The 72,089-nt window shown below is 37.6% G+C and overlaps 2 protein-coding genes and 2 long non-coding RNA genes across 7 annotated transcripts in view; 2 read left to right on the forward strand and 2 right to left on the reverse strand.

The window, feature by feature from the left end:
- Positions 1-12,824: 12,824 nt before the first annotated feature.
- LOC136244016 (uncharacterized) lies at positions 12,825-20,857 on the forward strand. 2 transcript variants are annotated; one of them, XR_010695039.1, is made up of 5 exons: positions 12,825-12,921; positions 13,077-13,344; positions 13,396-13,600; positions 19,935-20,219; positions 20,606-20,857. It is a non-coding gene; the product is annotated as an uncharacterized lncRNA (long non-coding RNA). The 2 variants fall into 2 exon arrangements; XR_010695040.1 differs by lacking the exon at positions 19,935-20,219.
- Positions 20,858-24,133: 3,276 nt separating this feature from the next.
- On the reverse strand, positions 24,134-26,674 carry LOC136246977 (uncharacterized). 2 transcript variants are annotated; one of them, XR_010696963.1, is made up of 3 exons: positions 25,969-26,674; positions 24,738-25,053; positions 24,134-24,673 (listed from the first exon to the last, which is right to left on the reverse strand). It is a non-coding gene; the product is annotated as an uncharacterized lncRNA (long non-coding RNA). The 2 variants fall into 2 exon arrangements; XR_010696962.1 differs by having other exon boundaries at positions 25,925-26,674.
- On the forward strand, positions 25,924-34,899 carry LOC136246975 (C-type lectin domain-containing protein 180-like). Of its 2 annotated transcripts, none has more exons than XM_066038573.1 (13): positions 25,924-26,260; positions 26,312-26,479; positions 28,204-28,353; positions 28,399-28,476; positions 28,894-28,938; positions 28,997-29,038; positions 29,992-30,063; positions 30,869-30,997; positions 32,799-32,885; positions 33,770-33,893; positions 33,942-34,220; positions 34,278-34,363; positions 34,496-34,899. In XM_066038573.1, the coding sequence occupies exons 3-13, from the start codon at positions 28,288-28,290 to the stop codon at positions 34,787-34,789; spliced, it is 1,302 nt and encodes a 433-aa protein (XP_065894645.1). In that variant the 5' UTR covers positions 25,924-26,260; positions 26,312-26,479; positions 28,204-28,287; the 3' UTR covers positions 34,790-34,899. The 2 variants fall into 2 exon arrangements, with proteins under 2 accessions (XP_065894645.1, XP_065894644.1); XM_066038572.1 differs by having other exon boundaries at positions 28,253-28,353.
- A 31,225-nt stretch (positions 34,900-66,124) lies between these two features.
- Positions 66,125-72,089, reverse strand: part of LOC136247965 (peroxidasin homolog) — a 16,593-nt gene continuing 10,628 nt past the window's right edge. The window contains exon 5 of the mRNA XM_066039784.1: positions 66,125-66,246. Coding sequence (XP_065895856.1) covers positions 66,125-66,246 — 122 coding nt within the window. The remainder of the gene's footprint in view (positions 66,247-72,089) is intronic.

Here is a 72,089-nt window from a genome sequence, read left to right on the forward strand (position 1 = left end):
GTTTTTATACCCCTCCTGGCTGAAATCGATGGTGGGTATCTATAAACAACGTCTTGAAAACGTTTTCAGACTGTACTAAACTTAGAAAAAAACTGAAAAGTCTCGAGCAAAAAAAAGTGAACTATAGTAGGAATCGAACCTTCGACCACTTGATTTCAAGCCTCATGCACTACCGCTTCGCTACTGTGACTACTTGCATAATATTTACTAATTCTAGCTATAAAAATCTAACACTATTGAGCCCTAGTTCCCTAATCCTAACAGAATAGAAATGATTGCCTAACTCTTACCTTAACCCTACCTAGCAGATTATAAATGATTGCCTAACTCTTACCCTAACCCTAACCTAACAGATTATAAAGATTGCCTAACTCTTACCCTAACCCTAACCTAACAGATTATAAAGATTGCCTAACTCTTACCCTAACCCTAACCTAACTTTTACTACCCGATGTGACATTAAAGCTAGTCTGTTCTCTAACCTCGAGACGAAACAGGCTCAGGAAAGTGTTCCTTCACTACCATCCTAATCTATAGACTAAATAAAAGACTAACCAGTCGTATGAACATCCGTACTGTATTCTGCGAGGCATTTCATCATTACCTCGTGGCCAGGAAGACCAGACTAATCACGTGATATAGATTACGGGATAATTTACGGTATGCTAATGTGCTTTCCCTAATGGTTACTGGTAAGACATGCAATGGGGGTTTAGAAAACCCGGACCGGACCGGACCATACCGGACCAGGTCAACTTCTTCAAGTAAGCCAATTCGCACAATAGCTACAATTCACGCAATAGCTAGCTATAACATACTCTGTTCACCTTGTAGCCACTACATAATTAGCTAGCTACGATGGCTCAGACTGCAACAGCGATCGCACACAAAACTTCATCCACAATAAAACAACCTAACTAAGCTATTAAAATACTTTCTACTACATTTCACTACACAGTCGCTACAAAGCTACAAGCTCTTTCTGTTTTACTCAACTGTTACACACACTAGTATATAATCGCACGAATTCATTAGATTCGTGATATATAAAGTGAAAGGAATTAAGATAACAGCAAACCTCTGAATTCATTTTGGTAGTGATGAATGAGTAATGGAGTATTTGCTACATGTCAAGGTAAGCTTTAAATAGAACAAAACCTTACTACTTCAGAAATCTCTATAAAGCTACCCTGCTTGGGCACTAGCTTACCTTTCTTAGCTTAGCCAGTCATCCATGACCATTCCTTTACATAAGTTCGAAGGTTTGCTGTTATCTTAGTTCCTTTCACTTTGTATAACACGATTCTAATAAATTCGGGCGGTCACTAGTGTGTGTAACAGTTGAGTACAGCAGAAAGAGCTTGTAGCGATTGTGTAGTGAAATGTAGTAGAAAGTATTTTAATAGCTTAGTTAGTTTGTGTTATCGTGGATGAAGTTTCGTGCGCGATCGCTGTTGCAGTCTGAGCCATTGTAGCTATATAATTATTTTCTTGGCAGAGTGGCTACAAGGTGAAGAGTGTATGTTATAGCTACCTATTGTGTGAATTGTATGTTATAGTTATTGTGTGAATTGACTTACTTGAAGAAGTTGACCTGGTCCGGAATAGGTGGATCTAGGAGACACTGTCAGGGGGGGCCAAAGGGGGGCAAGAAGTTTTAGTGCACAACATTGTTTATTCCACTAAGAGGATAAAAATAAAATTCTAGTATGCAAATTATATTCATTTGCATAACTTTATTCAGCATGTAGATGGATGAATGATGGATGAATATAGTTTTTAGACGGTAGTTGGAGAAAAATTTTTAAAATTAGACCTCCTAGGGTTGAATTTGAGAGAATTTTTGATAGCACTTAGCTAACAAAAATTCTACGGTATTCTTAGATTTGGCCAAAGCCTTTGACACTGTGGATCACTCGATTTTGTGTACTAAGTTAATGTACTATGGCTTTCGAGGGTCATCATATGACTTGTTAATTAATTACTTAGCTCAACGGCAGCAAAGAACTTTATTTCAATCTAAGATGTCTAAATGGACTGCTGTTTCTATTGGTGTCCCTCAAGGATCCATCTTGGGTCCCTTGCTTTTTGCTTTATACATAAATGATTTGCCCTTGGTTGTAAGTCACTGCTTACTGGATCTCTATGCTGATGATGCTGAATTACATTTTTGTGGCTCAGATTTAAGGGTAGTGGAAAATGGTTTACAATCAGATCTGAATTCTGTGGCTACATGGTTAGGGAGCTCATGTTTGTGTTTAAATGTTGATAAGTCTAGTTGTATGCTCATTGGTAGCCATCAGAGGGTGGCAAGTCAGACCCTTTCTGTCTCAATTGGTGGTAGTGTGTTGTCTCAGGTGCATTCTGTTCGGTATCTTGGAGTATTAATTGACTCTGCGTTGTCTTGGAACTTGCATATTTGTAGTATGTTGTCTAGAGTTAGATCAAGGCTTGCTTCAATTATTCGGTTTGGGTCTCTGCCACCTGCAGTGTTGTGTGTATTACATTCAACATTATTTTGTGATGCCACTTTTTGATTACTGTGATGTTATCTGGACTCCATCTACGGCAAAACAGACTTGTATGATTGAAAGGATTCATTCCAAATTTATGCATAAGCTGCCGTCATCTTTCAGTTCCAAGTTTCAATTTACATTGATTGAACGTCGTCGTTTTCATACAGCTATTCAGATTTTTAAATCTTTACATTGAATTTCTCCTCCTTATTTACATGATATATTTCAGTTTTCGAAGGATGTTACTGGTCATCTTAGTCGTAATGTTAATCGTTTATTTGTTCCTAGAGTGTTTATCAACTATGGCAAGCGAAACTTTTTTCTACCGAGGAACTGTTTTATGAAACAACCTTAAGTCCACTGTTACTGGGGCTGCCACTTTGTTGTCATTTCGTAATTATTATCTTAATTCTTAATTCCTGTGTAATTTTGTCTATGTATCCTTAGTTGTGTATGTATGTTTGTTTGTTTTTTGTATATTATTAGTTATTGTATGTGTCTATTGTATGTTTGTTCAGGGCTCCACTGAAAATCAGTTTTACTGAGTGGACTCCCTGCTTAAAAATTACAATTACAATTACAATTACAACAAAGTGTATGCTTTGCAATGCATACAAAGATTGGTTAGCCTATCTGAGATAAACCTATTTGGTCGTAAAGTGTATACTAAATCAAAATAAGGAGTAGCTAGTTTTGTTATGATTTGTAAAATTGTAAATTGATGTATTACAATTGCGACTGTTCTATTAGAGTAGTGACTGCTCTATTAGAGTATCTCGATCTTTGCACTAAAATTCAAAAAATTTGCCTCACTTTCTTTACAGTGGACAGGTGTACAGTTTAGTCATAGCGTACATTTCAGTAAACGGTTGTCTTCAATTTGCCCATTGACTTTCTATATACTTCTGAATACAATGTAAATGCATGATTCTAGTTTCTGGTATCTATATAGTACTGTAGGTCCAAGGGGGCAAGAGAAGGGCCAGGGGGAGCACAGCACCCCTTGGTCCCCCCTCAGATTCGCCTATGTGGTCCGGTCTGGTCCGGGTTTTCTAAATCCCCACATGCAATGCTAGGAGTCTTCAGTGGATAAACAACCAAAAGGATTGATACAATAATCACCGCGGCGGAGCTGAGGCGATTTTTACATCATTCCTGAGGGGTGTTTATGCACTGAAGAATTCTAGCAAGCATGTCTTAGTAATTTAGACAATGGTCTGTGGTTACTGGAATTTTGTTATGAACCCACAAAGTATGCAATTTGTTTGTTGAAGTTTGTGGCTAGGTGTTTTAATAGGTTCCACCTGTTTACAGGTGTCTTACTAGAATAAAAATCCTGCATACTTTGCAAATATCAAAGCATTCTTGACATGCCATTCTCTAAATAAAATAATAGCTAGCTCCACTATATTCTGAATACATATTATACACTGTGATCACTGTGTCAATCAGTGTCACAATGCTGGTGTACTGACACATACTTCTGGCCTCTAGATAATAGTTAGACGTCAAGAACCAGGGTTCTAAGCGATTTAGAAAACTCGAAGGCCCTGGGCTGTAGCGTCCGAGCGCAGCGAGGGCGCTACTAAGGGCCTGAGGGTTTTCTAAATCCCATAGAACCCAGTGGTTCTTGACGTCTAACTTATTTAGACTACAACTCGTTATTGTACCTTGAGTTGACAGCTGCTTGTAAATGGGAAATGTATGGCTAATTACTAGAAACAAGCCCTCTACACCTCCCTACATGGCAGGACCTCAGCGTGGCTGTTGCTACCCGTTTAAACGCCCATGCGTTGCCAATGTTACAGGCGCGTGCTATGTATCGAAGTACTGGACTCAGCGACTGGACTACAACTCATTGTTGCTGTTGTTGTGCTCCGACAGCTGCTTGTAAGCAAGTAATGTAGTGTTGATTAGTACAAACAAGCCCATTACACCTCCCTCTAATTCAGTACGGCTGTTACTAGCCATTTAAACGCCCATGCGTTGCCAATGTTACAGGCGCGTAATTATCGTGTTTCGTATTGCCTCAGAGCGTAGTCTCTATTGGACATGACCGTGGCTCTACGAGATTTAGAGACCACGTTTTCAGCCAATCAAATTTCAGTATCAAACTTGTTGTAGTCTAAAGACTATTGTGCCATATTGTGATCATTTGCCATTTTACCTTCACCACCTTATAGTTGTGCATAGCCTCACCTCATACCTTAGTCATCTTCAGAGATATGCCACATCTACACTGCAAAGTAGTCAATTAAGAATCACACTGATTTTATTTCAGACTAAAAATTATTTGTGGCTGTTGTCTCTTTGTTGTACAAATGTTTCCAGGTGGCACAGTTAGTCAAAGTTGATGCATGACAGCACCTGGCTTGCAAATAGAATGATTTTCCACCATCAATGTTGCCAATATTGCATTGATGCATACACTACTGCTTTATTGTGTTAATAATAAATCTAAACCAAAACAGCCAAGCTGTAAAAAAAGAGTGCGGCCCCCAAAAAGGCCAGGATGAAAAAGATGTGAAATCCAAGGTGGCGGCCAAGAAATAGCTGTGATGGTAGGTTAATGGCAAAAAATTAATTATGGCAATTCAGGTAAATTTGCATTGTCTCCTCCACTAGAATTCGGCACCAAATTCACCTGAAATGTCATAATTAAAATTTCTGCCATTATCCTACCATCACAGCCATTTCTAGGCTGCCACCTTGGATTTCACATTTTTATTCATCCTGGCCTTTTGGGAGCCGCACTCTTTTTTTACAGCTTGGCTGTTTTGGTTTAGATATCACTTCTTTTTGTATTGCAAGCCACAAAGCTAGTTATTAACTGGCTTTGGTGCTTTCTTCTAACTTGTTTTTCTGCAGGAATATTGGAACAAAGGAAGAAATGTTTTTCTGCAGGAATATTGGAACAAAGGAAGAAATGTTGTGTACAGTTTTTGGTCTGTTTAAAAATATTAATATATTTAACAATGAAAGACGATTTTGTTTCCAACACATATTTCTACAGGTTGATTTGTTTGTAGCTGATGCCTGTAAGGTAACATATATCCAGCTGATATTTCTACAGGGTGATTTGTTTGTAGCTGAATTCTCTAAATGATGGTTTCTTTGTAGCTGAACTCTCTACAAGGTAACTTCTTCTAGCTGATCTTTCTACAGCATAACTTGTTTGAAGCTGAACTCTCTACATGATGGTTTTTTTGTAGCTGAACTCTCTACAAGGTAACTTCTTCTAGCTTATCTTTATATAGGGCAATTTATTTGTAGCTGAATTCTCTACAGGATGGTTTGTTTGCAGCTGAACTCTCTACATGGTGGTTTATTTGTAGCTGAACTCTCTGCAAGGTGACTTCTTATAGCTGACTATCTAAACAGTGATCTTTTCATAGCTGAACTCTCTACAGGGTGATTTGTTTGCAGCTGAACTCTCTACAAGATGATTTGTTTCTAGCTGAACTCTCTATAGGGTAACTTGTATGTAGCTGAACTATCTACATGATGGTTTCTTTGTAGCTAAACTATATCAGGGTGATGTGGTTGTAGCTGAACTGTGATTTGTTTGTAGCTGAACTCTCTGCTAGATGGTGTCTTTGTAGCTGAACTCTCTGAAAGGTGATTTCTTCTAGCTGATCTCTCTACAATGTAACTTCTTGTAGCTAATCTCTCCACTGGGTGACTTGTGTCTAGTTGTATACTTTACAAGGTGGTTTGTTTGTAGTAGAATACTCTACAGGATGATTTGTTGTAGCCAAACTCTCTGCAGGGTGATTTGTTTGTAGCTGAACTCTCTACAGGATGGTTTCGTTGTAGCTAATGTTGTTACAGGTGACCTTTTTTCTAGCTGATCTCTATACAGGATGGTTTCTTTTTAGCTTCAGGCAAGTTTTTTTCTAGCTGAACTCTCTCTGGGATGATCACTTCACAGCTGAGCCCTCTACAAGGTGGCTTCTTCTATCTGATCTCTCTACAGTGTGATTTGTTTGTTGTTGAACTCTCTACAAGGTGACATTTTCTAGCTGAGCTCTCTCTTATTTCTAGCTGATCTTTCTACAGAGTAACTTGTTAGTAAAGCTGTAGTCTTTACATGGTGGATTTTGGTTGTTAAATTCTTTGCATGAAAACTTGTTTGTAGCAGAACTTCTGAAGAGTGAATTGTTTGTAACTGAACTCTCTACAGGATGCATTACTTGTTTATAGCTGAACTCTATTCAGTGTCACTTGTAATGTCTGAATCACTACAGCAATGTATTTGTAGCTGAACTCTCTATAGAGTGACTTGCTTGTTGCTGAACTGTCTATAAGATTACTTACTTGCACCTGAACTCCCTACAGAATAACTTGTAATGTAATAAAATTCTATAATGGAGTAAATAAATTAACCGAATACTCTATTAGGGTGACTGTTCTATTAGAGTATCTCGATCTCGTATTTGCTACACGGAGTTGGCTTTCGAATCATAACTCAGTGGTTTGCAATCCAATTCTTCTATACTACTGGGTGGGGACTATTCTACGGAACGGAATGATGGACTAAACCACGGAACGGAACGCTTTCTCAAATTGAAGCTTGCAACTTACCATTGCTGAAACTTCCCTTATAACACTGTGAAAAAAGAGGGATATAAGATGGTATTTCCAGTGGCTTATTGAATACAAAAAAGCTTGATATAACCTGTATTATACTAACAATCTCATGTAAGGCTTTAGTTAATGTGTTAAACATACTGAAACCATATATGTGATGGTATAGTGTGGACATTATACTAGATATAAGCTATTTCAGGTAATGTAGTAAATAAACTGAAGCCATATATGCAATAGTATAGTATGTATTATACTAAAGTATAACATGAGTATAATACAGTGTTTATATTAAGGCTTATTTGTATTCAATAAGCCACTGGAAATACCATCTTATATCCAACATTTTTCACAGTGTAAGTTAGCAGTGGCATCTCCAGTGGGTGATTAAACATAAGATAAAAAGAATTAACGGATCAATTGTGGGTTTTTGTTGGTTGTCATTAGTAACGAAGTATTATTGTGGGATGAGCTGTATCAGTGATGTTCATCCATACGGAAGGGAACTTTATGTGAGCTGTTTTTCTTATTTAGACTTTAGAAAACAGTCTGGGCCGGTCTTTCAAGTCATAAGTCAGTGTATAAATAAAGCAAGCAGGAAGATACTGGTAACAGGAAAGAGCCAGCTGAATTAAAACTTGAAGAATTTTGTGCAGTGTGTGAGGAGCAAATATTTTGGCAGACCGCAAGGAGGGTATATTCTGCAAACATCACTGAAGTGTATGCATGGAGTTATTTATATATTAACAGCTGGTGCAGTGGACTAATGCCGTATTCAATAGTGAGCTAATTTTATCTGTTGGATGTGTCTGACTGCTAGCCTTGAATCAGGCTAAATGCCAAAACTCCAAGATCAGCCAAATCTCTATTATAAGCCGCATGTGAAACCATGCCCGTAGCCACCAGGCAAACGTGATTTGGACCAGGATGTGTGTGTAATTTCAATGTATCTAGTCAGGCCTGAAATGGAACACTCACATTAATTACATACCACCTAAGAATCCTAGGCGTAACATTTCACATGCTTCACTTCAAACAAAACAGGTTAAATTTGTTCGTCTATTTTCAAGTGATTTCCAGTCCAGCTGGTCCATGAAATTACAATGGGATCACATGTATTTGTTACAGTGTGGGTTGTCCTGTGTTGGATCTATTCTAGAGTTGAAATTTCAAGGTAGACTCACTGCCAATGTACTGACACTAGTACTGTTGTAGCATGTTTAAGTGGAGGACAAATGAAATCATTAGTAATGCTAGATTATTTATGTATACAAATTTTTCATAATGATTGATATCCCATTTTGATTTGTACTTCCACTTTGCAACATATTCAAGAACAAGAAGCTACCACACTTAATTTCCAACCACTGTCATTAATTAACCAAGATCTCACTAGTCTGTAATTCACCTTACTGTAGTGATTTTATTGATTCATCTGTATGTTTTCTTCATTTTCCTTTGAAGTTGTACCAAGAGTTCATAATAAGGTGGAGAGTGTCTAACTTGAATGCATTCACCAAACACTCTGCTTAAAGTAACACCTCGGCCTTATTTCAGAACAAAGGCTTTACCTTCTTCAGCAACACTAATCAACAGTTTTCTATCCCCCAGTAAAGGTGTTGATTTGATGATAGGTGAACTTTATGCAGGGTGTTTGTACAGGCCATACTGAGAGTTAGACACTCTCCCCCATACAAATCAGTATTACGAACTCTTGGTTGTACAGTATAGGTAAACAAAGATAAGTTTCTCTCCCATCTTAGTCTAGGATTTCTATTGACAAGGAAAATTCAATTATTTGAATACAGGCTCAAAATTGAGAAAATATAAAGAAAGTGAATTAATATTATACAGTCAGTTTGCTTTTGGATATTTAATGTCTCCAACCACAACAAAAATTCGATGAATCCATGCATCTCATCACTGGTCGTCTGAACATTCTGAAAGTGATACCTCACTCAATCAACCATATATTCTGTTTATTAGACTGAATAAAGTCATGATTACCTAAACAATCACTTAATTAATGTTTTATAATTATCCTATTCCATTTTCTTGGAGGTTCCACTGAAAAAATGCAATTTCAGCAATGATAGCAGTTAGCCAAGCTGCAAGTTGATTCGGAAAGCATTCCATTCTGTAAAATAGACCCCATCCAGAATTCAACTCAGTACTCAGGCTGAGATATCTGACAATAGTCCACTACTCTGTTAATGAATCATTGATGTTCACACAATATAGCCTCCTTGAGGTATCTAAATGTTTGCTCCTCACACACTGCACAAAATTCCTTTAGATTCTGCTTAGACTGAGTTGATTCAGCTTGTCGCCATACTTGTTTCCTTTGTAGTGAAGCTATACACATACTGATTTATGCCGATTAGAAAGGCTGGGCCTCAGACTGTACATTCTAAAGTCAAGTAAGTAAAAATAACTCACATACTAGTAAAAACAAGTCATGCATTAAGTTCCCTACTTGATATATCCGAACATGAACACACTGAGTCAGCTATTCCCACAATTAGTACTTCGTTACTAATGACAACCAATAAGAACCCACAATCGATCCTTAAATTCGTTTTATCTTTCTTGGGGTACGTTTGATTACCTGCTGGAAGTGCCACTGATAATTTGTACAGCAATGGTAAGCTGCAAGCTTCAATCTGAGAAAGCATTCCGTTCCGCAGTTTAGTCCATCATTCCGTTCCGTTCCGTAGAATAGACCCCACCATACTACTGTAAGGACTTTCTATGATGATTATTCCAGCTATACACCGATTTTCAGCTCATTGCTCTAAGCGGTTTACCTAGTAGGCGTAAAATCTAATATATTTTTATTTATAAAAATCGATCGCGTAATTGTGACACAGGTTGAGTTTTGTGTCATATCTCCATGGTCTTTATCTTGATTCCTTTCAAACCACCAAAAGGCATTCCTACAATGGTTACTCCATCTACATAGTAATATTCAACTTATTCCATGAAGCGGTTTACCCTGTAGGCGTGACAACAAATCAAATTTGTTTTACACGAATAATTGGTCATAACTCCCATACCATTCATCGGTTTTACACCAAAATTGATGCTGGTATTTGCCCCTTTCAGTGTGCCAAATGTCAAGGCGATTGGAGTACGCTTTGCGTTTTATAGCAATTTTTTCTAGTGTGTGAAAACACGAAGAAGAATAACAACAAGAAGAATAAAAAACGAATGAAAAACCTGAAACTTTGGCAGCACGTATCTCGGATATGGCTATAGCAATTTCCTTTGAATGTGGTATGTACATTCCCCTGGCTGGCGGAAAATTCTGTAGCAAATTTGGTTACAATAGGATTATGGATCACCGAGATACAAAAGTTTGAAAATGACGTTTTCTTTCTTCCTATCAATATACCCACGGTGTGGTGCGCCGGCTTCTTGGGCCGCACGACACACTATAGTGGGTCTTGATACTTTAGGTTTAAGGAAGAAAATTCATCCCTCTTAGAGGAAGACTGAGTGTGGCCCTGACTAGACATTGGGTGACCTGCAGTTCAAATCCTGGGGTTGGAGGGATTCTTTTTCCTTACTTTGGCCCCTTTTCTGTTACACCTTTCCAGCTATAAGTCATTAAGTTTAAGTCCTTAAAATTAGGTTAGGTAATCCTAAGGCTGCAGCACATATTGTTGTAGACCTTCAGTACTGGTCACTGTAAAGTAATAATAATAATAATTGTGTATCTCCAGTATGTAATCTGTAGTATGGCGGAGTGTATTGTGTGTGTGTGTGTGTGTGAATATAGTATACATACACCAATATTAAATGTTGCATACATGCACTTAGGTCTTCTCCATGCAAACCTATGTGATAACCTCACTATGTGAGGCCCTCATCCACCCAACCACTGCACCATGACTCAAACAATACGGCATTATAATTTGGGTTGTAAATGGGCCAAACAAGGAGGGAAATCTAGGCACTTTTTCGTGATGGATAGGACACATCAGCACACGTGCAAGATAGAACACATCAGCATGCCAGTGGCGTAGCCTGTCCTCCGTGGATGGATGGGCACACTCACCTACACATTTCACTCATGCAACTAACATAAAATGCGAATCCATCCTTAGCGGACTCTACATACATTTCGTTTAAAACTGTTTCAAAAGACCATAAATGTAACTAGCTAATAATACGCTATGCTACTGTTCCTGCAGCTTATTTCACTAGTCTAATATTACTGCGTTAATGATTTAGAAGCTAGAAATTGACATTAACTTATTACACCTCTTTGTCTTAGTCTCCTTTAACTCAACCGTACTTGTACACAACTCTTTGTACTCCAGCCTGACTCTTCAGAAAATTGTATGGCTTCAGGGGCGGATTTAGTAGGGGGGCTTTGGGGGCTCAAGTCCCCCTTCATATTTAGGATCAATATGCTGAGTAGTATAATGAAATTTTGTCTTAGCATAATTATATGATCACTAATAATACAAATATTCATAAAACTACCTTATAAACATCTTTCCAAGGTATTATCAGTGGAGTTTATGCAACAAGGACCTGGATCAGCATTGGAAGTGTACAAGATCGAGATACTCTAATAGAGCAGTCAGCTAACTACTCTAATAGAACATTCACTTGACACATGTAGTTGGTTCTGTTATGGACTTTTTCCAAATCTGCCTGCACCTATACATACAATGAAGTGCATTGGTCTGTTTAAAGGGCTTCATTCATCTACTTGTGTAGTTAATATGTATGGCAATACTTAATTCAGGTACACAATTTCCATTGAAAATGCTCTCAGATTCAATGTTGTATTGTTCAAATTTCAAAATTTTCCACTTTCAACATTCTTATTCTAACATGCACCTATACAGTGTTGTGCAATTGTGAGAGGGGTGCATCATGTACTTGGTTGTCTGTACCTACCCAAGCTTTTCCATTAGCAAAATGCTTCAGAGAGACATACCTATAATCTAAAGGCAGTATATAAAATATCTACAGGTATGAATTTTATGTGGAAATGTCTCCAAATTGCAGTATTTTTCAAAATTTTCCTGGGGGGGGGCATGCCCCCAGACCCCCTAGTTCCAGCATGCTTTGCATGCTGGGAAGTGTGCTACTCACACCTCTACCCAAGAGATTAGTACCTGAGTTAACCCCCCCCACCTTTATAAATCCTAGATCCGCCCCTGGGCTTAGTTCACCCGTGAGTTTCAATTTTCACTTCCAAATGACTTAATACCACTTTTCGTATATCACTTTAGGTCACTTAACCTCAAAAACTAAAGAATATCTGTGCTGCTGCTCAGAATTCAATTGAAAAATAGGCTGGATTCCCCCTTCCTCTCTTCCCCTGCTTAAAATTTGTATCACGTGATGCTGTACATTAAACAGAAAGCACCAAAATTATTTCGATTACGCGATGCTATCATTGAACTTATATCAATATCAACTGCTGATTTACAACAAATTATCGTTGGTAGCGCGATACTATCTTACTACAGTACCGCTCAATATTAAGTTCACAGCGGACGCGTTACGCGTGATTTCCACACGCGTGAACTGCTGTACATACACGCGGCTTGACTTCGTGTACACGCAACTACATGCGTGACTTGCTACACGCATTACGCGTGTAGCTAAAGTGCACTACGCGTGTAGCTGAAGCGCACTACGCGTGTAGCCTAAGCGCACTACGCGTTTAGCCAAAACGAGTGTAGCTAAAACGCGTGACACAAACTCTAATTAACGCGACACCGACACTGGGGTACTGAGTTCAACCATAAATAGTATATTCTACTGTAGAATATACTATCTGTGGTTCAGCCTGGTAAGCCGTATATTAGTGCATGAAGTTATGTCGCGTGAACCCACGTAGCTATAGCTTGTGTATTCCATACAATATATACTGCTTGTACTGTAAAATGTAAATATAGCTAGTTTATACGAGCCTGCAATTAATGCTATGTGTGTTTTCTTCTCTAGATCTGGGCTAGACACTAACCTTAAGAAGTTGAGCTGTAACTGCCCTAGTTGGTAAACACCATGGATAGGATCTTGTCCAGTCGATCTGAAGATATTCAGAGACGAGTCATCTATATAAAGATATACAAAGTTTTATCATAATTATTATGTTTACTGTATTAAAAATGATAACACATCACATGACTATTTTAGTGAATTGTCACGTGAGTACTGCATGACGGCCACGTGTACGATTAGTGTCAAGGATGAAGACGAAACGCTGTGGAAGGTGTGGTTCTTGTAATACCTTTTTGCTGGTATTATCAATCGTTTGTTACAGACCCTTCGTCCAGTGATGAATCCAGAGTTACTGCGACCCGAGCGCTGGTCAGTCTTCTTTGAATGTCATGGGACAGCCTACGCCGCTACGGCTACCATCTCCGGAATGACCCGCGACAAGTATGAGGATCATGGATAAAACGCGATCAAACATACAGTGTAGTATGTGATAAGAAAGCTAGAAACGTAAAGCACAGTCTTTGAAGGTAAAAATTGTATCTAAGATTATAGCGAGACTTCAGTATTGATGGCTCATGCATGCAGATAAACTGGCAATCTTTTAAACAAGGTGCGTGCCCACAGCTCTACAGCCATAATACCTCCTGTGGGCAGTGCCAGGTCCAAGAATAGAGGGTTTGCACGCGAAAAGTATTGTGGCGCGAATTATAAAAATGCTTAATTGTTGCTAGTCTGATATTTGTGAGGTTTACTTTTCAATGGAGCGAATGCACTTACTTGGTCACCACGCTTTAGCAAATAAGAGAATCTATCAAAACCTACAGTGTGTAGGATAAGGAACAAACATTAACTTCATACAATTTTAATGATAGTTTATAGAAGTGACTAACCTAGTGAACTTATTCCATTCTATACTAAACCATTGAGAATGGTTGTAGCCTTCACTCGCGTACTTCACAAATGTCTGACAAGCAATGGTTGTTAAGCATTTTACGAAAATGCATCTCTACACATGCATTCCCTCTATTGTTTTCTGAAAGTATTGTGTGAGTATGTCTGTGTTTGTTTCTTTGTTTGTCCACACCCACACTAGTACTTGTATAGCAAAACAGCTTTCTCAGCCTTTCTGGTACATGACAATGTTTATGAGCATTCCATAGGTCTTTTACTAAACTTACAGATATTTGTAGGTACACAATGGCATTCTAATTTGTAAAACTAGTTTCTGGGCAACTCTGTAATTGGAATGCAGCTTTTGTAGGAGGGAATACTTTGATTGACTGATTTCATTGTAATTCATTTATTGTTTTATAGTTCACAAATTGCTATGCACTGCGATGGAAGCACTATTCTAACAGAATGCTTTGCAACATATGGTGCCCAGGTAGAACTACATAAGTGTCTGGCTTTTATGAGTGCGTATCTCAACATCAACTCTGTAATTGCATACGATTAAGTCTGATGTAAAGTAAAGCTCTCATTATTTAAAACGAATGGTGACAAAGATGACTACAGAGTGTATCAACTGTAAACACTTTTTATTCACTAGTAAACGAATTTCTTAATGGTAAATTTACTATATAAAATATCCTTTTATAAATTAATATTTGTTACACCACTTGTTTGTTTTTTTTTGTTTGAGATCAGCTACTTGCTTGCCCACTCTTATTTCTGGCGCTTTGATATTATGTTGAATGCTTCCAATTAGAAGATAATGAGGCTGTACAATTATATGATGCAATTGCTAAGCTTGCATTGTGTGAAAATTACAAAGGTAGATACCAGGCATTATGCGTAAGTCTCTGTATTAACAGTATTGCTAAAACACAATGGAATACAATATAATTACAATGCTCAATTCTATTTGTAAGGGAAAGGTAATGTGTTGCAACCATACCTGTTGGCATGTAACTCCATTTTTTTCTCAGTTAAAATATGACCTAACAAAAAAAATTCTCCATAGGCATCTGTACTCGAAAATAAAGTCCCCATTGCTATTTTATGTTTGTGACTTCATTTCCAGTAGAGGTCATTAAAATAGGTCTCAAACTTTTAACACTGAGGTGCTGATTTTCTTATAGGGCTTTGCTTTATTCTGACCCTGCTGTAATGAAATACCTATATGTAAACTAAACAGCTAGGAACATGTTAATTAATCAGGACACTTGAAAATAAGGGCACCTTTGTAACCTGGACACTTGGTAACACTTCCAAAGTATCCCTTAGCATGTAAATTGACCTGGAAAATCAGGGCACTTCAATAAAGGACACTTTTGGTTGGTCCCAAGGTGTCCTTAATATACAAGTTCCACTGTACACTTAAGATGCTTTTCAATACATTGTTATACAGATAAACAGGTGCTATATAGTAATTATTATACAATACGGTAATGCTGTAAATTAGAAATTATGAAGATCAATTTTCCTACCAAAAATATCACCAGCCTTCATGAAAGATTGGGTTGGTTGGGCAAGCCCAAAAATGTCTTCTGACTCATACCCTTCCACTATGAAATTTTATAAGTCTTCTATTTGTGACCATCTCAGCAAAAATCCAACTTGTTAGCACAAGCATGCGTATTGAGAAAAACGAAATTTAAAAATAATTCGTAAAATTACACATGCTACAAAGAAAAATATGCAAGTTTTTATTGGGCCAGTATTCAAAGAAGGAAGACTCAAATCGATTAAAACTATATACCATCTTATTCGCCTGCTCATGGAGGGTTCAAAAATTTTGTTTTATTTCTGTATCTTCAATGGTATGCGTGTCACATGTATTTGTTTACGATGCAGTGAACGTAAACAAGATCGTCATTGTTTCTTCTACCAAACCACTTTCATATCCATGTGTGCAAGTGTCTACAGGGCTAACACTATACCTTGGCTGATGTACTGATACATGGTGAACATTTTAAGCCAAATTGCAACACTGTAGACTAATCCAAATGGAAGTTATGGCTGCGAATGTAAGCACCTGTAGTTTATTTTCAGTATAGTCACTGTACAAATCGATTGTGTTACTCTTCCTACTGGATAGTGCTATAATTTCAAAACTACACACCACAGAAGGCTGAAACTTGGTGATCCATTCCTTGGACACTTCTAATAATGCTGAGTGAATAAATAAAAAAAAATTATTATGTGAACAAGTCGGGTTTTTGCTGAGACGGTCACATTTAACAGATTATGGACTTGCTCCTTTGTGTTCCAGTTGATTTTGCTGGCAACACATGGTGTTTTGATTTGAAATAGCACTCTGTGAATGTGTTGGCTATTATGCTGATTGCCCAATTTCCGTAGTGACTGGATGATTGCAGAGACGCTTCTCGTACTTTGTAACTGTGTAATCGGTACAGCCAAAACAAAGGGATATAATGTAGGACTCTCACAATAATATCAAAGATGGGATAAAAATGTAATCGATTTTTATTTTGTAATCAATTAATTGTGTAGTATGCACATCATCAATATAAAATTCTAAATGAAAAGCCTCTTTACTCACTACAACAAAGGCTCTCCATGCTATTCCATAAAGGACTAAGTTATGATAAGCCATACAACCGTGCGAAATACTAAGTGGTGTTAAAATATACCCAAATCTATTGAAAACAGTAGTGATCTCTCTATAGCAGCCATCTTGATAATTAATCAAAACATGGAGTAATCTAGGAAGGGAGAATGTGTTAAATATATGTGGCGCCCAATTCATTGTCTGGGTAGTGTTATAGAGGCCACACCACCATAGGTAACCAGGTATTGTTGTGCTTTATAACAAAAGTTATACCCGTATATACATAGATTCTGATTTCTTAATGCTACAAATTATATATTAGTACACCTCTATAGCTGGCTCCAGTGGTGTATCCATGCCTTAAGAGATGGCTGGCTACACTCACCTACACATTTCACCCCAACTAGTGTAAAATGCAAACCCATTCTTAGTGGACTCTATGTACATTTTGTTAAAAGCTGTTTCAAAAATGCATAATTGTATCTAGCTAGATAATAATATGCTACAGTGCTGTTCCTGCAGCTTATTTCTCTACTCTAATGTTACTGCATGAATAATATAGAAGCTAGAAATGAAAACCAACTTATTACACCTTCTTGTCTTGTTCTCATCTGCACTTGCACATAACTCATTCTATTCCAGCCTGACTCTTATTAATAATAAAATAGTAGTATGGCTTAATTCAGTCACCACTAATATTTCATCGCCAACCAACTTGTCTGGCATAGTAACATCAAATAATTTACCAGAGAGTTTGATCATCATTTGTCACTTTATAACCTCACCAACAACAGAATCTGTGCTGCTCCTTATTCCAGAAATGTGCCATACGTGACCATTTCAGCGAAAACCTGTCTAGTTCACACAACCTCTAAAATTTTTTTCTCAGTATTATCTGCATTGTCCAAAGAGTGGTTCACCAAAGTTTCAGTCTTCTGTGGTGAGTAGCTTTGGAATTACAGGGCTAGAAAGTAGGAAAAACAAGGAAATTGATTTGTATAGTGACTATACTAAAAATAAACTACAGGTGCTTACATTCGCAGCCATAACTTACATTTGGATTAGTCTACAAAGTTAGGATTTGGCTTACAATGTTCACCATGGATTGGCAGATCAACCAAAGTATAGTTTTAGCCCTGCTGTTGCTTGTGCATAGGTGTATGAAGGCAGTTTTGTCGAAGAAAAGGCAACTATTTTGTTTGCGTCAACCACATTGTAAACAAGCGCACATGACACGCAAACCATTGGGACTACAGAAATGAAACAAAGATTTTTGATCTCCATAAGTAGGTGAATAAGATAGTGTATAGTTTTAATTGATTTGAATCTTCCTTCTTAGAGTACTGGCCTGATAAAAACTTGCATATCTTTCTTGTAGTATATGTTATTTTAAGTATTATTTTTAAATTTGATTTTATCAATATGCACATGTACTTGTGAGTTTTCACTGAGACGGTCACATATTGCAGCCTGTAAGTGCTGAAAAAGATTGCTAGTGTTGCCAGCTAAACCACTAATTGTAACTACCTATCAACTGCTGTCATTCCTTCAAGTATGGTGTTCAATTCATCCAGGTTAATCAATTAATTGAGTTAGTAATCGATGATTAATAAATTAATCAAAACTGAGCGCCCTAATTTAATGTCCACTAGTATATCTACAGGTATAGGCAACCTTCCTTATCCACATTTTAGTTATTCCCTTTTGATACACTACTTATTTTCTTCGATTCTTAAATTTCCAAATTTATTTAGTGAATTTCAGGGTAGTTTATTAAGCATTACATAATACGTATACGATGGTCTGATATTTGTCGATTTTGTACTATAAAAAAAAACCAGTGTAGCAAGCCATTTAGTGCATATTATACCTCCATATCAGGTTGCTATAGTAACATATTTTAAGTTCTTCAATGATTGTTGACAAGTAGAGCCGGCCAAATAGTTGAAAAATATCTACTATTGCAATATTAACTTTCAAATTGTATCGTGACATTTAGCCTCTACACTATCATGATGGGTGCGACACTTCGAAATGACCAATAATTTGTTCCATTCACAAACCATATTCTTATCTTTTCACAAGAAAGGAGCAATGATTAGGTGTAAACAATAAATTAGCAACTTTGTTCACAAAATTCCCAATTGTACAAGCAGCTAACTACTGATCTGTCATTTATACTGTATTACCAATTACATTTTTCATTACTATTAATTGTCTTTGAAACTTTTGCTATTGTCCAGCCCTATTGATGGTGTCACCAGATGATCGAGTAAATTTTCTTTCAAATGTTACTTGTTTAACCTTCGCTGAAGGCTAGTTTATGCTTTTGACAAGGACACACAAAATTTGGAATTTTCAACTAGGACCATAGCATCGATAAAAAAATACTGAAACAAGCTGGAGTAGTGTACGGTATTAAATCACAGTAAAACAATAAGGAGCGTTACTGTACATGTCCCTACTGTGCATTCTATTATGATACGTATCTTGAGCACAGTAGGGATCACTTGTAAGTCCATGAAGAATGCATTGTATGTAGTGCGCTATGCAAAAGGAAACTGTCGGTCTAAAGCGACACAATAGATTGAAAAATCAAGCCAACTGTTATTGAATAAGGCCTGTCTAAACGCATTAGTTAGTCAGGCAGGCACAGGTAATAGAAAATTCCACTATTTTAAATTTCACAGCAACTTTTTGGAAACGTTTAAGTTATGCCAAACTGTAATCATGTAAAGCCGCATTCATAATATACAGTACTATTGTACTAATGATTATGCACGCATTGTAGCTACAATCAGCAAAATACATAATTATGAAGATTCTTGAAGAGGTTTGGCTAATATATAATATGCTGCACTTTATACAGCATAGTACTTTTTTCTTCTTAAAATATTACTGGATACCTCCTTTGATAAGCTTGGGATCTCTACAAAGATCCAAAGTTCCAGAATTATTTGTTTATACTTTCCCAGATGCTTTTTCTATTGGTTGTATTTGTGGAATTATTTGCACGTGATACATTATATGTAACCAAATCTGCAAAAGGGGAAACTTGTAGCCTTTTCTATATTTTCCAAGTTTGACGATTCATATTTCATCAAGTGTTCAACCTATTGTCTTAAACTTACATCCAGAAATAGCACAATGTTAGGGTGTAAAGTGACCAAATTTTCAGGCTGGCATCATACTTACACATGAAAATATGGATTGTCGAGTACATATACAATTAGAAAGGCTATAAAACTCCTTTTTCGCAGATCCAGTCAAATATGTGACCCACTTAGCAAAAGCCAGCTGTTTTTGCACATTGCTTGAATTACTTTTACACTATATGTTATCTATAGTAACAAAGGAGTGGACAGCCAAAGTTTCAGTCTTTTATGATGAATAGTCTTGGAGTTATAGTGCCAGACAGGTGGAACAGGAATAAATTCAATTTGTACAGCAACAATACGGAAAATAAATTACAGGTGTTTGTTTAACCGATCATGACTCACAACTGAGCAAGCTCCAAAGATGGTGTTTGGCTCAGTCTGTTCGCCATTAAGTGGCACATCAGTCAGTTATAGTGTTTTCCGTGTACGTCTCTGTGTGGATAAAGAAGGCCATTTCAACAACTAGATGATACGGTAAACTTTATTTCTACTGCATTGTAAATAAGCACCATACTGTGATATCCCAATGAACAGGAGATTCTGGTGGTGTATAAGTTTTATTGATTTGAGCTGTGTTTCAGTACACATAACGAAGCAATTGAAACATGCATAAAATTTTTATGTAGCATGAGTATTTTTACCCAGTTTATTTCAATATGTTTTAAAGTGAAATAGAATTTTGCAAAACAAATGGCTGGTTTCCCCTCAATGGGTCACATATATACATATGAATTTTAATGACATCCTAACATGGTGCTGTATGAAAGCAAAAGTACAAAGTTTGATACTTTCATGAAAATGTACTATTTTTTTCAATACTATAAAGCAACACTGTATTATCATCATATTTCTGTTTGCAGCTTTTATCATCTGAGACTCTGGTTCCTTATAAAACCTGGCTGTTGCAATGACAAATTTATTGTTTGACAAGTAAAGGGAAGGATATGCCTGCATTGGAGGTGGTGTGGTAGTTGTACAGTAGAAACAGAAAGTGTTGCAAACATGTCAGAAAGAAATGGTATGATGTCATAAAGCGACAAATAACTAATGAAGAGACAAGGTTGTGTTAAGGCTATAGATACTGCAGCTGATACCAGAGGACTAAAACGACTAGAGAAAATAATGTGTGTACGTATATCTATACATGATTCCTTTTTTGCTGTCTGTATGCCTTGCTACATGTGTTTGAATGCCATACCATTAAATATCTGAGGTTTAGTAGTGGATTTGCAAGTGATTCCATATGTATGTTTAAATGCTCTATTTTTAGAATAAAATTAGAACTAAACCTTGGGGAAAGCTATAATTCTCTACCTCCAAGTATCTAGGCTACAGATTTGAAAATGTAATTAAATTATAAATGTACTTGGTTTGTTTAATTGATTTTAATTTCTTTAAATAACTAAATTTACAGCATTACATTTAGGCTATGTGCTATTGTACCTGTGATTTGAAAATGCAATTAAATTATGTTTGTACTTGGTTTGTTGGCAAATAACTCAATTACAGCATCATGTTAAGTGAGGTGTTTGATAAGGCACAACTGGACATTGAAATTGCTTTACTACAAAAATTTAACTGTTCAATGCTTGTGGTGTTTTTGAAGTGACTCAGATGAGGGAAGCAATTGATGTAGGAATTCCACTGGTGTTCTGATCCGGTTTATAGATAAAGCCACAAAAGAATTGTACCTGTACCAGTTACGTAAAATATGGCTTACAGCTACGGCTTATATAATTCATGTATCACTGGAACAACTTTCAAAAGTAGCCACTTCCACGTGCACTTTGTATGAATGTGTTTTGATACCTTTTATTGCCTATCACTAAAATAAACTCATTCACTGCAAAATAACAGGTACCTACAGTATTCAGGAGATCTAGGGCATCATGTGGGCAATGGAGGTGTGAGCCTGAATTGCATGAGTATCAAGCAATGGATCAGAGCTGGTTTGCTCAGCCTTTGCAATGACCCAGGGTGAACCATGGTTTGTGCAGAATAGAGTGTTCATGGCCAATGAGGCCTGTAACTAAGTCTACATGGATTGACAGATGAGTTACTCTACTGGAACTGTGTTGTGATTGTTGACATCTTTAGAACTTCCATGGCAGTTGTAATAGTTCATCAATGATAATTCAGTCTTGATTCATTGAGATTCCATGCATGTAGGACTATCCAAGACAGCCATTTATTGCTTACTATAAAAGGGTACTGGTCTAACCCACTGCTGTTAGTATCTGTAGTTTAGAGATTGAATGTACCTTCCTATTGTATTTAAATTCTTGCAATTACTTCCAATACTTTTACCAAAATAAGCATATGAATCTTCGGTCATAAGTAATGTCATTTGAGAAGCAGGAGTATAGTCAGAGCCCTCAACCAAGAAAGTGACATTTTCCAATGATTTGGTAGGTGAGACAGCATCCATTATTGCTTGCAGTCCAGTACAATCACCTCGATGGCCTAAGAAAATTAATTTCACTGTCAACATGCTTACCACAGGAGAAGGTTCCAATTAAATTCTGGTAACTATGGCTACAGTAAAACGACATTATGTGTGTAAATTAAAAGACAACATGCATACAGTTGTAGATAATAACAATTAAGTAGTTGAGTCACTTGGAAAATCAAACCATTTAACTGTAAATGTGACCAGGCCTGCGAAAATAGGGTATGTGGGCACATGAATTTTGCCTACTCTTTCAAACTTTCATAACTTATTGTACCAGTATGTTATGGCAATGCAATTTTGAGCATCTAGTAAGAATTTAATTGGCTTTATGATGCAAGTTACTAAATACAAACATTCTGTTCCAGCATGGCGATATAACCTGTAGAGTGACGCACTGTAGCTTGTGCCCACATGCCCTGTTTTCGCAGGCCTGATCACAATACTTTGGAAAGTGTTTATATTTAAAATACTGTAGTGACAAGTAAATGTAATTGTATTTATATTTAGAAAATGCCTAGTGTAATTAAATACTATGCACGTATTTTACTCCAATTCCGTTAATAGCTAGCTTTGAATAGAGGATGCACAATAGGTAGTGGATATAGTGACACATCACCACACACAGCTGCAGGTAGTGGATGTAGTGACACATCACCACATACAGGTAGTGGATATAGTGACACATCACCACACACAGGTAGTGGATATAGTTACACACCACCACACACAGGTAGTGGATATAGTGACACATCACCACACACAGGTAGTGGATATAGTTACACACCACCACACACAGGTAGTGGATATAGTGACACATCACCACACACAGGTAGTGGATATAGTGACACATCACCACATACAGGTAGTGGATACAGTGACACATCACCACACACAGGTAGTGGATATAGTGACACATCACCACATACAGGTAGTGGATACAGTTACACACCACCACATACAGGTAGTGGATATAGTGACACATCACCACATACAGGTAGTGGATATAGTTACACACCACCACACACAGGTAGTGGATATAGTGACACATCACCACACACAGGTAGTGGATATAGTTACACACCACCACACACAGGTAGTGGATATAGTGACACATCACCACACACAGGTAGTGGATATAGTTACACATCACCACACACAGGTAGTGGATATAGTGACACCACCACATACAGGTAGTGGATATAGTGACACACCACACACAGGTAGTGGATATAGTGACACATCACCACACACAGGTAGTGGATATAGTGACACATCAGCACATACAGGTAGTGGATATAGTGACACACCACCACACACAGGTAGTGGATATAGTGACACCACCACATACAGGTAGTGGATATAGTGACACATCACCACACACAGGTAGTGGATATAGTGACACATCACCACACACAGGTAGTGGATATAGTGACACATCACCACACACAGGTAGTGGATATAGTGACACATCACCACACACAGGTAGTGGATATAGTTACACACCACCACATACAGGTAGTGGATATAGTGACACATCACCACACACAGGTAGTGGATATAGTGACACATCACCACATACAGGTAGTGGATACAGTTACACATCACCACACACAGGTAGTGGATATAGTGACACATCACCACACACAGTTAGTGGACATAGTAACACATCACCAAACACAGGTAGTGGATATAGTAATACACACAGTTAGTGGATATAGTAACACATCACCATGCACACAGGTAGTTGCCATAGTGACAGATCACCAAATACAGGTAGTGGATATAGTAACACATCACCAAACACAGGTAGTTGCCATAGTAACACATCACCAAACACAGGTAGTTGCCATAGTAACACATCACCAAACACAGGTAGTTGCTATAGTGACACATCACCACACACAGGTAGTTGCCATAGTAACACATCACCAAACACAGGTAGTTGCTATAGTGACACATCACCACACACAGGTAGTTGCCATAGTAACACATCACCAAACACAGGTAGTTGCTATAGTGACACATCACCACACACAGGTAGTGGCCCATGACACATCACCTGTAGCTACCATGAATTACTACTGACAATACCACCTCTGGCCCTGATAAAGAATTATTCATGCAATTTATCAAATACGTATGCCTTGTTGTGTTTGGGACCTACTGTACAAGAAGCGGCCTCAGGGTTGGAAGTTTCACAGTGAAATAAATTATACTGAATACACCAAAAAGCTACTTAGTAGCATGAAATTATTCCACATTATATAGTACTGTAGTACAGTATTATATTTAAAATGAATTTGACATACAGTAACCATACTGTACTTCATCACAAGCAAATTATTATAACACTAGAAGACATTAGATGAAAACAGTAATTGCAGTCACACACACACACACATACAAAGTATCACACAGATAAAGACATAACCACAAAATTAAACAAAGTTAATGAGCACAGCAGGGATCAGTTACACTATAAAAGACAAAACGAAAGAAAGTCACCATGAGTGATAGTTATTGATAAACATTTTACGTACCTAAATTTTGGCTCACCACCAACTTCCATAATATTACAGATGTTCATTGTAGTGCCGGAAAACTGCTGGAGTTAGCCAGCACCAAACATTTTGAATTTCTGCTTTGAGTTGCTCTAGATTTCTTGGTTTCCACAACGTATTCCTAAGGTAGCTCATCATGGAACCCCATACCCCTCTCTATGGGGTTTAATTAAATCAGGGGATTCTGGTGGAGTGTACCACCAATTCCAGCATCACTGTGGATTCATCAGTAAAGATACAATTAGCAAGGTCTCTTTGGTTCTTTCACCCAAATAAGGCGTTTTGTTTTGTTGAACTACAATGATAAAATAATGTTTCTACACTAGTATGCCCACAATATACAATATGCCATACTTAAATCAACCACACAGTGCACTGTAAAACCTACCCACCCCAGTATGGGGAGAGTAAGGAAATACAGTGAAAGAAAGTCAAATTCCCAAACCTGGGAATAATAGTTAGGTCAAATTCCCACATAAAAGGGTATAATATCCCTTCCTATAACATGAGAATAATAAGGAATTTGGTACGATGGTGAAATTTTATTAGACACTGTAGTAGTACTACTCTGTACAATCTGCGATCATGGTCAAAGTGATAGGGACATTGAGTATGAGTCGTCCATAGATCAATCGATTGATCCATAGACGACTTGGATCAATCATCCTTCTTGGACTTGCTTGCCCTGGTTGAAGGATAGTGGTGAGTGTTTTCACAAATTTCCATGTTGTAATTGTTAGGATTGTTACAAATGGTGAAAAACCATAAAAGCCAATAGGAAATTTCTTGGGAGAGTTATTTTAGAGAATGGCTTGTAATTTCAGAGTTACATAGTTGCAAAGTGAAAGCTGATGATAGTTGGTATCAGATAAATATAACAGTTGGCCACCATACATTTGCTGTCCAAACTCTGTGTTTGACAATAACTCGGTTTGCTCAGACATACTGTAATGCTCCAGCTATAAAAGAGGATGGACCCTAAAGGATACAGTTTATCTGTTTGGTTCATGGCTTAATCGTACTGCTAATCATCATAACTACCACTTGGTTGCTAGGAGACACTACATTCTCACAAGGCCCATTTAATTAACAATGTTACAGCAATTCAGACAAGTTATAAGAGCAATGAATGATGTGAATATATAGTTGATACAAGAATTAATTACCATGTACAATCTAATTCCTCATTCTCTATAGATCGGACACTAACCGGGTGGACTCCGTGATATAGAAAGCAGAGCTGCTGCTGATGCTGTAAAATGGATCCCGTCCAGATCTGAGGACTTCCCAGCGCTGAAACAGTGGTCTGGCTGCGCGAGACTAAGACGAGTCCGAGGACGAGTCAACTATAACTTTTATAAATAACACATCACGTGACTGTTTAGTGACTTATCACGTGAACATCGCATTGCTGGCCACGTGTCCCTAATCACTGCTGATGGAGATGGAGTTGGAGTCAGTTGCTCCCCCAAGAAGAAGCGGCAGACACAACACTGTGGAAGGTACGTGATTCATATTTTTTTAAACTGGCCTATATGTGTTATTTGTTATAGACTCTCCGTCCAGTGACCAATCTAACGGTGCTACTCATGCGGTAGTACTTTTTGATTGCGATGGCACTATTGCCTTAATACCCAGAAGTCGTATGTTGTCCCGTGACCAGGAGACCTGCGTGGTGAAATGGCCTTGCGGGAAACTGAAAGGCAACATTGCTTTTGAAGGTAAAAATTATTATTTTTAATGTAGCATTGTGAGCTTTCTTGAAAAGTTTCTCTGAAATGTGTGTGCATCTTTGTTTTATTATTATTTTTTTGTTTGTCTACACCCAACAAATCATCTTTTGGTTACAAAAGTGCTGATTAAAGTACTTCATAGGCCCTTTACTAAATTTACAAATACATGTAGGTTAGCTTTATACAAGGTGTTCTAATTTGTGAATACTAGTTCCTGGATGATATGTAAATACCTATGCCATGGCTGTACATGTGTTGTAGCTCTTAAAAACGATGAGCTGGTAGAGAGTGCAAAGATCACATTGAGTCTATAGCTTGAGACTTTTTCAAAAAAAAAAAAAAAAAAAAAATCTTGGGAAATAACACCATTTAACCAGGTAAGCGCTGGCCAAACTTAAAGGTTTTAGATATCGAAGATTTCATAACAAATGTGTTAAATCAAATTTTGTGAATATCAAAGTAATGGTGGTCACTTTGGCCAGAACTGTTCACCAGTTACAGTATTCTTGAGAAAGTACAATGAAAATATGAGCATGTGAGCTTGTGTAAGATTTGTCTACCTTTTCAAATTTTCATAACTCAAAAGCTTTTAACAATATCACCTTATCCTTATTTAATTGGCTTTATTATACAAGACACAAAATGGAAATACACTAGACCTTAGAATTTACCTCTTTGGTATAGTTCCGTGTTCACACCCTGTTTTTGAGGGGCATAATTTTAACATCGATTCTACTCAAGGCCCGATACAGATATACTATTGAAGACATGACAATAAAACAAGTACATAAATATAGTTTTACAACAGTAGGAATGAAAGCCTTTTTGTTATGTGTTGATTACATAAAATGCAGGCCTGGTCGGTTGTTTGATACATATCTGTATATTCATGCAGACTCACATGGATTATTTAATGTTAATAACTTCAAAGAAACAACAAGGAAAAGAATCATAACCCAAGTCTAATTGGCATTCATTTTCCAATTGTGTTTAATACCCCTCAGCTTATCATTGAAATGGGGGTTTATTAGAATCCTGATTTCATAATTCATTATTGACTTATACACTCCATTCACACTAGCCCAGCAGCATGTTCAGAATGGTACAGCTCGGTGAAAAGTGCAATGTAAATGGTGTCTGTACCATGCCCAATCGAACCAAGCCAGCTCACTTGATTTCACCAGGCCACTAGTTTTTCATAAGGCACATTAAATTATAATTCAAATCACTCGACGTTACACAGAGAATCAAGAATCACAGAAACCCTGTTTTGGCAGGAAAGAAAGCCATGCAAAAGTTTGCTGTTGTTGGCAGTTGCTCTACTTGATTACTTCGATCCGTGTTGCCATTTCTACAGTCCTTTGCTGCTATCTATCCATTGTTGCTCTTGTAGGGATTCAAGATTTCTAGCAGTAACTAAGCTTGGAAAACAAAAGCTGCTATGATTTTAGCAAACTCAGTAATTTAATTGTGTGCTTATACAAGCCAGGTGATTTAGCGTGTGAGCGAGACTGTGTAGTGTGAGCAGCAGCCACTCTGGGCTGGACTGAACTGAGTCAAACTAAACCGTGGTATGCATGTTATTCTGTAGTTCTCAAATTACACTGGTAATTAAGGAAGCACTTGCAGTGTGACCAGGGGTGTCTAGGTAGAGCTGCATATAGTGCCTGGTTTTTAGAAGTAGCTCAAAATCATCTTGTTATTGCATACAGCAGCTATGTTTGAGTAAAGAGTATGAAGTAAAGCTGATTTCTTTCTAAGGGACGGAAGAGGAATGCAAACTTAAGGAGACCAACATGAATGATGATGAAGACACGAATGACGTGAATAATGTAGAAGATGCCACTGATCCATTGTCACAGGTTATTTTTAATTTGCATTATGTACATTAAAGACACTATGCACAGGTAAATGATCATGAGAATGTTGAGGGAGTGAAAAGGAAACAATGTGATGGCAGAAAGCCAAAGAAGAAGAGGAGACTGGTAAGTATATATATATATAGTATATTTTTTTTATGAGGTACTGTGCCATGTATATATGGGCCTAACTTTTTATACTGTACAAGCTGCCTATTTAAGAAAAAGGGTAATTTGAACAGTTACATAGTGCAGTGGTACTACATTTTGTATTTTTTTTTTAATGTATAGTGTTTAAATTCTCCCATACCCTTTTTCTGATGAAAGGATATTTCATTGCTTTAGTCAGGAGCTCATAAGTACTGCATCTTTGGCACCTATAAGCTCCTGTTTAGTTTTGGTATGCTTTTGTGTGTATATGTATATCATAACTGCTTTGTAATGTGGAACTGACTTTTGAAATGAAATGACCACTAAGCCAATCAATAGATGTATTAATTGTCTCAACTGTGCATATTGTTTGATACACTTTGTATGTTCTAGATTAAATCAGGTATAATAACTAAGGACCAGGAGAAGAATAAAGAAGTATGCACTGTGATAACATGCAAAGTGTTCATGTTGTTAAGTGTATGCATTGCTACAGAATAAGATGAAGAAGACAAAAGAGAAAAAGAAAGTGAAAAAGGTAAAGTCATGTGTAAGGGAAAGTAGGCAACTGCCAGTGTAGCATTTCTCAAAGGTCATTAGGAACTGTTGATAACTATTAAAATATTTCACACTTTAAAACTGAAGTGCTGATTTTCTTAAAAGCTTTGCTTTATTCTAACTCTACTGCCTATGATTACAGAACAATCAGATACTACTAATCACTAATCGAAGTAGTCCATAAAGCATGATTGTTCATTGTATAGAAAACTGCAGCCATCTACGTAGTGCATGCCTTAGTATCACTTCCCAAGAAGGCTGTTGCAGTCCAAGTTCTTCTAAATAGATCTCACTATACTACTCTGCTGAGCTTATAAAAATGCACAGTAAGATTTCTAAGGTGTTTATGTATATGTTAAAGCATAGCCGCGAGTGCTATATGAAAAATAAAGCATCGATACCGAGCGCCGAGTGCTTTATTTTTCATATAGCACAAACAAGGCTATGCTTTAAATGATTTATGGAACTTTCTAGTCATGTAGCTTCACTATATGCTAGGACTTGTAATTAACTCATGTTGCATGAACTATTAGCAGCCTGAACACACATAAACTAGTTTAACAGAGTAACTCGCGCATATTTCACCCTAGTTTGGCATGGTAGATGTTCATTGCATCTTTTGCTCGCAACCCACAATCGATTCTATTGTGAGTCACATCGTGAAATATTTCTGTGATATCTCCAGGACTTGTCCGTTTACATTAACAAACGTAACGGCAACGTTACCTTCTCCCACCCATCATTGAAGCATTTGGGTATGTCTATAAAAGCAATCCAGTGGTAGAACTTGTATTGGCTAGGGTGATAATTAAGTTCTGTAAACATTGCTATGTAGTTGGATCACTAAATTTTAAGCATACTTACAGATGTCAAATCTAATAAACATTTTGTATCTTAAGCTTTTTGTACATATTGACTGTATTTTTATTGTAGGATGATTTTGTGATCCACGTAGGAGCTACGCCACCATCATCACCTGGTTCTATGCCTCAACCACTGCTACAGGTTAGATGTGTAAATTTTAAACCTAGGATTGTACTTGTTTCCATTTGGATACTTGTATTGAGGGTGAAGAGTTACTTGGGAATTCAGCTCTTTTACACATTCCACTCAAACTATAGCTTTGCGAATGTAGAAAATGCAGTGTCATTGCTACACAAAAAGAAATGGGCTAAGTCTTATGATCACATTGTCAGGAAAAAGGTCCAGAGTGATGTTAATCATGTAACCTTCTCCATGCATGTTCCTGTCTGAAGGCATCATTTACAGTATTTTTGTTAATAGAATTTATAGATTGTAGAAGAGGATTTGTGGTTGCTCTAAATGTGTTTATTTACTGACCTATGTCTAGCTAATACTGCCAAGCTGTTATAAAGAAAAGTTAGGCTGGTTTTGGGTGACATTTTTGGGCAAGAATACCTAATGTTGCTGTTGTTGACCATTGATATTCTTTTAGTACATCTACACAGTACAGCTCTAGGCAGTCCAAAGTAGTTAGCAAAACCTGGCCTTACTGTGTGGTATATTGGGAAAAAACAACAACTTTGTAATAGAGGCTTCTTCCACAAAGATAGTATTTTAAAGCATCATACTGTTAGAAAGTCTAAAATGGTGTGCAGTGGTAGTAGGTGCACAAAATTACTCAATGAGAAAACACTGCCATAGTGTAAGGGTACCCTATATATATAATGTGGGAGTGTTTATGTAAATGGTATAATCTTGGACATATCCGTTCACCAAATAAGGGACAGTGTAACAGTAAGAATGACTATGGTTCATGACTTATGCAATAATTATGAATGTGTTACAGAGTACTATTGAGCCTGTGGCATTTTATGATGGCCCCAATCCTTTGGAGGATCGATACAATACTGATGAAGAAGGAGTGACCCCAATAACCACAGTGGAATCTAGTTCTTTGTCTGGCAATCATGAGCAGGTATCTTGTCTTTTTTGTATTCAGTAATATGTAAAAAATACTTTTAATTCATCTATCATCTGAGCTCTATAGAGTATAATAACTGTTTGATTGTTTAAATGCCACTGAAATGATTGAATTGCATTGAGTTTATGCCTGGCCAATTCAACTGTGAAGCTACAGTAAGATCTCACTTAGTGGCCACCTCATTATAGTACTAGTGGCTACTTTAGTAGGCTCCAAGCACAAATCTGATGTACTTTCTAAGGCCACCTCATTATTGGGGCCAGGCCACCTCATTATTGGGGCCAATTTTTGTTTGGTTCCACAGGTGGCTCTGTTAATGAGGTTTCACTGTATATTATCTTAGTAGTTTTTGACAGATATACACAGTGTTGGGCAAGTTACTTTGTAAAAGTAACAGTACATATTACTTGCAACTGAACTATTTAGGTACAGTTACATATTACTCATAAAATAAAGTAACTATAGTAATATTACATATTATATTACTTTGTGTCCACAGCCTTAAGCTGTCACGTGAAACTACCACCTTATCACGTGACATGATTGCATTGTTGGACAATGTACAAATCTTGGTTAAAAGTAAGAAGCTGGTGAATAAGCTTCATTCAGTAGGCTTTGTTACTTCATTGGGCTAGGCGTTACTCAGTGGATAACTAACGAGTTTAGTAACTTCGTTATTTGTAATAATAATAACATCAGATTCGTTACAGTAACTATATTACTTAGGTAACGCGTTACATTTGTAAGTAAAGTAACTTGAGTTATATTACCTGTTTTTATAGCGTATTTCATTATATTACTTATAGTTACCACAAAAGTAATAATATTATGTAACGCGTTACTCCCAACACTGGATATACAGTAGTGATAGGCTGTAATTACAGTGACAGCACTAGAATTTCTCGATACTACTAAAATCTAGTTGACCAAGTGTCTAGGATTTTGTAGTATGTATAGGGTTCTTGTAATTCCAACAGATACGCTTTTTCTGACATGTTTCTCAAACAAGGCAGTTGGAAAGGAATGTAGTTTATGTTTCACGCCACCTGTGTTTATATACCGTGTGTATAGGTTACTGAGGTGACTATTGTATCACTCCAGAGGTCTGTAAATAGTGCAGATATCTGGATTCAGACTATGGAGGTGCTATGCAAAATTATTGCTTTTTAATTGCATAGTTCCACTTGGAATTTCCCGAGTAACCATAATACAAAACTGGCTATAGTGAATAAATGAATTGAATTTTGCTGTACATTAAGTTTATCAAAAACCTACCAGTAGTTAAGGCATTAAAAATGTCATGTGTATTGTGCATAGTTACCTTGGCTCTTCTGCGGTGACCCTAAAGGTATAAACATTGTTGTTGGTAAATCCTATTACCAACAATGTACTTGTAAAAACCAGTATCAGCAACTAATCAATAAGTTTTGTATTTTGTAATTCTTTGAAATATTTGTAATTATGTTGCTAAGGAACCACAACTTGAACAAATTATGAATACTGCATAGAACAGTTTATCTATACCATTTTCTTGTGTGAAAAAGCCTTTCAATTGTACTTAATTTTTGTTCACATATATATACCCTATATATTTTAAAAGAATTCGTTGTTTCAGGAGGCCAGCTACATTGTATGTTTGGTGACCATACACACACACACGCACACACTTTTTGGGTGCACACGACTGTGTTAAAAACTATAGCGCTCTTGTTTCACGACCTCAAATAAGTCCCTCAATTTAATAAATGATGTGTAGTAGCTTAGTAGCATCACTATAATATTATATTGTTTGTAGGCTACAACACTGCATTCTGAAGTTCACCAGATAAGAGATTATCAGATGACGATAGGCAAATTTTTGGTGGAGATCGGCGAGTATCAGGTATGTACTTCATATGTATGTAGTGCTTATATAATATTTTTTTTATTATAATGTGATCCAGGATGTTCTACTTAACTTTACACTCTTTAAACTCTTGATTATTATATATGACTGAATTTTGGAAAACCGTCAATCTATGTACAATAGTACTTTTGTATTAAAATGTTTTTAAAAACAATGGGTAAAAAACACAAGCTCTAGAAAACAAATTCAATGCAAGCTTTTTGTTGTCTCACTGGGGAATGGATAAATCCTAGGCATCGTCGTGTTCGCCAGTTGATAGGGAGTGCAAATATATGTTACATCTCCATACATGAAAGGGTTTCAAAGTTAAAGACGTTTGTTTACATTGCGGTGACAAAAGGATTTACCGATGATCATTCTTCAGTGAATTTGCCCTGAAGAAATTGCCTTCTTTCTCAAACATGGAAGCATACCTTGGGCAAAACCTATAAATATCAATTTATTTGCTGTCTAGTGCTGTATTTCTCACACTGCTTAATTTATGAAGCTGAAACTTATCCACTCCATTCCTTTGTCCCTGTAGACAATCAAACACAAATAAAATGAATTTGAAAAATGTGCAGATATCGATGGTTTTCTAAAATTACAGTAGGTCACAAATGTGTGTATAGTATACAGAAGGAAAATTAGCACTGAGGTTGATTTATAATTCATGGGAATTTTACAATACGCAAAGATTCAATGATGTGCAAGTATTTCATTTATTATGAAATCAGCTGCTGAATAGAGTCTTTCACATAATTTGGTTCTTGTGTATCTAGTCATTATTGATTTTCCAGGTGCACTTAATCAGTTCAGCACCATGTACTGGTTTAAATTTTGTGGCATGTTATACTTACACTGATGATGTATGTATTTAGAAAGAGCAATTTGGAGTCCTGAATGATCGAATTGATTGCTTAGAGCAACAAGTTAAGGTTTTGCTGGCATCAGGGGTTGCCAGAGCTCTAACAGCTCCTCATGGGTCAGCATTAACTGGGCTAGGTGAGTAGTTTATTTTGTTTATGTGTATGAAATTGTCATTTTCTCTAGTTCCCTGTGCAACTCCTACATTGTCTCGGTTAGCATCGCCAGCAACCACTACATTGCCTCTATTGACCACCACAACATGTACACCAGTAACAGCAACCACTACATTGCCTCTATTGACCACCACAACATGTACACCAGTAACAGCAACACCTACATTGCCTCTATTGACCACCACAACATGTACACCAGTAACAGCAACACCTACATTGCCTCTATTGACCACCACAACATATACACCAGTAACAGCAACACCTACATTGGCTAGTGGGTCAGCAATAAGTGAGTAATTGTTTTCTCTGATTATGTGTATGGACATGACCATTAATTTTTCTCTAGTTCCTTGTACAAGTGAAACTCCATCAGACCATCAGCAAGAACATCAGGCAAACACTGCAATGTCTCCAGATGGCGCAATGAATGAGGTGGGTTCTGATATTGTTTAACAGCTGATAGTGTAGTGACTAACCAGCAATTTTTAGTGTACTGATTGTACGTGAAGGTCTTAAATACTAATAGTGCAAGAAACAATGTATTATTCAGGTTTCTATTTGCAGCTCATACCATCTGAAATTCTGGTGCCTCTGATAATGAAGCACAAAACTAGAGCAAGACTGGCAGTTGCTATGACAAATATATTGTTTGACAAGGACACCAGAATAAATTCGAACTGTAGAGGCCGGGATAAACCTGCATTAGACCCAGTTAAGTTGATGTATATAAGAAGAAAATCGTACGAGTGCCACAAATCTACAATCAACAACGAAAAAGATAACTGGGAACTAGACTGCATTAAAGCCATTGACAGTGATGCAAGGGGAATGAAACGCACAGAAAAGAACAGAAAATGACGTGTGCATCAATCCCCTTGCTGTCTGTATATGTATTCCTTGCTGTTCACATGTGTCATTGCATTAATTTTAGCCTAAACATTTACTAGTAGTTTGATAGTTTTTTTGTGGATTTGCATGTGGGATATTCAGCAATCGCCATAGTTTACTTGTAGTTACACTGTTATTTTTCACTGCATGTGAGTGAAACTTTGCAACCATGTCACCACAAATGCACAACTAATATATATTTCACATTAACCTGTTCCGCAGTATGTGTATCGGTGACCTTTATTTTTGCAAATATTAGGTTAGCGTTCAGGCTTCCCTCGTAGATCCTCCCAGATTGTTACATGTGTACCCCTGCATCATCTATCCTAGGGGTTGTGCTAGTACAGGTATATGAGAGTAGATTTACTATATTCCAAAGTAGATTTAGTATCATTTCTGTCTGGGATAACATTGAACGTTCTTTGTATAAGACATTTCCATGGTGGCAGATCACAAGTTTACTGAAATAGACAGATACCTATTCAGAAAGTCTAAGGCTCTCAACTTTCAGTCTTGTAAAGTACAACATACTTGGCATGCTCATCACCAATGGCCAAAGGAAGCTACCACAAAACCTTTTGCAGAAGTTAGTCTTCATAATTATTTTACTTAAATTTGTAAGTATGATGAATCAACATGCGGATGAGCTTATAAATTAATTTTGAGCATTTCTTAACTCACTGAGATTCCATAACTTCAGATCTTTTTAATTGATCACCTAGTCATGCATCCTTACCATGTGAGTACTAATCGATTCCCACAATCAACATTTCTTAATGTCTACATTATTACTGCTCAGTTGTAGCCTGGGTTAGCCAACTGCGAAACATAGCCTGAGTGGTTCCTTGATCTGAAGTGTAAATGTGTTACATGATAGATAGGCAGGAGCACAGTACTATTGGGTATTCATAGGGTTTAGAATGATCCTATATTATTGCAAGCAGATTTGTATTTCAATTCTTGTGATTATTTTGTGTTGACGAGTTGTCTTCCGGACAAAACTTACCCTTCGGTAATGGACTTCGTGGTTTCTTCTACAGTGGATTGATGATGTCATTTTGGAGTTGTAGCAGGTTTTCTTTGTAATCGGACTATGTGATATGAAATCTACACTATTTTACTTCAATGATACTTAAACTACTATTCAAACATTCACTATTAGACTGCCTTGTTTATAGTCCTGTTGAGTTTAACCAACCAATGTATATTTATTTGATATGTAAGCTTAAGCTTCTAGCAAAATCACGATGGTTTTAAAACTACACATGTACATGCACGTACAAAGCCAAAATGTAAGACTGCCATTATACTGTAAATTGTCTCACTTACCCAATTGACTGGGAAATTTATGGACTGTTCAGGTGCCTATAATTATACACTATAGGTGTCATTTACAACTAGTAACCTGCAGCAGTCTATACTTTAACTCAACTATACTGTATGTGAAGGTGTGCCCCTAATCTCACATTCTAGAGTGTATGCACATAACAGATAACTGCACCCACTATTGATAGAGGCTGCACTGATTTAAACATAGCCATAAGGTGCAGAGTAGAAGCTTTGTTCGTTACTATACTACTGTATTTTGTTGTAATTCTTGGTGCATCCACTAAATGTATAGATTAATGACGCAGTTGCCATAATTTTAATTTGTACATGTTGTTTCGGCCTCAGATCAAACTCCATGCACAATTGAAACTTGTATTCTGTTGCCATGCATGCACTAAAGTATGGGTAAATTAAGAATTGTTGACATTTTTCAGTTAGGTTGCAAGCATACATCTGTTTCAATACTAAGATACTGTAAAACTTGTAGCATTACAATAGTTTGTACCCACATGCCCAGTTCTTGCAGGCCTGGTCACATATACTAACACTCTCTTTAGAATTTAACTCACAGGAGGAAAAACACAGACAAAGCTACACACAACACAAGAATTTTTTCCATTTTATGTAATAACAGTAAACTTTGAAGAAACATAAATAAATCATATGAACAAAACAAGGATTAACAGTTACTGCATAAAGAAAGCAGTCTGGTCATACTCAACCTGAATGAGATCATTTGGAGCCATTCCTAAAGAGTTTCCGAAGTGTATACTCCGACCACGTACAGCAGCCAACCAGTAGCTAATCATGATCATACATTTATAATATATTTACCACGTACAGTTGTAAGCGTAACAACAAAAGAGAGACAGTTCAGTGTTCACATGATAGTGAATCTCTTCGCATAGAATATTAGCTAGCTACTGGGAGTTTGCGCAGTCCCATACATTAGTCAATTAACCCAGTAAATTCATGAACTGGAAGTGATTTTGTAGACCATTTACTAAGTGATTGTTTCCAAAAAATTAATTATAGGCACAAATGTACAGTAACCTTGTGCAAATATAGTAATAAATTATTAAATTTTAAATTGCAAGTGAATGACATAACATGCAAACCATCTACAAAATTTATATACACTATACACCACTTGAAAATGTATATAAGAAGACATCAATTACAGTTAGCAGGTGTCACACTTGCATTAGCATCAGTCAAACAATAAGTACTGTATAATAAAATAAAAAACAGAAGTGAATCAAACAAATAGATGGCCAGGATAGTACATACCTGAAAGGGCAGTTAACTTAATCAATATCCACTCGGCTCACCACCAACCTCGATAACCTTAGGAATGACCTTTTTAAGGTGGCCTATATATTTACGGCAAACTGCTGGAGTGAGCTTTGACCAGAAACTTTCAATGCCAGACTTTAACTGTTCTAAATTTCTAGGCTTCCACGTATTCCGAAGATATTGCTTCATTGAACCCCAGACTAACTCAATTGGATTTAAGTCTGGGGATTCGGGAGGAGTATACCACCATTTGACTTCATTGTCTTCGAAGAACTTTTCAATTAATTTCGATGAATGTTTGGGGTCATTGTCTTGATATAACCTATGGCTGTCGGCAAATTTCTGCTCTATAAATGGCAAAAGACCAGCTTCCAGAATCCTTTGGAGTCGTTGAGCATTCATTATCCCGTTGAACATAACAATTTTGGTTGCCCCCCTTGCTGAGATCCCACCCCAAATGTGTACCTTGACAGGGTGCTTGGCCCGTTGCTTCAGTACTCGTGGTTGCTTGATCTTTCTAAAGCAGATCCTACTGTGACTATCAAGCTGCACTGTACACTCGTCCGAAAAAATGCAATTTGCGAAAGTCTCTTTAGTTCTTTGCTGCTCCTTTGCCCAAATAAGACGTTTAGTTTTGTTGAGCTAAAATATTAAATGTACATTTATGGGGTAAACATATTTGTAACTGGGCCTGCGATAATAGGGCATGTGTGCACAAACTACACCCTGTCACACAATGGGTCATATCTCAGTACTGGAATAGAATATCTACATTCTATAACTTGCATGGGTAATATGTGCTGAAAATTTCATAGCCATAGTATAATAGTATCAAAAGTTATGAGCCATGAAAGCTTGAAAAATTAGGCTAATTCTATGTGCCCCATGCCCTATTTTCGCAGGCCTGGTCACATTTTCATTGGGATGCCAACCACTATGTGGAGGCAGAGATATAGTGGAGATTTAACCTTACACTATAATCTTACACAGTATGATAGCAGTAAAGAGTTTTCTGTTGTTCTGCCACAATGTCCTCCTGGCAAAGCAAATTTGGCCAGGGTGTTGGTTAAAGTGACAGAACATGTGGAGCCAGACAATACACTAAGAGGGAGCAGGTAAATTCACCTGTATACTGTTGAAAAATGTACATACAGTAGCACCAGCAGTAGTGTTCATAATGGAAACTGAGCTACAAGTAAAGTCTGAAGGATGCCTTAGGGGGAATACCCAAGAGTGCACTACACATTACTACACAAGGCTCAACATTGCGTTTATGCCAACGTGCGACAAAGAGTAGCAGCTGATGCAGTGATAAAAAGTTCATAGTATCAAGTCAACACCTTTACAGTATGCTTTTAGGTATGAGGGAGTGGTAAAGCAATAAGAGTATTCTATGTACATGTATGTTTGTAAAAATACTGAAAATTACAAATAGCTTCTAACCATTAATAGTTCACCTAGGGAAATTGGAAACAGTGAAATGGAAACTGGAAATAGTCAAATTGTCATATAAACGTACCCTAGAGTAAAACCCTTGTTTATTAGCCACCTCTTAAAGGCCACTTTCTTATAAAGACAACCTCTGTACAAAGACCACATTGCAATCAGATCTCATTTGAAGATGGCTAGGAACCACTTTGTGATCACCTTTGATAAAGACCACCTCTTTACATGGTAAGCTTCAAACATGTATTTCATGACTCGTATCAATGTCATCTCTTTGTCGACACCTCACTCAAATCATATACCATCATCACTTAGTTCGTACCAACATAAATAATACTATGGTACCAGAATGTATTATATAATATTCCATGTAAGTGAAATGTAGCTATGTAGTACACTACAACCTACTGTATCAATGAAGATCCTAGTCTTTTTAGCTGTTTTGATAAAGCGGTCTAACATGGGATGCTTGGAACTTAGCTGTTATCAAAATGTGAAACAGTGAAAACCTGGATATCCTCTTATTCACATACTCAAGAGGAGTTGGAAAATCTTTGTTTCATTGCAGCCATTTCCTTATGTATGTCACGTTGAAGCAATCATACGCGATTGATTTTTTTCATTAATTTCATCTTTGCAGCTTCTGTTTATGGTGAACATGATGGTAAAAGTTCCAACTCCGTGTAACACTCTGTTTATGAGTTACAATAGTTTTAGCAAGTGCCTGTAATATATTTTCTCGATACTTCTTGTATAAATCAATCGTTCTGTTGTTGCTACTTTGTAGCACTATAACTCTAAAAGTTCTTGGCATGTGAAGCTGAAACTTCGCCAGAGCATACACTTGGCCATGTAGATTATAAATATTAAAAGTTAATTTGAAATGTGTAATTATGTCAGGTTTTTGCATATCCGGTCACATTTATGCAAATTAAAATATCAGTACACACTAAACGCTATATGTGTTTTAACATAGTGCGCCAGCCTGAAGTTCTGTAGATGGAAGGCCATTCCAGATACTGTATCAATCAACTGCGTTTGAATCTTAACAGGGTTTGACAAAGTTTAAATGTACAGCTGGGTTCTAGGAGTAAAGACATTCAATGAGTTGGACCTGAATAGAAAATAATATTATTATACCCTGACCTCTTGAATACTGCTTACATTTGGGATCAAATATTCAGTATACACAAAACACATTTTACTACTTACTTATTTTAGGCCTTTATTTAGGAAATGACTCGAGGGGGTAAAACAACCACAAAGAAGTCAGTGTGAGTGTTTATTACAAATGAAGTAGGATTCCAAAGTACAGTAGCAAAACAAGAGATGATGGTAGCTATGAGGTAAATTTGAAATGATGGTAGCTATTTGGCATAGTGCACTGTTTTTTATCACTGGAACCCTATTTCATTTTAAAATTAAAACTTGCACTAGCTAGTTTGTTTTGTTATACTGTAGCATATGTAGCTATAAAATACACACGTGACTGTGACTGCTATGTTAGAGTATCTCAATCTCACAACTCAGCTACACAGTAGATCAAGCTAGTGAACATAGAAAAATTCCTTGTTTGCCTATGAAGCTAGATCATTATTGTGGTATATTCTGATTGTCTATGGGGGTGTGGTAATTCGTAGCCCATGTACTAGAGTCTGTTTATAAGCATCTAAAATAGTTTTGTGGCTTCTAAATATGCTTGCTCAAGGATACACCCACAACCAACCAAAATCCGTAGCCAGCCTTCAGCCGGCTGCACTCCTCCTGGTTTAAAGATGAAGCAGAAGCCATGAAATGCATGGCCCTTCATCAAACTGTGCCAATGTAACAAATACCCTGCCGTTCTGGTTAAATTCATGTGATTATGTCTAGATACCTGTATCATATAACCCTCCCTGTTATATAAATAGCAATAAAGTACTAGGGAGCCACTACTGCTCCAAGTTTGTCAATAGTACTAACCATTATAATATTTGATACGTCATACTTACTTCACGAAGCAGTTGACAATACTTTGGCCGGGTACAAACCCAGCCCATTTGCCTTCTTACACGTTTTATTGTGGAAGAAGACACAGGTATTTCCGGCCATCGCGATGCGAGCATGTCCTTTAATTTCACTGCTGTAATTTCATCATCTTGGTTGAGCATTTCTTCTATAAAAGTCTTCATTTCATCCGTTATTTTTCTCGGTCTTCTTCTCCGCGGTAAGTCTACTACAGCTTGATGTCGCCGGTATTTTGACAACAAGTAGTAAATGGCTCGCAGTGTCACTGGTGTAACTCCCTCTTGTTGTAATTGGTCATAAATATTTTTGACCTTCCAGCCTTGCTGATGCAACGCAATGACTCTATTCCTCGCTTCCAGGCTTAACCTCGGCATGGTAACACGTTTTGTCACTATCGTAAATTACAAGGTATGTAGAAAACCGATAGAAACCGGTGTATTTCTAAATAGTGCTTTACATTAAACAACAATACAGTCACAATAAATAAAAGTCCAGATCGAGGTCCAGATTCCAGCTTTAAACTCCATGATTGAGAATGAACGAAGACTGAATTAACATCTTCTCCGTAAGGTACAGTATAGATGGTGGTCGAGAATGACTGGATCGGTTTAATCAAGCAGTCCTTTATTCATGGCAACACTGTGAGTCGTTCGGACTGATCCTGCAGTGAATAGAACACTTATTAATGTAAGAAACACTGTAGCTATTGTATCACTGTACAGTACAATGTTCTTTTAGCGTGCTTACAATACAGATGCATGCGTAGGAATGAGACAAGCTACACGCTACACCCGTGTAGTTACTGAGTGTAGCTAGGGCACGCGTGTAGAGTAAAATGTACACCCGTGCACTGAATCCATAGCACTCGTGTAGAGTAGCGTGTAATCGCGTGAAAAGTAGCGTGCATTTTTATTATCCACGCGTACATTTACCTAGCACACGCGTTTTAGTGCTCAACAGCACGCGTTGTGTCACTACGCGTGCATGAAGTTTAATTTGGGCGGTACTGTACCTGTCTCTTGTTCTTAATAACAAAATCGGGTGGGCGCCGCTCTCTTATGGAAATTAGGGTGGGCACGTGCCCACCCAGGCCCATCCTTGGCTACACCACTGCAGCATGCGTACACACGCAAATGCCGGATGGGGCATGTCAGCACACACACATGCTGGGTAGGTCACATCAGTGCACATATGTGCTGGATTGGACACATCAACATGCACACACATGCCAGATAGGATGCATCAGCACACATGTGCCGGATAGGGCACATCAGCACACACCCATTCCGGATAGGACACATCAGCAAACATACGTGCCGGATAGGACACATCAGCACACATACCTGCCAGATAGGACACATGACATTATTGCATTGTTGGACAATGTGTAAATCTTGGTTATAAGTAGGAAGCTGGTGAATAAGCTTCATTCAGTAGGCTTCAGTACTTTGCTGTGGCTAGGCGTTACTCAGTGGATCACTAACAAGATTAGTAACTTCGTTACTTATAGTACTAATGTTATGTAATAGTATATTAAACATTATAAATTTAAAAATGAAGTAGGGTTTCAAGCTATAAAAAGTAAATGGTAGCTATTACAGCATAGCTCAGTGTTAAATCTCTACTTTGGCATGGTATAACAATTATTTTGTGTTCAATGCCAAAGTAGGGATTCCCACTGAGCTATGCTGTAACAGCTACCATTGTTCATCTCTTGTTTCACTACTTTATATAGCTTGAAACCCTACTTCAGTTTTAAATTTATAATTTATAATATACTAGCTTGTTTAGTTTTTTGTTAAAGCATACAGCTAGCTATAAACATGTGACTGTTTTATTAGGGTGACTGCTGTATTAGAGTACCTGTGAACATGTGCTTGCCCCAATAAGGGGCGTGGTCATCGTAGTTTTGCTCGATTGTTAGACTAGAGTATCTCGAATCAGCCTACCAACTTGAGGATGTGTGGTCACAAATACAGCTAGCATAGAAGGGGCGTGGTCATCGTGGTCTCGATCGATAGAGCGATAATACGTAGAATAAAGAACGGATGTGACCTTGTTATCTATCGTGGAGTACTGGTACCTCAGTACAGTCGGAGGCCATACAGTAGCTTAGTCTAAGCGCCTTAAATAATTTCATGGCGTCTATGGGGGTTTAGAAAACCCGGGCGGGACTGGACCAGATCAACTTCTCCAAGTAAGCCAATTCACACAATAGCTGTAACATACAGTTCACGAAATAGCTAGCTATAACATACACTTTTCACCTTGTAGCGACTCTGCCAAGAACACAATTAGCTAGCTACGATGGCTCAGGCTGCAACAGCGATCGCGCACGAAACTTCATTCACGATAATACAACCTAACTACTAGTAAGCTATTAAAATACTTTCTACTACATTTCACTACACAATCGCTACAAAGCTACAAGCTCTTTCTGTTGTACTCAACTGTTGTACATAGCTATGCTAGTAACCGCCAGAATTTATTAGAAGATTTAAGATTAGAATCGTGACATACAAAGTGAAAGGAACTAAGATAACAGCAAACATCTGAATTTATTTTGGTAGTGATGAATGAGTAATGGAGTATTTATAGCTACATGTCAAGGTAAGCTTTAAATCGAACAAAACCTTACTACTCCAGAAATCTCTATATTATGACTACCCTGCATGGGCACTAGCTTACCTTTCTTAACTTAGCCAGTCATCCATGACCATTCCTTTACATAAGTTCGAAGGTTTGCTATTATCTTAGTTCCTTTCACTTTGTATATCACGATTCTAATAAATTCGGGCTGTCACTAGTGTGTGTAAGTGTGTAACAGTTGAGTACAGCAGAAATAGTACAGCAGAGCTTGTAGCTTTGTAGCGATTGTGTAGTGAAATGTACACTGTTAAAATGAAGAGTAACCACAACTCTCAAGGAGTTCCCAGTGTAGGGAGGATTTAACACCCCTGGAGAGTAACCATTACTCTAAAGGAGTAAATGGGGAGTAACACATGCTCTGAAGGTGGTGTCGCCTACTCTTCAGAGTAATGGTTATTCTCTTCAGAGTAATGGTTATTCTCTTCAGAGTGTTGGTTACTCTCCATGGGGTGTTAAATCCTCCCTACACTGGGAACTCTTCAGAATGGTGGTTACTCTTTATTTTTAACAGTGTAGTAGAAAGTATTTTAATAGCTTGGTTAGGTTGTTTTATCGTGGATGAAGTTTCGTGCGCGATTGCTATTGCAGTCTGAGCCATCGTAGCTAGCTAATTATGTTCTTGGCAGAGTGGCTATAAGGTGAAGAGTGTATGTTGTAGCTAGCTATTGTGTAAATTGTATGTTATAGCTATTGTGTGAATTGGCTTACTTGAAGAAGTTGACCTGGTCCGGTCCTGTCCTGGTTTCCTAAACCCCCGGCGTCCATTATGCTGCTTAAAGAAAGTGTTGATATAGAAAATTAATGCCTCGGTATGGTTCGTTGGATGAAGAAGAAGACTGATTGAAGATAAAAGAAAAGACAAGGTGCGCAGGGCGCACACTCGTTGGAACCACAAAAGGCACATCTCACCGGTGAGTTTGTTGTTGTGGTGTAAAATGGTGACCGTGCGCTGCTTCGTCTGGGCTCTAGGTTTGCGACTGTGGTCAGTGAGTGAGTGAGTGAGTGAGTGAGTGAGTGAGTGAGTGAGTGAGTGAGTGAGTGAGTGAGTGAGTGAGTGAGTGAGTGAGTGAGTGAGTGAGTGAGTGAGTGAGTGAGGAGTGAGTGAGACGAAATTTCGAGTTTTGAAAATTTAAAAAAAAATTCAGTATCAGGCCGCCAGTAAGTGTTTTCTTGTTTTTAATGCTATATTTGATGTTAGATGGACTAATATTATTTCATAAAGGTGATTTTCGTCGCATAAGAAGTTTCTAAGCTGGTTTTTAAGGGCGATATTTTTGGTGGCGCACATCACTTTTGATGCAAACCCTACTTAAACAGTACTGCCGTACTGTTTGATATTAGATCTAATCCAAAACAGCCACGCTGTAGAAAACGAGTGTGGCCCTCAGAAAGGTTATGGTGAAAAAGATGTGAAATCCAAGGTGGCGGCCAAGAAATGTCTGTAATGGTAGGTAATGATAAAAATTTTAGTAACAACAATTCAAGTGAATTTGGTGCCGCTTAGTCTTGGCACAAAATGCACCTAAATTTTCGTTATTAAAATTTTTACCATTAACCTACCATCACAGCCATTTCTTGGCCGCCACCTTGGATTTCACATCTTTTTTCACTATAGCCTTTCTGAGGGCCGTACTCTTTTTTTAACAGCTTGGCTGTTTTGGATTAGATTTAACTTCTTTTTGTATTTGTATACCCCAAAGCCGGCCTATGGCTGGCTTTAGTGTTTTTTAACATCATTTTTTTCTTTACCACAGGAAGAAGAAAAGATGAAGCAGGGTGATTTTTTTGGAGCTGAACTCTCTATAAGGTGATCCTTCTAACTGATCTCTCTACTGGATGACTTGTTTGTAGCTGAACTCTCTACAGGGTGATTTGTTTGTAGCTGAACTCTCTACAAGGTAACTTCTTCTAGCTGATCTTTCTACAGTATTAAAGAATTGTGCTACAGAAATAACTCCCATATTAGAAATTATTTTTAAACAGTCACTAAACTCAGGATTCTCCCTTCTGACTGGCTTACTGCAAATGTCTGTCCTGTCTTTAAGAAATGTAGCCGTAACACGTCATCTAATTATCGTCCAATTTCCTTAACATCATCTTGTAAGATAATGGAACATTATAATGTTTCACTCTATAATGGATCATGTGCAACATAATAACATTTATAATCAACATGGATTTAGGTCAGGATTTTCCTGCCAAACACAATTAATCTCACGAGTAGAAGACATATCTCATGCAATAGACAATGGATGTGATACTATTGGATTTTAGTAAAGCTTTTGTCCCTCACATACGTCTCCTTAATAAGCTCTAAAATTGTAAAATTGATAATCTTATTATGACTTGGATCAAATTCTGGCTTACCCAATGCACACAATCTGTTGTTGTAGATGGTACTAGCTCCTCACCGGTTTCCATACTATCAGATGTGCCTCAAGGGAATGTCTTGGGTCCCTTATTGTTTTTATTATACATTAATGATATTGCAAATAGGGTGTCATCTTCAATTCGCCTGTTTGCTGATGACTGCATCTTCTTATACAGAGTTATCAAGTGTGAAAATGATTCTATTATCCTTCAGCATGATCTTGATCTATTGTCTCAGTGGGCAACACTTTGGCAAATGAAGATCAACATATCTAAGTGTGTACTAATTTGATGCTCTCAATTACTTAATCCATTTCAATATGACTACCAACTACATAATCATATTCTAGAAGTAAGAGATGAGCATTTGTATTTGGGTGTCCTGTTACACGAATCCCTATCATGATTTAATCATATTACCAGAACCACAGCAAAAAAAACACAATTATTCAACTTTTTAAGATGCAACTTGAGTAACTGTTCTCCCTCAGTTAAAGCCACTACCTACCTTACTATAGTTCATCCTGTTTTAGAGTATGCAGCATCAGTATGGGACCCATACCAAAAAAATGACATCTTATATCTAAAAAAGGTCCAACATAGAGCTGCTCGATAGGCACTGTCTGACTATAATAGACTTAGCAGTGTAACTGATATGCTAGAGATTTTGGATTGGCCGACACTTGAATCTAGACGAAGAATTGGTCGACTACAAACATTTTATGAAGGGATCAACAGCTTATCAGGATTATCCATTCCACCATATTTCTTGCCAACTCAACGATCCACCAGATACCACAACATTCACCACTTTATCCAACCCAGTACACGGTCCAATTATTACCAACATTCTTTATTTCCAAGAACAATCAAAAATAGTAACAGCTTGCCAGTATTTGTCGTAGAAGCAGAAAACATAGATACATTTACTAATTACTTATCTATCTAATTGTTTGCTGTATATTTCATGTGTACATGTGATTTCTTTGGGGTGTTGATCACCCCCTGTGCACATCGGCAATTGCAGTCTGCCCAGTAACAATAAATAAATAAATACAGGACGATTTGTTTGCAGCTGAACTCCAAGGGCGTAGGCAGGGGGGTTCAGATGGTTCGGACGAACCCCCCTTTCAGAAGCAGAATTTTTTAAAATTAAAAATCACCACCAAATCTTACAGCCCTGGAGCTCTCCGTCAGCTGCTTCCCAACTGGCGCTCCTCTGTATTACTCTTGAGGGTCACATCACATTAATGCTGAACCCTGCAAATCATATCTATTGCACCACATGATCAGTTGCGCATGTGATGAATGGCAACGAAGGACTGTTCAGTGGTAGGTTGAGACATATTACAAGCTTATAAGGCAGCAGCTGCTAAACTTGAGTGGTCGTGTTATACATGTATCAGGTTAGCACGAACTGTGAATTGTTGATGTATATTTACCTGATGTTTGTTTATTTATTATATGTTGTGGTCACGTGATGTCTCAAACATATTGGAGTACAAGCCAAGTCCGAAGTTATTGACCATCAACAGGAGAGAGTAATGTATATAGTTGGAAAGAAGTATTGCCAACTAAGGGACTTGAGTATGGAGGGTTCCATGTGCTAGGAAACTTGAAGTTGGCTGTCAGTATGCTGTCTGGAAGTGAAGCCAATTAGTTAGTTTTACAATAGGTTTATAGTTTCTATAAGCTGCATAAAATAAACAGCAGTGTGTAGGTTTTATCTAGTTAGATGCACAAACACCTTTTAATGTTACTGCCTAAGGGCACACTTTGTGTATGCATCATTTTCGTTCAAACATGGTCTAGGGGAAGCACCTAGGCCTTCCCCTTTAAGACATTCCGGCCACTTTAAATCTGAACCTCCTTCAAAATAATCCTGGCTATGCCCCTGAACTCTCTACATGATGGTTTCTTTGTAACTGAACTCTCTGCAAGGTAATTTCTTATAGCTGATCTGACTACAGGGTAACTTTTTTGTAGCTGAATTCCCTACAGAATAACTTGCAATGTAATATAATTGAGTAAATTACAAACGTAGTGAATGCTTTATTAGGGTGACTGTTCTATTAGAGTATCTTGATCTCGCATTTGCTACACGTAGTTGCCTTTCGAATCATAACTCAGTGGTTTGTAATGCGATTCTCCTTTACTATTGCAAGGACTTTCTATGATGATTATTCCAGCTACATACTGATCTAATCAAAAACAGCCCAGCAGTAAAATAAGGTGCGGCCCCCCAAAAGACCATGGTGAAAAAAGATGTGAAATCCAAGGTGGCGGCCAAAAAATGGCTGTGATGGTAGGTTAATGGTTACATTTTAATAACAACAATTCAGGTGAATTTAGTGCCAAGACCAAGCGGCACAAAATTCACCTGAATTGTCGTTATTAAAATGTAACCATTAAACTACCATCACAGCCATTTCTTGGCCGCCACCTTGGATTTCACATCTTTTTTCACCATGGCCTTTTTGGGGGCCACACCTTATTTTACAGCTTGGCTGTTTTTGATTAGATATCACTTCTTTTTGTATTTGTATACTGCAAAGCCGGCCTATGGCTGGCTTTGGGGCTTTTTTAACCCATGTGTTTTTTCTTTACTACAGGAAGAAGAAAAGAACTTCAAGAAGAATTTTAGTACTTCAATTATTTTTGATTTTATTAGTAATTATACAAATTATATACATATATTTATTACATGCCCATTATTCCCCACAGGATAATTTTTTGCAGCTGATCTCTCTACTGGGTGACTTGAAATGTAGCTGAACTATATACAGGATGGTTTCTTTGTAGCTGAACTCTCTACAAGGTAGCCTCTTCTAGCTGGTCTCTCTACAGGGTATTATGTTTCTAGCTGAACTCTCTACAGGTGATTTGTTTGCAGCTAAACTCTCTACATGGTGGTGTCTTTGTAGCCGAACTCTCTACATGATGGTTTCTTTGTAGCTGAACTCTCTATAAGATGACTTCGTCTAGCTGAACTCTCTACAGGTTGTTTTTTTTATAGCTGAACTCTCTACAGGGTGATTTGTTTGCAGCTGAACTCTCTACATGATGGTTTCTTTGTAGCTGAACTCTCTATAAGATGACTTCGTCTAGCTGAACTCTCTACAGGTGATTTGTTTGTAGCTAAACTCTCTACATGGTGGTTTCTTTGTAGCTGAACTCCCTACATGATGGTTTCTTTGTAGATGAACTCTCTACAAGGTAACTTCTTCTCTACAGGGTGATTTGTTGTAGTTGAATTCTCTATAAGGTGGTTTGTATGAGGCTGAACTCTCTACATGGCGGTTTCTTTGTAGCCGAACTCTCTACATGATGGTTTCTTTGTAGCTGAACTCTCTATAAGATGACTTCGTCTAGCTGAACTCTCTACAGGTTGTTTTTTTTATAGCTGAACTCTCTACAGGGTGATTTGTTTGCAGCTGAACTCTCTACATGATGGTTTCTTTGTAGCTGAACGCTCTATAAGATGACTTCGTCTAGCTGAACTCTCTACAGGTGATTTGTTTGCAGCTAAACTCTCTACATGGTGGTTTCTTTGTAGCTGAACTCCCTACATGATGGTTTCTTTGTAGATGAACTCTCTACAAGGTAACTTCTTCTCTACAGGGTGATTTGTTGTAGTTGAATTCTCTATAAGGTGGTTTGTATGAGGCTGAACTCTCTACATGGCGGTTTCTTTGTAGCTGAACTCTCTACAGAGTGATTTGTTTGCAGCTGAACTCTCTACATGATGGTTTCTTTGTAACTGAACACTCTACAAGGTGACTTCTTCTAGCTGATCTTTCTACAGGGTGAATTGTTGTAGCTGAACTATCTACAAGGTAACTTCTTCTAGCTGATCTCTATACAGGGTGATTTGTTTGTAGTTGAATTCTGTACAGGTGGTTTCTTTGTAGCTGAACTCTGCACATGATGGTTTCTTTGTAGCTGAACTCTTTACAAGGTGACTTCTTCTAGCTGAACTCTCTACGGGGTAATTTCTTTGTAGCTGAACTCTCTATATGATGGTTTCTTTGTAACTGAACTCTCTACAAGGTAACTTCTTCTAGCTGATCTTTCTACTGGGTGATTTGTTTGCAGCTGAACTCTCTACATGGTGGTTTCTTTGTTGCTGAACTCTCTACAAGGTGAATTCTTCTACCTGATCTCTCTACAGGGTGATTTGTTTGTAACTGAACTCTGTACAAGTGCGTTTTTGTGGGTGTTCTCACTACAGGTTGATTTGTTTGTAGCTGAACTCACTAAAGGGTGATTTTGCTTGTAGCTGAACTCCTTGCATTGTATCTAGTTTCTAGCTGATCTCTCTACAGGGTGATTTGCTTGTAGCTGATCTCTCTACAAGTTGATTTGTGTGTAGCTGATCTCGCTGCAGGTTGATTAATTTGCAGTCGATCTCTCTACAAGGTAATTTGTTTGTAGCTGAACTGTCTGTAAAGTGATTTATTTGTAGCTGATCTCTCTGCAGGTTGATTTGTTTTAGCTGAACTCTCTACAGGGTGATTCACTTGTAGCTGAACTCCTTACATTGTGTCTAGTTTCTAGCTGATCTCTCTAAAGGGTGATTTGATTGTAGCTGATCTCTCTACAAGTTGATTTGCGTGTAGTTGATCTTTCTACTGGTTGATTTGTTTGTAGCCGATCTCTCTACAGGGTAATTTGTTTGTAGCTGAACTCTGTACAAGGTGCTTTTTTGTAGGTGATCTCAGTGCAGGTTGATTTGTTTGTAGCTGAACTCACTAAAGGGTTATTTGCTTGTAGCTAAACTCCTTACATTGTGTCTAGTTTCTAGCTGTTCTCTCTACAGGGTTATTTGTTTGTAGCTGAACTCTCTATAAGGTGATTTGTTTGCAGCTGAACTCTCTACATGGTGGTTTCTTTGTTGCTGAACTCTCTACAGGGTGTTTTGCTTGTAGCTACTCTCTACAGGGTGATTTGTTTCTAGCTTATCTCTCTACAAGTTAATTTGTGTGTAACTGATCTCTCTACAAGCTGATTTGTTTGTAGCTGAATTCTCTGCAAAGTGTTTTGTTTGTAGCTGACCTCTCTTCAGGGTGATTTGTTTCTGGTTGATCTCTCTACAGGGTGATTTTTTTGTAGCTGACCTCTCTTCAGGGTGATTTGTTTCTAGTTGATCTCTCTACAGGGTGATTTTTTTGTAGCTGACCTCTCTTCAGGGTGATTTGTTTCTAGCTGATATCTCTACAGGTTGATTTTTTGTAGCTGACCTCTCTTCAGGGTGATTTGTTTCTAGCTGATCGCTCTACAGATTGGTTTGTTTGTAGCTGAACTCTCTACACGGTGATTTGCTTGTAGCTGAACTCCTTATATTGTGTCTAGTTTGTAGCTGATCTCTCTATAGGGTGATTTGTTTGTAGCTGATCTCTCTACAAGTTAATTTGTGTGTAGCTGATCTCTCTGCAGGTTGATTTGTTTGTAGCCGATCTCTATACAGGGTGATTGCTTGTAGCTGAACTCCTTACGTTGTGTCTAGTTTCTAGCTGATATCTCTACAGGGTGATTTTTTGTAGCTGAACTCTCTTCAGGGTGATTTGTTTCTAGCTGATCTCTCTACAGGTAGATTTGTGTTGATTTGTTCATTTCTGATCGCTCTAAAGGTTGATTTGTTGCAGCTGAACACCCTGCAAAGTGTTTTGTTTGTAGCTGATCACTCTAATGGGTAATTTGTTTGTAGCTGAACTCTCTCCACAGTGACTTGTGTGTAGCTGAATTCTGTGTAACTGAATTATCTAGAGAGTGACTTAATTGTAGCTGAATTCTCTACACAGTGCATGACTTGTTTATAGCTGAACTTTCTTCAGTGTGACTTGTAATGTTCTGAATCTCTATAGTGTTATATTTGCTTAACTCTCCACATGGTGACTGTCTTCTTGCTGAACTGTCTATAAGATTAACTGTTTGCAGCTAAACTCCCTACAGAATAACTTGTGATGTAATAAAATTCTATAATGGAGTAATAAAATTCTATAATGGAGTAAATAAATTAGCCGAATGCTCTATTAGGGTGACTGTTCTATTAGAGTATCTCGATCTCGCATTTGCTACACGGAGTTGGCTTTCGAATCATAACTCAGTGGTTTGTAATCCGATTCTTCTGTACTACTGCAAGGACTTTCTATGAAGAGTATTCCAGCTATACACCGATTTGCAGCTCATTGCTCAAAGCGGTTTGCCTAGTAGGCGTGAAAACTAAAACTTTTTTATTCATAAAAATCGATCGCGTAATTGTGACACAGGTTGGGTTTTGTGTCATATCTCCATGGTCTTTATCTCGATTCCTTTCAAACCACCAAAAGGCACTCCTACGATGGTTACTCCATCTACACAGCAATTGTCAACTCATTCCATGAAGCGGTTTACCCTGTAGGCGTGACAACAAATCGATCTTGTTTTACGCGAATAATCGGTCATAACTCCTGAATCATTCATCGGATTTGTACCAAATTTGATGCTAGGATTCGCCTTTGGACTCCCTTTCTGTTTGCCAAATTTCAAGGCGATCGGAGTACGCGTTTGCTTGTTATAGCAATTTTTGCAAGTGTGCGAAAAGACGAAGAAGAAAAAAAAACGAAACTTTGGCAGCTCGTATCTCGGAAATGGCTGGAGCGCTTTCCTTCAAATTTGGAATGTAGACTCCCTTGGCTGGCGGGCAACTGTGTAGTAAGTTTAGTTCCAATCAGATGAGTGATCGCCGAGATACAAAGGTGTGAAAATGACGTTTTCGTTCTTCCTGTCAATATACTCACGGTGTGGCGCGCCGGCTTCTTGGGCCGCACGACACACTATCGTGTGTCTTGGTTTTCAGCACGTTGCTCTAAGCGTTTGCCTGGTAGACACGAAACTATTAGTTATTTTGTTCATAAAAATCGATCGCGTAATTTTGACACCGGTTGGGTTTTGTGTCAGATCTCTATGGTCTTTACTCCGATTCCTTTCAAACCACAAAAAGGCACTCCTACGATAGTTGCTCCATCTACATATCGATTTTCAACTGATTCCTCCAAGGGGTTTACCCTGTAGGTGTGACAGACCTTCGACTTTATTTTACGCAAATAATCGGTCATAACTTCGTAAATGTTCATCGGATTCCTACCAACGTTGATACTGAGATCCGTCTTAATGAGCCTTTTAAGTGTGCCACATTTCAGCTCGATCCGAGCATGCATTCGTGTTTTATGGCGGATTTAGCGAAGTGTGCGAAATGAAGAAGATTCAGAAGGAAAAAACGAAGAAATTAAAACGAAATTTTGTTCGTTTGTATCTCGATAATGGCTGGAGCGATTTTCTTCATATTTGGTATATAGACTCCTCTAACTGGCCTGCACGTCTCAAGCAAATTTGGTTCCAGTAGCATTAGGGAACACAGAGCTACTAAGGTGTGAAAATTGCGTTTTCTTTCTTCCTGTTACTATACTTACGGTGTGGTGCGCCGGCTCCTTGGGCCGCACGACACACTACCGTGTGTCTTGATTGGTTGCAGTAACTATATTACTTAGGTAACACATTACATTTGTAAGTAAAGTAACTTGAGTTATATTACCTGTTTTCATAGTGTATTTCATTATATTACCTGTTTCATAGTGTATTTCATTATATTACTTAGCTACCACAAAAGTAATAATATTACATAACACGTCACATAAGTAACATATCACCCCAACACTGGTGACCCTATTTTGGAAAACCACACATTTTGGTACATTTGTCAATTTTCTTCTACAGCTAAAATGAAGCACTGAGTGATTATCTACCTTGTGTGAAAATTTTGTGATGATACATTGAAGCATTCCAAATATATGACTGATTTACTATCTAATACCATACCTGTTTCACTTCCCGTACAAAAGTCTCAATAGTAGCAGTGAAATTTATCCCGTATTTCACTGACAGCAGTGAAAAAGTTGTAATTGCAATTTCATTGGCTAGAATTTATGTTAACAATGTAGCGCCAATTAGTGTCGACCCATGTTTAGTACATAGTGGCAAATTGCGTACATAGCAACACTAATGCACAGCATGCGCGTATACATAGCAACATAGCAACACTAATGCACAGCATGTACATAGCAACACTAATGCACAGCATGCGCATATGCAGCGAGTATGGTATTAACTGGGAATAGCATGGGTAGCAGTGAAATTTGGGATAAATATCACGAGTGTTGTATTGGAAATGGGGATAAATTTCCAATACAACAAGAGTGGTATTTATCCCAAATTTCACTGCTACCCATGCTATTCCCAGTTAATACCATACTCGCTGCATATGCGCATGCTGTGCATTAGTGTTGCTATGTACATGCTGTGCATTAGTGTTGCTATGTTGCTATGTATACGCGCATGCTGTGCATTAGTGTTGCTATGTACGCAATTTGCCACTATGTACTAAACATGGGTCGACACTAATTGGCGCTACATTGTTAACATAAATTCTAGCCAATGAAATTGCAATTACAACTTTTTCACTGCTGTTAGTGAAATACGGGATAAATTTCACTGCTACTATTGAGACTTTTGTACGGGAAGTGAAACAGGTATGGTATTAGATAGTAAATCAGTCATATATTTGGAATGCTTCAATGTATCATCACAAAATTTTCACACAAGGTAAATAATCACTCAGTGCTTCATTTTAGCTGTAGAAGAAAATTGACAAATGTACCAAAATGTGTGGTTTTCCAAAATAGGGTCACCAGTGTTGGGGTGATATGTTACTTATGCAAACACTAGTTACTCAACAGTTACTCTTGTTGTATTGGAAATGATAAATTTCACTTGGCTTCGCCTCGTGAAATTTATCCCCATTTCCAATACAACACTCGTGATATTTATCCCAAATTTCACTGCTACCCATGCTATTACTAGTACTAATACTTAATAAACTAAATTTTCATTATCAGTTTATAGAACTGTATAGTGATCAGGTGTGACAAGTCAATGACAAGTCACATTGTTGACAAAGATTTCCATTCTTACAATCTAAAATGGATGAAAAGAGGTCCTTGAGAGTCTAATCAAGTGTTCTTTGGGCTTTTCCTTAATTACATAACTTGTATTATTGTCTACAGACAAGAAATGCTTGGTTTTGGGAATGAACAAATGAACTAATTTGTAAGTTAATTGCTGCCTACGCTTGTGAACCTACTACATGGTCTAATATAATTGAGTATATCTCCTAGAATAAAGAAGCTATGAGAGTGAAATTTCACAGCAAGAAGGCTTAATAGTTGCTTTATCCAAATGTATTAGAAAATAAATTTTAAAAAATCTCTGAATTTTTCAATTGAGTATACCCACAAATTTTGCATGTGCCCAAATGTATGGTTTTCAAAAATAGGATCACATATTTATTAATTTTATTTTATTTTTCTTTTATTGTGTATTTTTAGTTATGGCCCATCTCAAGTAAAAATAAAAATTAAAAAAGACTTGGAAGAATCTTGTTAATTTTGCTAATCTTGCTAACCTTACATCAAATTCTTGTACAAATCTTGCCAATTTTTGCAACCGTGCATACAATTCTTGAAAGATTTTTGCCCAAACTTGTAAGATTTTTTGGATGCACATAAAAAGGTCCTTACCTTGCACCAATCTTGTGCAATTAATTGTAACCTTGCAAGATCTTTCACAGGACTGTTTAATCTTGCAAGTTTTTTTATTTTTAACTGAGATACTGCCTCTCTTCAGCTGCCCATTGTGGTGGATAAAACAGTGGAGATAGGGAGATATAATCGCTTAAGGCTGCAATGTATAATCAGATGGACACATTATCATTTGAGACGATAGCTGATACTACTTGTAGCACATTGCGGGGAGCAGATAAGGATGTGGCTGCTTCACAGTAATCAAAAAATTAATACTAATTATCATACAACCAAGCATGACCATCAACAGGACAACCTACTAATGGGTGCGTGGTCAGCACAGTGTGTCTGGATAGAGAAGATATACATACACAGTGGCACACACTCTAGATATACATGATGTATGAAATTACTATACTAAGTATATGCTACCACTCTGTTGTCCCATTCACCCAACTATGTAAGATCATATCTGCATCATCACCCTCCCACATGACTCTCACAGGTTGAGGTGTATAAGTAGATGCTATGGTATATGGAATCCTCAATGAAGTTTTAAACATCCATTATACAGTTCATACAAGTTAATTTTAGTACCTGTACACAACCTGTGCTAAATGATTCTTATTATGTATAACACTTGTTCAATGAGAATGAATCAGGGTACCAGGGTGGTTGCCAAGAGCAGACCACAGTGATAAAAGAAGCAGAGTATTTCAACTGTCCATGACTGGCAACCATTTTTTGAGTTATACTTTATTATGAGCTGGGCCATATGTAGTGTTGGGAAATATCGTGATATTATAGTATAATTATAATGATGTGACCTAATTTTAGAAAACTGGCAATATACGCATAATTTTCAAAGTGTATTTTATTTGTTCTTTGTTTTCTACAAGGATAGAGAAATGGACTAGTTAAGTTTCAGCTTTATAAGTTAAGCAGGGTTGGAAATACAGCACTAGACAGCCAGACGAGCAAATAAATTGATAAGTATAGAAACTATCGAGAAAAGAATCTACAGGCGCTTACTTAAACCATCATAACTTACTGATGCAATGGCGCACAGAATTCAATCTTTGCTCATGGTGTTCGCCATGAATTTGTGCATCCACCAAGGTATGTTTTTCTCAAGGCATGCTTCTGTATTCAAGAAAGGAGGCCAATTCACTGAAAAATGATCGTCGGTATATTCTTTTGTCACCACAACGTAAACAAACGCCTGTAACTTTCGTTTATGGAGATGAAACAAAGGTTTTTGTACTCCGTATGAACAGGCAAACACGATGATGCCCAGGATTTATCCATTGGAGGGCTACTTCGCCCAATGACGTGATAAAACTTGCATAAATGTTATTGTGGAGCTTGCATTTTTTACCCATAATTTTAAAAATGCGTTTTATTACAAAAGTACTATTGTGCATATATCGATGGTTTTCCAAAATTTGGTCACATATTTACTTCTGATGTTGTCTTAAAATTGTAATATTGTATTGCAGTATTTCTCTGTATTTAGCATATTTTAAACATATTAATCCAATTCATTGATGAAAGTGCTAGTCAAATTTTTATCCAAGGAAGTGATGGTTTTTAGGTTTCCTGGAAAAATATAATGTTTTGCTTCACTGCACTACCTAAGTTGGATATTGTGATATAACTTATATTTAGTAATATCATGATGTTTCAGGTCACAATAATATTGCTGGTAGGAAATTGTGATATTGCCCAGTTCTAGCCATATGTACTAAATGATCGCATGACAGCAAGACGAAATTGAAATTTTGGAGAATAAATGGCCGCTAAATGTAGCTGATCACAGTGAAAAATGGCAGTTTCTTCAATCAAGGGATAACAATCCAATGCCAGAATATAATGGATAAGCCACCAAGAGCAAGCATAATTCCAGAGTGTGGTAGCATTGTAGACTGTAACCAAGTACGTATAGACCCAACAATTTTGGTAAGTAGGTAAATAGGAAACATCATGTACAACCACACAGCAATTACTGTATTAGCATAACCACAAAGCAATTACTGTATTAGCACAACCACACAGCAATTATTAGTATAATTGTCAGCGTAAGGGTACAATTTGTGCATGTTGTGTTTTTATCTCCATCAGGTTGCATGGAATGTAATTATTGCAGTGCTTACTATGGTTTCGTTTCAAAGTGCATGTCAGTGATATCTCACTCCTGCCACTAAAAGGCTGTAAGTTGAGAACTACAGCATATGCATTATCACACAAATTATCAGCAAAAAACTATGCCTTCGTCACATAGCTAATGGCCTGCCAGGCAGGGCTTTTCCTCAGCTTGGCCATGTGAAATCCCTGGCTGCCAGTACATCAAAGGTGTGGCAATGGTATGATGATACCCAATACTGCACATGCATTGACAACATACCAGAGAAACACAATACTGTAGTACTTGAAATGTATGTATGTAAATAAGAAATAAATTATTTTTGGAAATGTATTTTGATAAAAACAATATTGATAGAATCTTGCATTCTGATGTGATGTTGAGATGTTGGCTTTCATAGATACATGCATTCCAAGGAAAGCAATGAAGACTAGATGGATCTTAGATTGCTTAGCGACTAAACCCAGTTCCCATGTCTGAAATTTTGGTGGAGAGGAGTTTGAAAAGGTCTTAGGATTCATCCTAATAGCACTACCTCTCTTAGGGTGGCATCAAAAAATAACTATAGTCTACTGATGTGCAGAAAGCTATATTGCTTTTAGAGGTGTATCAATAGTAAATTTGAAATGATCTGATATAAACCAATATATGTTACTGAATTTTGGAAAATTACCCATATGGGCACACATGAAACAATTAGAGTTTCGTGTTTCGTGGTTGCTAATAAGAGCAGGGAACAGTTTTAAAATATTTCAAGAATTTTTTCTTGTAATTTAAGGTATTGAGAATGGTTTAAAACCATCAGCAAGTAGATTTGCACTATAAAGTTTGTGATTTCATCATTAAATGTGACCGGATTTGTGAAAAGGGATCTTCCACACATACATTATACCAACTTTAACAATTCATAACGTCAGATTACACTAAGCTATTGCCTTGAAATTTGGGCTGTAGTGAGAAACAGCATAGTTTATTGGATGGAGAAAATTTGAGGTTTGTATGTGCTTTGACAACTAAGTTATGGTCCTCCACATTCATGGAATTGGATGTGTGTGGAAGGCCCCTTTTGCAAATCCGGTCACAAATATTTTAGATTTCAAATGCACCCATATGGGTGATTTCCAAAATTTGGTCACATATTCTGAGAATAGAGACTGATACCAGCCTGGTATACTGAAAAAAATCAAGGAAAAACTAGACAAGAAAACTTTAGCGTTTTGCTACCCATGTCCTTTTTAGTATAGAAACTAGCTATGTTATAGTTTATGAATCACATTTTATGGAATACGCTTTATGCATTTAAATTGCAAGCTGTAGAAAAGTGTTTGTAATTCTCGTTCAAGAGCAAAATGGTTATGGGGCCTTGAAGTTCAAGGTTTTTTTGTTGTGGTAAGCGAAACTGCAATGAACTAGGACAGGACCATGTGGTATGGTTGACATCACATGCTTTTGCAGATGTGCAAGGAATTTCAGGAAAGATGAAGGTAGGTGGAGCGATTAAATGTGTGATGGGCATTTTTGGTGGCTTGACTGTTCCACCATCAATGAGTTGCTCTTGTATGGAGACAAGTTTGTCCTTCTGGGTAGGGGGCAGTAACATGAGGTTAGCGGCAGGTGGTTGAGTGGTGCTATTCTTCCATTCACAATGATAAGTTTGCAGATTCACATGGAAAGTATACATACAACATTACTTGACAATTGTAATGTACTGTTTCCAATGCTTATAACTGATAACTGCTTATAGCTGTTTCCTCAGTGTTCAAGAGAACTTCTTGACTGCTTCATGTACACTGTCAACAGATGAGAAAATGTGAATGAAAACTTTCTTAATTAGTTTAATAACCTGTTACATATGGCGTGATCTGTGCAATGCGCACGTGACACCTATGTGTGTTCAATCCAATACAGCTGGCTATATCTCTGTATAAAACATAATATGTGACCGGATTTCATATAACAAGGCTTCCACACACACAAAATCAAACTTACGATTATACCAGAAATGGATGGCTGGCCTAATATACTATCATATTTCACACTGTACTTCCTTCAGCACTGGCAAGTCTGGTTTTTGTAGCAGCTTTCTTCCGACCCTGTCAAAGCCACAAGTGTGAGATTGGTACGATTAAATGGCCATGGCTTTGTGATAATGGTGTGTAGTGAGCTGGGACTACACAGAGAGCTTGCCAATAGTGTTCTCAGTAAATTTGGAGTAATTTGAGGGCCATGGAGGGCCATGGAGAGCCCAAACTTGGCCTCTGGATTCCAATTGTATTCTTACTTCATTTTATACCCGTATATTAAGACCACCGTCCACCCCCACCCTCCCACCCTATTACTACCACCTGTGATATTATTACCCGCTCGAAAAAAGCTGCTCAAAACAGGGCAAATTTTGGATATCAGAAATGTATACACCCACTCAGTGATAGCTAGTGAACAGATGAACAATTGGTGCAAATTTTGTTTGCACAGCTGTAGGCACTTGGAAGTTATTACACAATGATTCCTTAAAATCGCCATATCTCCTAACAAAGCTTCGTGCGTCGAAGCCTTGTTTTGTCAAATTCAGTCACATATGTGACAGGATATGCAAAAATCTAACATAGCTAATGGCACATTTTCAAATTCTTTATTATTAAATATTTATAATCTACTTAGCTAAGTGTATGCTGTGGCCAAGTTTTAGCTAACAATTTTTGGAGTTACAGAGCAACAACAGGAAGATCAATTTGTACAGCAAGTATATTGGGAAAATAAATTACAGGCGCTTACAAAACTGTTGTAGCTTACAAACATAATGCAGTGCAGAGTTGCAGTTGTGTTCGCCATGAGTAGGGAAGTTCATTACTGGGTAATATTTTCCTTTTATCACCTTTCTTCACTACATACAGAGACAAAATCAGTGAAGAAAGATCAGTCGCATACGATTGCTTCAACATAATGTAAACAAAACACCTATAACTCACATATCCTATAGTCTACTGCAACGAAACTAAGATTTTTGAACTTCTATTGATTAGGCGAATAAGATGATATCCAGGTTTTTATCATTGTACCCTTTCCTCACTAGAACTTTAGCCAATGATTTTTCAGTAGGTTCCCTGGTTCGTGGTAAACACTTCGTACAGGCTATGCCTCCAGTGTCTGCCCTCCAGTACTTAACTGGTAAAGCAGATAAAAACAACAAATTTTCCTAGCTATTTAGCTGGCCTTCCTGGTTTAACCACTGAGTGTGGTGTTTGGCCGGTATCTGGTTGGTCTGCAGATCAAAATTAGGCCAGGGATGGATTTTTTTGAAACCCCCCTGTAGGTATTTGTACTATTTCACTTTAGTCAACCATTTTTACTTAGGTTCCCTGGCTCATGGTAAAAACTTCGTACAGTCTTTGCCTCCAGTGTTCGACCTCCAGTGTCTAAATGGTAAAGTAGATAAAACAAACAAAACAACAGGTGTTCTGTAGGTACTTTAGCCTTTCACTCTCCCCTTTTGATTTTCACAAATTAATAAAAATCAAAAATCAGATCAACAAAGCATTTAAAATTTTACTAATTTATTCAATTTTGCAAATATTTTACCCATTGTAGTCAATGGCTTATACTGAAAATTTAGGCTTGTGCAATTAAGTTTTAGCTATATTAGTCCGGTAGATTTAAGGTTGGACCCAGAAAAATTCGAAGAAAGCTGATTTTGGTATCATTAGAAAGCAAAATTTTCATAGAATAACATATCCAAAATCCTCTAAAATCCACCACGGGGAAAATTCTTTATGGCCAATTTAGTATTGAGGCATATGTGACTGGATTCAGGAAAGTAGATCTTCCACACATATCCAATTTACCAACTTTGACATCTGATAACTTCAGATTGAAAAATGGTATTGCCTTGAAATTTGATCAGTAGTGAGCACCAGCATTGCTTATTAGGTGGAGAAAATTTCAAGTTGATATTCACTTTTCACACTAAGTTGTGGTTTTTTATTAAATGCATTTGGTAGATCTATTTTTGCAAATCTGGTCATTTGTGGCTAACAAAAATGCATATTATCCTTAAAATATTTTCTCATAAGAAATTCATTGCAATTAATATTAGCTGTATGAAATAAGGATAAGACTAGTTATAGAAATAAAAAAAGGTGCCTATCATGTAAGTTCTGAACAAATATATTTGTCACGATTGTTGTAAACAGTTTCTTCAGCGCTTCTGCAACTCTCTCCCCTGCAACTGCCACATGCTGCAACATACTTTAATCCATGATTACACTGTGAGCATAATGTTGTTACCACATGGATTTGCAGTAGAAAGCTTGCATTTATATTGTACAAATTTAAGTTAAGACTTCTGGTGCTAGTCCCATGTCTGTTATCATCAGTTGCATACAGCCTCTATCCTTCTAGTTTCCAGCTCCATTATGGTAATGGATCAATTTAATCATTAAGTTCCTTCTAATGAATAACTTGTAGATGCACATACAAGTTGTGAAAGTGTGTTGTTCTTGCAATCATTTGCACTTCATTTTCTTCTTGATTAGGCCAACTTTACCCTGTTCAAATATCACAGATGTTGTATCACAGCCACTCCATGCAAGCATGCGAAAAGACAAGATGTAATTATGACGTTACAATAGGACCTATGTGCCCAATAATGTCATCAATTTCCAATACTCAAATGTTTCCCAACCTCTGAAAGAAAATATATACTTGCTTTGCTCTGGTGCACCATGCAGGAGGACAAGAACATCAGTGTCATCAACTACAATACACTTTACTCCCTTCAATTGCAAATTGAAGTGCACATTGAACAATCAGCGATCAGTGTGTCAGTATCCAAATTACTCTGATGCACAACCTGGCCATCATCTCTCAGATATTGGACAATCAATTGATGTTTGCTCTTTTCATTTGCAAGAAAACTTCCTGACTTTTGTATGCTTCCAAAAATTCACTTGACTGAATATCTGCACCTGCACATACATACCATAACATACCTGGGGATGCTGCCAGCCCTACACACTGATTGCACATATGGAGATTCTGATATACTGATGGTCCAATGCAAACTTCAATTTTGCAATTGAAGGAAGTAGAGTGAATGTTGTAGCTGATGTCAACAATGAAGTTCTTGTGCTACTGGTGCACGCTGGAAGCAGAACATGACAAGCACATATATCTCTTTTCATTCAGAGGTTGTAAAATATTTGAAGATTTGGAAACATGATGACGTTATTGGGCACATATGTAGGTCCTCTTTTCACATGCCTGGGTGGCTGTGATACAATGTCCATAACATTTGAATAGGTCTAGTTGATCGGCCTAATCAGCAATCAAATGATGTGCAAACAATTGAAAAGTTATACAATGCAACAATTGCACATGTTGAAAAAGTTGGAGTTTGATGGGAATCAGTCCGATTCATTGAGTCTCGGGTATACAAAACAAAATACATGGAAATGGTGGCATCAGAAAGTTATTACACATGCAAGCTGTGAAAGTGCTAACCCTTGCAGTTGGATGGAGCTTTCAGGATCAATGGTTTTAGCTGATGTAAGAAGTTATTCATTGGAGGGAACTTAATATGGGGCTGGAAACTAGAAGGACTAAGGCTGCAACCGATGATGATAGACATGGGACCAGTCCCATAGATCATATAATTAATTTTGTACAATATAAATTCCAGCTTTCCACTGCAAATCCATGTGGTAGCAATATTACGCTCTTGTTGCAAGCATGGATTATTAGTGTGTTGCAATATGTGGAGGAGAGAGTTGCAGAAGTGCTAAGGAAACTGTTTGTTGTAAAAAAATAATTTAAGGATAGCACATTTTTGTTGGTCATAAATGACCAGATTTGCAAAAATGGGTCTGCAAATACATCCGATTGAGAAACCACAACTTAGTGTTCAAGTTGAATATCACTCTGAAATTTTCTCCACCTAATAAGTGATGCTGGTGCTCACTATTGATCAAATTTCAAGTCAATGCCATATTCCAATCTGAAGTTATGAGTTGTCAAAGTTGGTAAATTGGATATGTGTGGAAGATCCACTTTCCTGAATCCAGTCACATATGTTTCAATACTAAATTGGCCATAAAAAATTTTCCCCAAGGTGGATTATAGAGGATTTTGGATATGTTATTCTATGAAAAATTTTCTTTCTAATGATACCAAATTCAGCTTTCTTCGAATTTTTTCCGGGTTCACCCCTTTTTCAGTTATATCTACCGAACTATATCTCGTTACGATTGTAATAACAATGATATCATTTGAGTATATGGGATATTAGAGGTGTACTGATATGGGTTTTTGGCATGTACTGATATCCGATATTGATGCCACTAAAAGAAGCCGATAACCGATAGTCGATCCGATAATTGCATTATAGTTAAAAGTGTGCATTTACCTACCCTGCAACAACATGTGCATGTATTCATTGCTATACTCTGCCTGTGGTGGTATACAGCTTGGGTTTCTATTGTGCAATCCAGACAATTAGGCACCCACAAACATTTTTATGTATACTCCCATGAAGCCTTATACGGATATTTCTGCATTCTAATGGTTCGTGAGAGCGCTGGTACAGCAAGTTTCCTTGGTTATCCTGTGACCCTTCTTTTTATTACAAGGTACTCTATAACTGCTTCATTTATAAAGACTGTGATAAGCTTTCCAGCAACAGACAGTAGAATCGCATGTGTTTATATGGCTTCTCGTAGCGTAGCGCTTGTTTCAGAGTGAACAATAAGCCACTGGCACTACCACATGAATAACGTAGAAAACCAGTGCACAATCCGTTTATGTACAAACTATTGCTACTGTATAAATATCGGTAGCCGGATATAGGTCCTCCTGCTGTTCTGTACCGATATCGATGTTGGTAAAAATTACCATATTGGTGGCCGATATTATAGCCGATCCGAGTATCGGTACACCTCTATGGGATATAACTATTTTATATCCCAGAGCACAGGAGTGCATAGAAGTTTACGGATAGTAAATGAAGTTCTAGTTTGAGTTCCTGTTACTTTGCTCAAGATCTTATCCAAATAGTGTGGAGATTCAACTTTGTATCTACAAGGGAGACCCTGCATACTGTATACAAACTGTAGCAAAGGGTGGTGTTACAGAGCAGCAAATCCAGGTACGATTTTTATTTTTTGATTAAGGAAAACAACAATAATAGATATTCTTTTAAAGAATGCTGAAAAGGGGATAACTAAGTGTTCCTCGGGCCACGCATGAGGCCCATTTCTGGGGAAGCATCTGATGATCTGTAGGATATGGAGCGGTTTCCCCAGAAACATATGGTCGCTGATCACAATAGAGAAAAAGACAAGGTGCAGCAAATCCATGCCAACATGTTGCTGTAAGATAAGGCAATTTGTTTTGAGAGGAGCTCAGCAAGTTGGTGATAAAATGTGATTGCTTCCTTTCCCATTCCCCCAGTTTTTGCATGAGCTAATGGAGTAAAAGAAGCTAACTCCACCTCATGAACTTGGTCCCTATACTCCCTCTTCTTCTGCATCTCGTGGCATCTATAGACAGATGGTATTGATACATTGCGGTAGCTCTGTGTGTTTGGGTGAAAAACCGTTACATTGAAAAAAGAACTTTGCCACCTCCCCCAAAACTACAAATATGAATGTCAGCTCTGGCATCATCCTGTCAGTTAGCTGATCCAGGAGTAATTACTTTTCCACTTAGCAGTGGAAGAGGTGGTTTGATAGCAACATCATTGCACACATTTGAAAGTAGATAAGCTGTAATTTCACACAGATCATTGTGATGAATAAAAGTCAAACTACCATGTCGACATATCATTGCATGATCAGTAGTAAACTTTGGCCACACACAGTGGCTAGGAGTATTCAGCAGTGTCCATCCATAGCACAAGTGGAGTGCATCCCAAAACTCCCGCTTATTCAGATGGAAACCCTGGTCCTGCAATGGTCCAGCTAAAAGCAAAGAAGAAGCCCAGCTTCACTATTCAAGTCAACAGCTCTTTGAAGTTGTGCGGAGAGACCATCTCTGATCTCAAGAGCATGTTCCTTACAGGCCTCACACCGGTGTTGGTGAACCTGAGCTTTGATGGTTCAAGTATCTAGGGGATGAACAGACTGGCTAATAATTAAATCTTTAAAGGTGCAGTAATTTTTAGGGAGCATCAAATTGGGAGTGACAATAATTAGTAGGATTACCCACACTCAGTCTACCAAAGCAACATGGAAGAGAGAACAAGTTGTTCTCACTAGTGGTGCACACAATATGTCCAGTGATAGAAGGAAGAATATGTAGCCTGATTGCATCCTCCAATGGTTGAAATAGAGAACCAATATTAGGTATAGTTCTCATCAGGTAAACCCAGCAGTCGATCATTCCATGAGTAAAGGAGCAATATGCAGCATGTGGTAGATTACTAGCAACTTTTGGAAAGGAAGAAACCTCAGCAGTCTAAGTTGCTACCTTTGAAGTCACATGCTCTCCAGCAAACTCCGTTGTTCCCAGAGCTGCACCAAGATGTCGCTGGCCACGAGCAGTGAACTGTACATTGGAACCAGCAAAGATGACCTGTGCTGTGGAAAGATGTTCTAGCTTTACAATTAAGACTGTCTTGGTAGCATTTGTCAAATAACCATAATCTGGTCCAATAGATGAAAGATGCTGCCACCAGGACAACAGTATTGAAATGATCCAATGGCAGTACCATCATCTGCAAACCACTCCTGAAGAACATCAGGCACTATTGTTCGGATACACCTAATTAAAAGCACCACTGCTAAACTATACATGGCCATTCCAAGGGGGTCACCATGGGTTTTCCTTCAGTTGAAGGAATTTCCCCTTCACCAGGTATGATTTGCCTTCGTCAGAAGCTGGTATGGTGGTGTCACGTAGCATGCAAGAGGAAAAAAGACTAACAAGTGGCTACCACAGTCCGAGGTAGAACGATGAAGCTAGAGGTTATTGAAAGAAATTAGTTCTTCACCATAGTGAACATTGGAACTGATTGCTTGAGTGAAAATCGGTACAGGGTGTTCTTGACATTTGTTAAACTATTGTATTGGTAACTTGTAGCATTACTGTATAAAGTATTAACAGTTTTCTCTTGTATGATTTTGCAGCTTTAAGTGTTGTACTAGTGTGTTTTGTAACAATACTTCCTTATTTGGATCTTTGTTCCATTGGTAAACAAAATTCAAGATAACCAATAATTCCAATTCTATCATAGCTTTCTTGCAAAGGGATCTTAATCATTGCTAGCTGTCCGTCAAATCAGCCTGTTACACAACTTATATCCTCTCTATGCTTGAGTATGCTTTAAAATAATGTCTGGTCCTCCCAAAAGTTGGAGATATAGACAGAATTGAAATGGTCCTGTGTCGCACTGCAAGATTTGTGCATAACAACTTTAATAGAACAGCTAGTGCAACAACAATGTTAAAACCAACTGAACTGGCCAACTTTAGAACTTAGAAGAAACAAAGCTAACCTAAACATGTTTTACAAGATCATCATTAATCTTATCTCAGAAATACATGACCACCTTACCCAGTCATATACAACCACCTGGGGTCACAATAAGAGATATATTCAGCTGGCAACTAGGACAAACACATATCTATATACCTTCTTTCCATCTGTCATCAGATTTTGGAACTCCATCCCTGAAGATATTGTAAATTCAGCAGACTTTATTGATTTAAAACAATTTTAGAAATTCACTTGTTTAATTAGCTTTAATGTTTATATGTATCTAATCCAAAACAGCCAAGCTGTAAAAAAAGAGTGCGGCCCTCAGAAAGGCTATGGTGAAATAAGATGTGAAATCCAAGGTGGCGGCCAAGAAATGGCTGTGATGGTAGGTTAATGGTTAAAATTTTAATAACAACAAGTCAGGTGAATTTTGTGCTGCTAGGTCTTGGCACAAAATTAACCTGAATTGTCATTATTAAAATTTTTACCATTAACCTACCGCTTGGATTTCCCATCTTTTTTCACCATAGTCTTTCTGAGGGCCACATTCTTTTTTACAGCTTGGCTGTTTTGGATTAGATTTCACTTCTTTTTATATTTGTATACCCCAAAGCCGGCCCATGGCCGGCCTGGGGGCTTTTTTTAACCTATTTTTTTTTCTTTACCACAGGAAGAAGAGAAAGATGAAGTTTTAAATACTTTAACTAATTCTGATTATATCAGTAAATGTACAAATTATATAAATACATGTAATAATGCATTTATTACATGCTAATTATTCCCTACAGATAACTTGTTTGCAACTCTCTACAACGTGATTTCGTTTGTAGCTGAACTCCCTACAAGGTAACTTCTTCTAGCTGATCTTTCTACAGGGCAATTTGTTTGTAGCTGAATTCTTTACAGGGTGATTTGTTTGCAGCTGAACTCTGTACATGGTAGTTTATTTGTAGCTGAACTCTCTACAATGTGACTTCTTCTAGATGAACTCTCTACAGTGTGACTTGTTTCTAGCTGATCTCTCTTCAAGGTGACTTGCTTCTAGCTGAACTCTCTACAGGTGATTTGTTTGCAGCTGAACTCTTTACATGGTGGTTTCTTTATAGCTGAACTCTCTACAGGTGATTTGTTTGTAGCTGAACTCTCTAAAGGGTAGTTTGTTTGTAGCTGAACTCCTTACATTGTGTTAGTGTTGCACCAATATCCAAATTAGCCGATTATTCCGATAACCGATATTAAGCAACAGAATTAGCCAATACCAATAACCGATCCGATATACACTAATAACACTAACACTCATCCTCATCATTATTAAATGACTCATATTAGTGACATAACCATTGACATACAGCTCATTCTAGGCTAAAATGTGAAATTAGATATATACCACAAGTAAAAGTTACTCATGGTAAACAGGTTTTAAGTGCAGTTTACTATTGCTATACAGCTGAGACAAGTGGCTGGTACTACATAGAAACCTAAAAACCTCAGTTTACTGTTGGGCATGGCCTAAACCCTGACAGCTTATTATGGGCATGGCTTGTAGTCACCACTAATCCATTAACATGTAACTTAATTAAAATTCCAAGGAACTTATGTCTAGCCTCACCCACATAATTATACTGCATAGCACAGTGGAGATTAACATTGGCCTTGATTTAATATTTAATCAAAACTTATTAATCGGCTAGTAGCCAATATCGGCCCGATACCGATTATTGAACCCATTATCGGTGCAACACTACATTGTGTCTAGTTTCTAGCTGATCTCTCTACAGGGTGATTTGTTTGTAGTTGATCTCTCTACAAGGTGATTTGTTTGTACCTGATTTCTCTGCAGGTTGATTTGTTTGTACTGTAGCTGAACTCTGTACAGGGTGATTTGTTTCTAGCTGATTGCTCTACAGGTTGATTTATTTGTAGCTGTAATCTCTACATGGTGTATTGCTTGTAGCTGCACTCCTTACATTGTGTCTAGTTTCTAACTGATCTCTCTACATGGTGATTTGTTTGTAGCTGATCTCTCTACAAGTTGATTTGTTTCTAGCTGATCTCTCTGCAGGTTGATTTGTTTCTAGCTGATCTCTCTACAAACTGATTTGTTTGTTGCTGATTGCTCTAAAGGTTGATTTGTTTGTACTCTACAAAGTGTTTTGTTTGTAGCTGATCTCTCTACAGGGTAATTTGTTTGTAGCTGAACTCTCTCCACAGTGACTTGTGTGTAGCTGAATTCTGTAGAGAGTGACTTAATTGTAGCTGAACTCTCTACAGGGTGCATGACTTGTTTATAGCTGAACTCTCTTCAGTATGACTTGTAATGTTCTGAATCTCTACAGTGATATATAATTGTAGCTTAACTCTCCACAGGGTGACTTGCTTCCAGTTAAACTGTGTATAAGAGTAGCTGTTTGTGGCTGAACTCCCCACAGAATAACTTGCAATGTAATAGAACTCTATAATGGAGTAAGCTGAATGCTCTATAAGGGTGACTGTTCTATTAGAGTATCTCGATCTTGCATTTGTTACACGGAGTTGGCTTTCGAATCATAACTCAGTGGTTTGTAATCCGATTCTTCTCTACTATTGCAAGGACTTCTAGGATGAGTATTCCAGTTATATACCGATTTTCAGCTCACTGCTCTAAGCGGTTTGCCTGGTAGACGTGAAAATTCTAGGTGTTTTTAATCACAAATCTAATTCTTGGTGTTTTTAATCACAAATCTCGATTGCGCAATTGTTACACACCTTCGGTTTCGTGTCATATCTCCGTGATCTTTATTTCGATTGCTTTCAAGCTACCAAAAGGCACTCTTACAATAGTTGATCTATCCACAAACCGATTTTCAGCTCGTTCCATGAAGCGGTTTATCCTGTAGGCGTGACAACAAATCGATCTTGTTTTACGCGAATAAATTGTCAAAAGTCCTGAACCGTTCTTCGGATTTGCACCAAATATGATAATAGGATTCGCTTTTGGACTCCATTTCTCTGTACCAAATTTCAAGGCAATCGAAGTACGTGCTTGCGTTTTATAGCAATTTTTGCAAGAGTGCGAAAAGACGAAGAAATAAATTAAAAATAAAAATAAAACCAAGAAAAAAAACCGAAACTTTATCTACTCGTATCTCGGAAATGGCTTGAGCGATTTCCTTCAAGTTGTGAATGTGGACTCCCCTAGCTGGCGGGCAACTCTGTAGCAAATTTGGTTCCAATCAGATAAGGTATCACCGAGATACAAAAGTGTGAAAATGACGCTTTCTTTCTTCTTGTCAATATACCCACTGTGTGGCGCGCCGGCTTCTTGGGCCGCACGCTACTCGATTCTGAGTTTTGTGCATTTTAAACAAATAAATAAATGAATATCATTCGCGGTTATTATGATATCACAAACAAGACTGAGTGGTTCCACAACAGGGTGATAGCTAATAATATCGCACAGTAGCAGTACCACTCTGTCTAGCTATATGGTAGTATTACCCAGCGTGGCATTTAGATACTCCCATGACCTGGGATTTAAGTGAGGTTTTTGCAGCACTCAATTAATGCAACACCACTGCATGTTAACTTTTATTTATTGTAAACATTAAATTACATTTTCTAGGCAGCACAGTGAGTCAGAAGTTGCTGCATGACAGCTTCATCATTTACTTGGTTTTCTAATAGAATGATTTTCCACCATCATTTATTCTGTGCTGCATATACTACTGCATTGTGTACATAGTAAGGTTTAGTATAGTTAAGTGGGCATGCTACTAATCCCTATGGCTTCACATGCAAATAATAGTTTTTATTAATCTCTGCTATCTTTTCACTCCCTTTTGCATCAGTTGTGCTTGTGGTAATTAAAAATCATGATCTTCAGTTAGAAGTACTGGCATTAAGACACTGTTTAGCTAGTGTTTAGACAAAAAGTATAGATATTCGACCAGTTTTGGAATTAGTTTCTAAGTTCTTGTTCTATTTTCATCCTCTACTACCTACTGTAATGCACTTGTCAATTTCATGCCCTACCCCCCCACCCCCAGTGAGGGTGGGGGAATACAGGGGATTTGACAAATCGTGGTATCAAATTCCCCACTACTGGGGCAAAATCAGCTGTCAAATCCCCACCCCCATATTAGGGGATTTGACATCACCTCAAGGATGACTAAGCGCATATTTCATACATGCAACTAGTAATAAATCTGCCCTGTAGCTAGTAAAATTATAGCACGTGCGATTTTATTGTTTAGAAATGCAAGTACCGAAAATCGGTCAGTGAATTGGACAGTTGTCAATTGCCCCAGGAGTGGGGACAAGAAACAATGTCAAATCCCACCTGGGGTGTGTGTGTGGGGGGGTAGGGCATGAAATTGACAAGTGCATAAGTATACAATAACAAACAATGAAGAGTAGTGTTCCACAAGGATCAATTCTAGGACCTCTTCTCTTCCTTATTTACGTAAATGATATGCCGAAATCCATCTCAAGTCATGTGTTTTTATTTGCAGATGATACCAAGCTTATACGAACCATTTCTACTTTGGCAGACCATGTACAACTCCAAACTGATTTAGATAATCTAGCCAAATGGTGTGACGTGTGGCAACTGAAGTTCAATGTTACTAAATGTAAAGTGATTCACTTTGGTCGAGCCACACACAGCTTTGGAGGCTACTATCTTAATGGTGTCTCATTGGACTCAGTTAATTGTCATAAGGACTTGGGTATTATATTTAATGCAAATTTAAAGTTCCACCAACACGCTTCTGAAGTAGCTATGAAAGCGAACAGGGTATTGGCTTGTATGAAAAGAAGCTTTATCGATTTGAATGAATTTGTACTATCACGGTTGTATAAATCAATGGTTCGACCAATATTAGAATACGGAAATGTAATTTGGGGACTCCATTATGTATTAGATCAACGTAAACTTGAGGGTGTGCAACGGCGTGCTACAAAA

Source organism: Dysidea avara, chromosome 2 (assembly GCF_963678975.1).
Source record: "Dysidea avara chromosome 2, odDysAvar1.4, whole genome shotgun sequence".
Taxonomy (NCBI): Eukaryota; Metazoa; Porifera; class Demospongiae; order Dictyoceratida; family Dysideidae; genus Dysidea; species Dysidea avara.

What these genes read in the sequence shown, in the direction of transcription:
- LOC136246975 (XM_066038572.1), top strand. Translation starts at nt 26,197, where the DNA reads ATGGAGATGGAGTTGGAGTCAGTTGCTCCCCCAAGAAGAAGCGGCAGA. An exon ending in CAAAGAAGAAGAGGAGACTG is followed by an intron (nt 28,477 to 28,893) that starts GTAAGTATATAT and finishes TGTATGTTCTAG; the next exon opens with ATTAAATCAGGTATAATAAC. An exon ending in TGGAGATCGGCGAGTATCAG is followed by an intron (nt 32,886 to 33,769) that starts GTATGTACTTCA and finishes GTATGTATTTAG; the next exon opens with AAAGAGCAATTTGGAGTCCT.